Genomic DNA, 72,089 nt, shown 5'->3' on the forward strand with positions numbered 1-72,089 from the left:
ATCACTAATACACTTACAGAAAATATCAATAAAATAGTGTATTCTAGCTTTCTTACTGCTTCTGTGTTTTAACATTTTTTTTTTCCTTCTTATGGGTAAATTATAAAACTTCTTTCCAGAATATATTTAATTTTCCCTAATTTGTAGCCCCATACGAAATGATTTATGGTGTCTGTAGTCATCAGCTTATAAACTTACCAAAGTTGACTTCACGATATTTTGAAATATACCTGTGGAAACTCTGAGAATTATTTATCTTTTATTTATCCTAGGTTCTTCCTAGTTTGGAGTAAATCTTAAATTTCTTAATCAATTCAGATGGTGTGGCTTTCTTCTGGAAAAACAAACAAACAAACAAACAAAATCCTCTACCAAACCCCCCTGCTAATGTTTTTACCTTTAGAGAAAGAAAATTCTAAAAAAAAACATGAATTAACTACAGTTTTAAGGTTTGTTTTCTTGGGTTTTTCCTGCTCTTTCCACTTTTTTCCTCTCTTTATGGGTGCAATGCATTAAGTGTTGTGGCTTTCCATTAGAAGCTTAATTTTATTTAAGAGAGACTTTTGCAGCTCATTATAAAATCCTACTGCTTTGTGTTACAATTGGTGCTTCCAGGGAGAAACTTTTTTTTTTTTTTGCTGTTGTTCCAATTTATATGAGACAGCATTTCTAAGAAACTGAAAACACTTTCCTGTCTTTAAATACACTGTATACTGATTTAGGGGTAGAGAGAGAAGGAAGAGAGGGAGAGACACACCAAGAGGGATTGGGAGGGATACAATGAAAACGGAAAAGCTTCAAGAAGAATTCTTTAGGAATACCAGTAGACTCAGAAACAAACAGATCATTTGGCTAGCTTTCCATCTTCCACAAGCAGAGGGGAATTTTTCCTACAATTGTTTCACTGGTTTCTCACATATAGAAAAAATGAATAAAAAGCTATGAAATAAAAAAGCTATTCCTGTTGTATTTAAGATGGATAATCAACAAGAACCTGCTGAAAAGTGTGGGAAACTCCTGCTCAGTGTTATGTGGCAGCCTGGATGGGAGTAGTGGAGTTTTGAGAAGAATGGATTCTTGTATATATATGATTGAGTTCCTTTGCTGTCCACCTGAAACTATCATAGCATTGTTGACTGTCTCTACTGCACTATAAAATATAAAGTTTAATTTTAAAAAAAGGAAACTGTTGCTTTTCAGACTCCATAGCAGCGAAGGGTAATCTTGTCCCTCTTTTCTTAATGCACAGCCAGTGCAGTCATCTTCTTTCCTTTCTCCTCCTTTGTTCTTTGCTCACGTCAATTTCTAGTGAGCAAAGTGGGTCTGGCTAGTTAGAGATCAATGCAGATGATGTGGAGAGCCTGAATTTAGTCTAATGCATAAAAACAAGGTTGGGATGAAAGACTGGGGATGTCTTAGAGATGTCTTCATTTTATCATAAGTAATACTGGGAAAGAAAATCTGACCCAGAAATCACATTTTAGAAGTTTGAATTCCTACTCTTCCTTGTGGCTCCCAAGCTGAGTATTTACTGCTCAGGTGACCAAGAGTTTCATAGTGGTGCCCACAATTTATAGGTATTTCTCAAAGTCTTTGAAATAATCTTTGAACAAATGCACTTTTCAAAATTGGGAGAAGAAAAACAGTGATGCCTTTAACAAATAACTGTAAGAAAATGTATGTCTTTCTAATTTATGTGTATATGTGTGTATATATATATATATATATATATATACACACATAGTTCTTTTTCAGATTATTTTCTATTATGTTATTATAAGATATTGAATATAGTTCACGATGCTGCTAGAGGGGAGGTCCTTGTTGTTTATTTATTATATATATAGTGCCTATCTTTTAATCCAAAATTCTTAGTTTATCCCTCTCTCCCTTTTCCTCTTTGATAAACATATGTTTGCTTTCTATATCTGTGGATCTGTTTCTATTTTTAAAATAAGTTCATTTGTATCATTCTTTTAAATATTTCACATATTAAGAGGTATCATTTACTTCATTGATTTACTTCATTCAGCATGATAATTTCTAGGTCCATCTAGGTTGCAGCAAATCACAGTCTTTCATTATTTTTATGGATAAATAATATTCTTTAGTGTGTGTATGTGTGTGTGTGTGTTTGTCTTTATCCATTCATCTTTTGATGGGTATTAAGATTGCCTTCATGTTTCGACTATTGTAACTCGTGCTGCTATGAACATCGGGTACATGTGTAGATGAGTTTTCTCTGGACATATGACCCATCATGGGATTCATGGATCATATGGTAATTCTATTTTTAATTTTTAAAGGAACCTTTATACTATTCTTCATGATGGTTGCACCAATTCACATTCCCTAAAAATATTTAAGTTCAGCATTATAAATGGATTCTTATACAGAACTATTTTAACAGTATCAAAAAGTGTTAATTAATCTACATAATGCTAGTTTAGAGAGATTTCAAAATATGCTCAATACTGCATAAAAACACTGAAAATGGTTAAAGTCATTCCATAAAACCAAGATTAGTTTGTCCGTATTTAAATGAAAATTAACTGCTGCTTTACTTTTAGACATTTGTGTATTTCTAGTATTTGTGTCTTAAACGTTTTAATATATCTTGTTATCCAGCTCACCTCACAGTTTGGGAAGATGACTTTACTACTAATTTCTCCAAATGGCTGTCTTTGCATTATGTTTGTATAGTTCTACAACACCTTGAAAAAAACTTAAGCCTCTTTATGCTGTTGACTTTCTCTTTTGTAATTTTTAGCAGCATTTATTCAATTTTCCTAGTTATTTTTTCTTCAAACTTTGAAGTTTAAATGTCCTTTTTTTTTTTTTTTTTTTCCCTAGAAGTGATTTGGATCTAGATTATCTGATTAGATCAGAGATTTGGATTCTCTGATTCACTAATGTCTTTATAAAATTAATAAATTAACAAAAATTAAACCTGTTTGCAATTCTTTGAGAATGGTAATTCATAGATGAGTTTTGTTTTTCTTTAGTAAAATCATTTTCTTTTTAAAATGTCTTTCTTTAGTACTTCAAATAAAATTTTTCTATTGCAGGTAAAAGGCATATCATGCAAACAAACTCTGTACTAACTTATTTGATCCTTATATGAAGCCAACTATTATCCCCACTTGACAAATGAGAATTAGGCACAGAGAGAAGTATCTTCCCCAAGATCACACAGTTTGTAAGTCGGCAAAGCCCTGATTCCAAAGCAGATAGTGACTCCAACTCCTATGCTGTTTACTACTCTGCTTCTATTCTCAATAGACAAGTAGGCATTCCACTGCTAACAGTTTTACCTCTTTCTTATGGGAATACCTCTGTGCAGCATTCATTATCTGTGATTGTCACCTTTCCATAACAGAAAACACTGTATAAAAAAGTGGAAAGAGATCTGTATTATTAGTCCAAATAACTGTGGTCATTTCAGAAATTTACCTGCTTTATGATGTTGGACAAAAGCAATTAGTCTGCTTCTGTATCAGTAAAGGTGGGTATTACTTGCCCAACTTCTAGTAGATTTGTGAGGATGAAGAGATTACATTATATTTAGGAAAAGTCCATTATAAATGTTCAATGCTCTGCTGATATTAAGTCTGTTCTTTCATCACCTTCTCTGAATCTATTCTTATCATATCCCTCAACCTTTCTCTTCATTATGGTAGTCCTATAAAACTGTAAAGATCATATTGCATGAGTTATGTGTGCTTATACATATATAGCAAATTTTCCTGGAAGTTACTATGTCAATTTCCTTACATTCCTAAACTATAATGCTCTCCATTCTAGTTTTTCACCCAGCCAAATTTACCCAAACCAGCGTGTGCTAAGATCACCAGGTGCTTACGTTCAATAGGAAATTCTAACATCATTTATTTCATCTCTTTAGCACTTTTCAACATGTTGATCACTTCTCCTTCTGAAGTATTCCATCTAAGAGAGGTGCCTCGAACAGAAACACCTGGACTTCTTTCTTTCTGACTGCTTATTTGTCTTTGCTTGGCATTCATTTTCCAACTTGTCATTAAATTTCTTCAAGATGAAAGCCTAGGCACTCATATTCTCAGTCTATTTTAGCAATGTACCTGATATCAAACACACACAAAGCTTCAATTTCACCCTATCTAGTAAAGAATTGCAAATTTTTTTAACCAAAACCCTGACCTTTAATAAGAATTTTAGACCCATACTTGATGAGCTCCAGAGGCCTATTTAATATTGCATCTTTGAAGTTTCAAACTAACTCATTTCAAAATGCATTTACAATCACAACCACAGTCTTATAGATCTTTCCATCTTGAGTGGTACAATCAAGTCTCTAGTTGTGCAAAAGATAAATGTAGGCTTTTTCATTCCTTAATAGTTATTTGCTCTCATGCTGTGTATCTAATCTAATCATCAAGCTCTGTCTACTACTTTTTTTCCCTAGATATCTCTCAAGTCTAGGAGGAAAGCTGCTGGATACTCCACAATACAAGTCATTTAACTGGTGTTTAGCAACTACTTCATAACCTGTGTCCACTATCTCCAGCTGTGGTAGATTAGAAACATAGCCACAATAATGTTTTCATTCATACCTTCTTGGCATGTAATTTTTCTGTGCTTTCTCATTAGAACCCTGAATTCTGGTGTGTGATTTAATTTGGTAACTTCATGTCAACTTAAAAAAAAAAAAGACACAACATGGGAACTGTGAGTCATTTTATTGGGGGCTTACTTAGAACTATACTGCAGAGACGGTCTCTCAGAGAGCTCTGAGGAACTGCTCTGAAGATGTGGGGCGCGATCAGTATATTTATGATTTTATGCAATCAAGCACACATCTCTGTAGAAGGTTGCTGCTAGTCATGAAGAGTAGATGTCTCCATTAATGATTTCAGTGCTTTTCTAGGTTTGAGGAGAAGAAAGAAATAAAAGTCTATTCTGACAGTTTTTCCCAGGGCACAGCGTATCTCAATCCTGATCTCGACCCTGAATTTTCACGGTGTCCTGAAGGTCAGTGAACTGTAGTGGCTAGTTACTTCATTCTTGGAGAAACAGTAACTGACATTCTTTAGTTGACATACGCAAAGAGAGACTTGAAAAACACTTGAATAGTTTGGCTTGTCTTTACTTTCTTGAGATCTTTGCCGTGGCATAATGGGAGAAAATGGTACTTAGCCCATTGGATGAAAACTGATGCATGATCCAATCGCTGTGGTTAAACAGGCAAATAAATAAACATCCTCTAGAAACAGATTCTAGCTGACTGGCAGATGACTGCACATGCTGCTTGTTTAATTCATAGAAAATCTGCTATTTCATAAAGAGTATGTATGGAATCAGTCTATCTTAGCATTTAAAAGGGATTTTTGGTGTTTTTGTTGTTGTTTATTTGTTTTTGTTTTTTTTCCTAGTTCATCAAACGTATTTTGAGGGGTTGGAGGTATTTTAGTTGCTAAGTCGTGTCTGACTCTTGCAACCCGATAGACTGCAGCCTGCCAGGCTCCTCTGTCCACAGGATTCTCCTTCTTCAATATTGTGAGTAAATCTCCCGGTGGAATTATTTCTGATGAAGATGAAGCTCTCAGCTGGGAATGGTCTAGTACCTAGTGTCCTCAAATTGTAAACTACCCAATCAAAACTGGTAAGTTTGATTTTCAGTTCAGTTCAGTCACTCAGTCGTGTCCCAGTCTTTGAGACTCCATGGACTGCAGCATGCCAGACCTCCCTGTTCATCGCCAACTCCTGGAGTTTACTCAAATTCATGTCCATTGAGTCAGTGATGCTATCCAACCATGTCATCCTCTGTCGTCCCCTTCTCCTCCTGCCTTCAATCTTTCCCAGCATCAGGGTCTTTACAAATGAGTCAGTTCTTCACATCAGGTGGCCAAAGTATTGAAGTTTCAGCTTCAGCATCAGTCCTTCTAGGGAATATTCAGGAGTGATTTCCTTTAGGATTTACTGGTTGGATCTACTTGCTGTCAAGGGACTCTCAAGAGTCTTCTCCAACACCACAGTTCAAAAGCATCTGTTATTGAATATATAGGCTTAGTTGAACTGCCCACTCTAAAGGTCTTTATAGCATTGCTTTATAGGATACTCTTAAATAATAAAGTGGAAAAAAAAAAGAAATTGTGATTGCAGCCATGAAATTAAAAGACACTTACTCCTTGGAAGAAAAGTTATGACCAATCTAGACAGCATATTAAAAAGCAGAGACATTACTTTGTTAACAAAAGTCCATCTAGTCAAGGCTATGATTTTTCCAGTAGTCATGTATGCATGTGAGAGTTGAACCATACAAAAAGCTGAGCACCCAAGAATTGATGCTTTTGAAGCATCCTAAAGGAGATCAGTCCTGGGTGTTCATTGGAAGCAATGATGTTGAAGCTGAAACTCCAATACTTTGGCCACCTGATGCAAAGAGCTGACTCATTTGAAAAGACCCTGATGCTGGGAAAGATTGAAGGCAGGAAGAGAAGGGGATGACAGAGGATGAGATGGTTGGATGGCATCACTGACCAATGGACATCAGTTTGGGTAAACTCCGGGAGTTGGTGATGGACAGGGAGGCCTGGCGTGATGAGGTTCACTGGGTCACAAGCAGTCGGACACGACTGAGCTGAACTGAATCTACTATCTTTCTGTCTCTGAGGGAAACAGTCAGAAAATCAAGATGGTAAGAATTACGGTGTAACTTCTTCCATTTGCTCATTTGATTCTCTCATGTCTTTTTCTTTATGGTGATTTTGAATAGCGAATGGGAGATTAAGAATGAAATGGCCAAGATACAGATAATGAATTAGGGAACAGATGTTTATAACTTCCATATGTTCTTGAGGAGATATATGTGCACAGAAGTCAAGAACAATCAAACATGCTGTCTTTATTATTATGGTTAATATGGAAAAATCTCTTTTGTCCCAAAACAGTTGTCTTATTCAGTATGATTGCTAATTGAATAGACCTAGATCTTAATATTTTACATGCTTTCTGTCCTCCAGTCAGCTACACTCCCTAACCTTTTGTAATTTGGAAAAAGGCAACAAGAATGTTCCCAAATAAATGTCACATAAAAAGAGAGATATTAGATATTAATTGCTTTTAGAAGAAGAATGTTTTTCAATCAAAAACATATTTGTTATCAAAGATAGGGCCCCCATATGGTGGCACTAGTAAACACTCAGTATATCTCATATTTTCTTGCCTCGGGGCACCTATTTGATGAATTGGCATACTTATGCTAGAATGAAGCCAGTCAATGGAATGAATGTCTGAGGGGTCTGCTCTGCAAGTGAAAAGTTAATTCTTTGACTTATTTAGAGCTCCTAGTCCAGTATTGTTTTCTGTAAGATGATGCAATAATTTATGTAAAACTAGAAAGCTTTCTGACAACTAGGTCCAAACACTTGTTAAATTAAATCAAATATGTGGTTACCACAGTAGCCAGCAAGAAGGGATCAAGTACTGTTCTCATCTTTTACCTATAATTTGGGCTAAAGAATAGTATTGGTTTAGCTACATACTGGTTATCATCACAAATGAGAGTGGAAGAGAGAAATATGGAATTAAAAAACATCAAATTAAAGAAGTAATTATGAGTTTATTGGAAAATTTGTTCATTACCTTCTGCTTGAGAATTTAGACAATTGCCTTGATTACAAATGGACATGAAACAGGATGCCTAGGATTTTGCAATGGCTGATTCCACCATCTTCTGTGTATGTGTCTGCACATGTGTGCATTTGTCCATATATGTGTGTTATGTAGAGACGTTTTGCAAGGGCTTGTAAAATATTACAAGTAAAAATGTTTGCTATTTTCTTCATCTTTTCCTTGAGCTCATAACAACATATTTCAACAAACAAAACATCATCAGTTTTTCCAATGATGTAGAAAATATAGATTGTAGGGAAAGGGAAGCCTGGCATGCTGCAGTCCGTGGGGTCATGAAGAGTCAGACACAACTTGGCAACTGAACAACAGTATAAATTGTCAGTTCAGTTCAGCCACTCAGTCGTGTCTGACTCTTTGCGACCCCATGAATTGTAGGGGGAAGCAATTAGCATTTTTTCATTTAAACTCTTTACTTGGTTAATTCAGTACAGTTCAGTTCAGTTGCTCAGTCATGTCCGACTCTTTGCAACCCCATGAATTGCAGCACGCCAGGCCTCCCTATCCATCACCAACTTCCAGAGTTCACTCAAAGTCACGTCCATCGAGTCAGTGATGCCATCCAGCCATCTCATCCTCTGTCGTCCCCTTCTCCTCCTGCCCCCAATCCCTGCCAGCATTAGAGTCTTTTCCAATGAGTCAACTGTTCACATGAGGTGGCCAAAGTACTGGAGTTTCAGCTTTAGCATCATTCCTTCTAAAGAAATCCCAGGGCTGATCTCCTTCAGAATGGACTGGTTGGATCTCCTTGCAGTCCAAGGGACTCTCAAGAGTCTTCTCCAACACCACAGTTTAAAAGCATCAATTCTTTGGCGCTCTACTTTCTTTATAGTCCAACTCGCACATCCATACATGACCACAGGAAAAACCATAGCCTTGACTAGACGGACCTTTGTTGGCAAAGTAATGTCTCTGCTTTTGAATATGCTATCTAGGTTGGTCATAACTTTCCTTCCAAGGAGTAAGCATCTTTTAATTTCATGGCTGCAATCACCATCTGCAGTGATTTTGGAGCCCAGAAAAATAAAGTCTGACACTGTTTCCACTGTTTCCCCATTTATTTCCCATGAAGAGATGGGACAAGATGCCGTGATCTTAGTTTTCTGAATGTTTAGCTTTAAGCCAACTTTTTCACTCTCTTTCACTTTCATCAAGAGGCTTTTGAGTTCCTCTTCACCTTCTGCCATAAGGGTGGTGTCATCTGCATATCTGAGGTTATTGATATTTCTCCCAGCAATCTTGATTCCAGCTTGTGCTTCTTCCAGCCCAGCGTTTCTCATGATGTACTCTGCATATAAGTTAAATAAGCAGGGTGACAGTATTTAGCCTTGATGTACTCATTTTCCTATTTGAAACCAGTCTGTTGTTCCATATTCAGTTCTAACTGTTGCTTCCTGACCCGCATATAGGTTTCTCAAGAGGCAGGTCAGGTGGTCTGGTATTCCCATCTCTTTCAGAATTTTCCACAGTTTATTGTGATGCACACAGTCAAAGGCTTTGGCATAGTCAATAAAGCAGAAATAGATGGGTTAATTCAGGCTTCTCAATAACATTTAAAAATAATGTATTTTTGAAATTTAGTTTCACTCTTAGCTAGGCAAATGTCATAACCTGGAATCCAGTTTATGATTTACCTTAGTGTTCTAGGACTTCCGTGGTGGCTCAGATGATAAAGCATCTGCCTACAATGTGGAAGACCCGGGTTTGATCACTGGGTCGGGAAGATCCTCTGGAGAAGGAAATGGCAACCCACTTCAGTACTCTTGCCTGGAAAATCCCGTGAACGGAGGATCCTGGTAGACTACAGTCCAAGGGGTCAGAAAGAGTCGGACAAGCCTGAGCGACTAAACTTTCATTTTCAGTGTTGTAGAAACACTGGGTTCTGATCTTTAGGAACATATCAGGTTCTTTGAATTATCTGCCACTTGGCCGCTACCCTCAATATTCAGTGGAAATCATATCCTATAAGGCAAACAGCTTCTTAAGGCTTATAGATATGGGTTCACTATTCTTTAGTCAAAATTTGGTTTTGACTTGCTGTCAAGAACAATGAAGTGCCTGAACAAGTTAGCTTGCCACAGTTTCATGGATGTTGGTAGAGGATTGAAAACTTCTGGGTCAGAGCCTCAGTTCTGTGAGGGCAGTGTGAGCCAGGCTACATTAGACTTCAACACCTAGCTGTGTTATGTTATTATAGAGGAGCCCTGCTCATACAGAGACTGAACCTTTTATAATTGACAATAAACACACCTGTCATTGGCTTTGGAGGGAGACACTGTTTCTATCAAGATAGCTATACAAAAATCCATGACATGATAATCTGGAACAATAGCAAGCTCCATTTTTTATTTTTTGTAATAAGAGGTAACTGTATTGGATTGATTTTCAGGTTGTTAACATATGAAAGTTGTAAGAATATGAAGCGTGCCAGAATAAGACATTCTTAGAAGTGATAATGTAAGCCCCATGAGGCAAAATACCCTAATTAGTTTTTAAAGCTAATTATATCATTTTCTTATTTCTCAAAAAGAGGCAGCATCAAATTCTTATAATTCTTGAGTAATCGTGTGACAAAGAGAATTTCCAGAGTTATCTATCAGTGTGTTTGGATAAGTCGTTAGACTCTAAAGCTAGCTATTTGGAAATATGAAAGCCACGTTGTAACAACCGTATAACATGAAAAATAGTAACTGCCTTAAATTAAATTTTAAGGGCTTAAATATTATCTGTATTATTTGATTGGTGCTTTTATTCCTAGCTTTTTAAGGAATCTCCATGTCGTCTTCCATAGTGGCTCTATCAATTTAGATTCACACCAACAGTATAAGAGCAGTCCCTTTTCTCCACACCCTCTCCAGCCACTCTGAATGGTAAGGGCCATTCTGACCAGTGTGGGGTGATGTCTCATTGTGGTTTTGATTTGCATTTCTCTAATAATGAGCGATGTTGAGCATCTTTTCTTGTGTTTGTTAGCCATCTGTAGGTCTTCTTTGGAGAAATGTCTGTTTAGGTCTTTTTCCCACTTTTTGTTTGGGTTGTTTGTTTTTCTGGGATTGAGTTGTATGAGCTGCTTGTATATTTTGGAAAATAATCCTTTGTCAGTTGTTTCATTTGCTATTATTTTCTCCCATCCTGAGGGTTGTCTTTTCACCTTGCTTATAGTTTCCTTTGCTGCGAAGATGCTTTTGAGTTTAATCAGGTCCCACTTGTTTACTTTTGTTTTTATTTCTGTTACTCTAGGAGGTGGATCATAGAGGATCTTGCTTTAAGTCATTGAGTGTTCTGCTTATGTTTTCCTCTAAGAGTTTTATAGTTTATAGTCTTACATTTAGGTTTCTAATCCATTTTGATTTTATCTTTGTGTACAGTGTTAGGAAGTGTTCTAATTTCATTCTTTTACATGTAGCTGTCCAGTTTTCCCAGCACCATTTATTGAAGATGCAGTCTTGGCCCATAGTATATTCTTGCCCATAGTATATTCTTTGTCAAAAATAAGGTGCCCCTATGGGCAGGGGTTTATTTCTGAAATTTCCAACTTGCTACATTGGTCTATGTTTCAGTTTTTGTGCCAGCACCATGCTGTCTTGATGACTGTAGCTTTGTACTATAATCTAAAGTCAGATTATATTGACTTTCATTTAGCAAATCTTCATTGGCAATCTATGTGGAGTGGGCACTGTATATGAAGCTGATGTTAAGAAGCTGATTTATAGGGAAGCTAAAGAAACTTAAATCTCCAGACATCTCACCTGACTGGGGTCCCTCAACTTTTCAGCTATACATTTACTTGTTCGTGTCATTTTTGTAAATTTTGTGGAGATAAGCCTTCAGTCTTTTCCCATTCTGATTTCTACTCAGTAAAAATTGCTGTCTTTTTACCTACCACTCTGCTTTTATGTTAATTACGGTTTTCTTTGGGCTTTCTTTATGGGTGGCATTGAACTGGCTAGGGATATTTCGGAATCTAACTAACAAAAAATTTGAAGTGATACACTGTTATTTCTACACATAGTTAATTTTTTGCACTGTGTCCTTGTACAAGAATAGTTTCCTAGAAATTTTTTTCCCAACCTGTATCAGTTACCCATAATTCATGCTGCAAAGCTGTAATGCCAGAGGCAATATCTTGATATGAAAATATTTGATGAGCATTGAGAGATAAACATGGTTTTAGATATATTGTGTCAAAAGTTGGTCTGGATTTTTTTTTTCTTTTTCTTCTTTTTCTTTTTTTGGCATTTTGTGATGTCCTGGTATATATTTGTATTTATCTTTTTCCATTTTTAAGATGTAAAATATTTGTATATATGTTTTACTGCTAATTTCATATTTATTATGTATAAAGTTGAACCTGATCTTACTAGGGACACAATTATGAGCCAAACAGAGTCTTAATTCTTATCAACCTGGAGCTTAGAGTTTCACAGAGAACATAGATATTAATAAAATATTTGTAAATTGATTTAAAATTCTAGCAAATATAAATGCCCCAGCTGAATGGTCCATAGCACAATGAAAACATTCTCTAAGAGATCTGGCTTTGTCTGAAAGGTGACATATGTCTTCCATGTTTAATTACTGCTTGAAGAGAGATCTGAACTAGATATCATCTGAATTAGCAGACAACAGTGGTATGGGTAAAAAGGTGATTACTTGAAATTAACTGGAGAACATCTATGAAGACAAGTGGAAGAAATAAACAGACTTTTTTAGCTTATCTTAAATCTTTCAGAAGAATATCCAACTTATAAAGTTTTCTTACCTCTAATTGTAACACACAAGAAAACTGCCAAGGTAGTGAGGCTCACTCTGTTTCCTATGTAAGTACAAATACTGGCTAAGATAAACTAATTTCCCTTTATCTCTCTTTCTTTCTTTCTTTATTATTTTCTCTTTCTCCTTCCTTCCTCTAGTATAGAAACCTTTACTGATTTCAAGGAGAATATTAGTTTCCTTAAGAGTTATTTTTTAAGCCCATTATATTAATAAAGTCATAAATTGCTACAGTTTTGTAAGGTCTTTGGATATGTGTGGATACAGCTTAGGTTTGGCTGGAGACTACCTTTCAGTTGAGGTTTAGCTATACCTAAAACTGATTTTTAGTTATTTATTTCTTCTCAATTTCAAAATGTTTTACTATAATCATTGAATGCTGTCAGTATCTCCCCCAATGGCTAATTCAACAGTTCAATGTTTTAAACATTTTTAAGAAAGACAAAGGTATAATAGACAAATGTGGCTAATAGAGATGTCATACAGTTGATGTGATTCTTATTGATAATATATTTCTTATTCTATCAAGTTCTCTTTTCTTGTTTTCACCCATACTTTCCTCAACACTTTTTTTCTATAAAATTAAAAAACAATTAGGTGACAGTATGAAGAAAAGTTAGAGGTTGCATTTAGCGCCTTGTGCAGATCCCTTTCAGTAGACTAGTTAATCTGTCTACTGTAGGCCGAGCTGCTACTGGCTCAAAATAGCTTTTCTTCTCCTGAAAAATCACCCCAGGAATTGCTCTAGGTCAAAGGCTCTCAACTTTTAGGGGACATCAGAATATTCTGGAAGGAATGTAAAAACAGAGGGCTGAGCCCCATCCCACTTCCAGATCTTGAGTAAGGAATTAAAATTTGCATTTCCAACATGCTTTTGGGTCTGGTCAGAGGTGCTAGGCTTAAGAAAAAATTGCTTCCTGGGTCTCTTTGTATTCCTGCAATGGAATGGCCCAAGGGGTAAAAATTTAGGACAATTCTTGGGTGATATTTTCGCTCTAAAGGCAGCCTTCTCTTTGGAGAAAACCAAGAAAAGGCTTTCTCTGGGGCCACAGTCTTGCTCAACTCTTTTTCTTTCACTGTACTGCTTCCTTCACTTTCTTAAAGGACTTCCCCCAAACCCACTGTACTATTATATCACTTACTAGAAGCCCAGACCCAGGCTCTGTTTCTAGTAATTGAACCTAAAGAAGACTAACAGAATTAATTTTCTTCAAAGTAATGAAATAACTTTTATAATCATTAATTGTCTTGATTCCATGTTAGTATTCTTACCTTGTTTTGTTAAATCAAGACCTGAGTGTAAATTCACTGTTGTTTGACTATCCGTGCTGAGATATTAAGGCTTTCCCCATAGCTCAGCGGTGAAGAATCCGCCTGCAGGGCAGGCACAGGGGACACAGGAGATGCCAGTTTGATCCCTGGATCAGGAAGATCCCCTGGAGAAGAGAATGGCAACCCACTCTGGTTTTCTTGCCTGGAGAATCACATGGACAGTGGAGCCTGGCAGGGTATGGTCCATGGGGTCTCAAAAGAGTTGGACATGATTAAAGTGACTTAACATGCATGCACATACTTGATGTTGAACATACCTCCTAGCAGTACCTCTAAGAATTTAGAAATACAGAGTAATTAATGGAGAATAGAAAAAGTATCTTATTTAGAATAGTCTACCTGCATTATATAATTACTGTGCAAATCATGTACTACAGACAATTTTTTATATTTTCCTTTTTGATGTTCAAATATTTATGTCTCTTCTGTAATTTGTTTTTATTCTGGTAATTTTTTGGCAGCAATGATATCACGCTATTCATCTACCAGATAAGCATTTAGGCTTAATTTAAATAAATTAGCATGGAGTGAGGTGCTCTCATTCTTATTTTCAGTCAGCTTCTCAAGGAAAGTGGAAGGAATCATTTTGAGAGATCAATAAGAAATTTCTATTAAATAACTTTAATAAACATAAGGCTTAGTTAATTATAGGAGGGAAGGAATTGCTTGCCATGTGGTTACATTCCTATCCACAAATGTACATACTCTTGGCTTTCGTAACTCAAAAGGAACAAGAGATAGACAGATACTCACAAACACTCATCCATGTTTTACATGGGTATGTGACCATGTGAGTTACAGATTCAGAAATGCTGTTGTAAAATAAAATGTTTTATGATTATATATAAACTTAATTCACATTCCATATAGAGAAAATATGAATTTAACTATAATATTGCTAGTGAACATATGAGGAATTATTTAGAGGTAGAAAAACTCTTGTTCATCAATCATTTATGATAGACACTGATCAATTATTTTTTCACATAGGATTCTAATTTAGCAGAATTTTAATTTAGTCTAATTTAAACATCTCAGTACAAGAAGTGAAAAAAAACTCAAATGGCTTATAGAAAGGAAAACAGAACTGTTCACCAAATATGCCATCAATAAAAGAGAGGGTGTGTATGGTTATATTGAGTTTAAATTCTGCTTTTCTAAAGGAAGCTAAATTTTGTTTTTTATGTAACTGAAAATATGATACATTTTGAATTTAAAAAGACAGCAGAGTCTATCAGAACTTAAGTGCAATGAACTAATTTTTAAAGATTTTATTCTTTAAGGATGCTCTTAGTTTTCTTATTCTCAAATCAGCTTTTCAACCTCTGAGATCAGCCTGCTGCTGCTGCTGCTGCTGCTGCTGCTAAGTCGCTTCAGTGGTGTCCGACTCTCTGTGACCCCATAGACAGCAGCCCACCAGGCTCCCCCGTCCCTGGGATTCTCCAGGCAAAAATACTGGAGTGGGTTGCCATTTCCTTCTCCAATGGATGAAAGTGAAAAGTGAAAGTGAAGTTGCTCAGTCGTGTCCGACTCTTAGCGACCTCATGGACTGCAGCTTACCAGGCTCCTCTGTCCATGGGATTTTCCAGGCACGAGTACTGGAGTGGGGTGACATTGCCTTCTCCGCTGAGATCAGCCTAGGTATTTTCAAATACCAGTTCTAACATGCATTGCCTCTTTAAATATGACTATGTTACATAACTTTGCAATGTCTTGGGGTTCAAAACTGTGAAATAGGAAATAGATTACTGACCTCATAATTGCTGTGATAATTAACTAAATTTATATCTGCGGAGAGTAATAACAGTGAGTACCTGTCACACAACTCAGCAAATGTTTATGCATTTGTCATTATTGTCCCTAAGTACCTATAGTCCCGGGTTTTTTGTTTTTAAATGCCATCAAAAGCATTTATTTCAAATTTAAATACATTTGCTTTTTGGGAGATAAAACCTCTAACTCCTGCAAAAATTGTCAAACAAACCACATTTCATCTTGTCACTTATAACACAGTTTAAGAAAAGAAATACAAAAGATGTATTTAGGAATTAAAATTACTATACCAGTGTTTTAGACTAAATAAGAAGTTGGAAGTACTTTTATAAACCATAAGCCCAAAAATATTGATGGTGACATTATTTTTATCTATTCTTCTGTGCTCTGTTCTGATGCTGGGAAGGACTGAAGGCAGGAGGAGAAGGGGTTGACAGAGGAAGAGATGGCTGGATAGCATCACCGACTCAATGGACATGAGTTTGAGCAAAGTCTGGAAAATAGCGAAGGACAAAAAATATGGCATGCTGTAGTCCATGGAGTCTCAGGGTCAGACACAACTTAGCGACTGAACAACAACCCTCCACTCTAAGAGTCATTTAAATAGTGGAAATTTTCATTAATATATATGAAACTTTGGATAATTCATAAATTAATATATTAATAATAGATTTATTTTCCATCAAATTTAAACTCAATTTTTGGTGTGCCTATTATGTAAACAAAATAGAGCCCTCAATCTTGGAGCTAAATTCTGGTGAGGAGAATGCAGACAATAAAAATAAATGTCTAACAAATAAAATGTTAGACACTGTTATGTGCTATTAAATAAAGGAGTAGAGCAATGTAATAAAGAATAACATGCGGAAAGAGGTATTGTGTTGGCCATGGTGATGGGATAAGGCTTTTCTGGAGACCTGAAAGATGAGAAGCCCAGCTTGCATGGATCTAGTACTAAAAAGCACAATCCAGAGATGAAGAAATCACAGGATAAAATACCTTAGCATATTTAAGAGATACAATAAAAGCCAGTGGAGATGAAATGTAATGACTGCTTGGAAGAAAGGAGAGAAAAGTGACCAGGGATGCAGGCATCAGCCAGAATATGTAGTACCTTGCAGAACAGAATTTAAGTTGATAATATTTATTCTGGTTGCAGTGGTAAGCCACTGGAGAGTCCTAAGAGGAGGAATGTGTCCTGAGATTTATGGTATCCATAGCTACAAACAGCAGAATATCAGAAATCCTGAGAGCCCAGCTTATTAAAGTCCCATCTGTCAAACTGTAATATATTTATCATTTTAATGGGCACTAATCATATTGTGATGATATTATATATTCAGAAGTTATCTTGTAAATCATTGGATTTTCATATCACTGACAACATTTGGACTCAGAGGTACAAGTGTAGGGAATACAACTTTGGTAAAGGAATCCCCCTGCATGTCTCTAATCAGCCACTGTTCTTAATGATCTGAGCAGCTATTCACACAGGTATCTTCATGTTGCTTCTCTCGCGAGGCTTGCAAGCCTCAGTGGAAACTTGTTGTGTTTATTAAGTAGTAAATTAACATCACAGTGCTTCAAGCAAAAATATATGTTTTTAAATTTCTGTTACAATTTCAGCCTGCCCACCTGCCTTGGCTGCTGAATCGTCCGACAGTGAAGCCAACTTACAAACCGAATGCTGACATAGGTTTGTCAGCTTGGCAAATCACTTTATTTTTCTTCCCTTGTTTAGTAGAAATAATAGGTTATTTTCTTATAGTGTAACAATCGAAGAAAAAAAATGTAGCAGAAATGGTACAGACACTTAATCCTAGAATATTTTATATAGGCTACACTAGATCATCTCCTTTCATAACAAGAAAAGCCATTACTACTTCAGATGCTTTAAAGTTTCATTGAATATACTTTCTGAGAGACATTAAATTGCAGTAGAAAGCAATCTCAAAGGGCCTATTTGATAAGCTTTAACTGGATAACAACACTCAGATACTTACACTGATACTACACAGAGGAAGAAACTGTCATTACAGAAGACGTGAATGTTCGTAGTAATCCAAGTATCATCCGGTGAGTCACTTTCCAGAATAGGAAAAATGACTGGTTAGAGGAGAAAGGAAAGGACGGAAGAGTAGTTCTTCTGTTCCTTTTATATTGGGAGACCAGCAGCACAAATTTCCCTAAAGATATTTTCCCTTTAACAATTATAAATATGACTTTTATTACAAATTCACTTTGTAATCAAAGAAAGGGTAATATTTTTAGATGTAATTCATTGTCCTTAACCACACACAGAGATAAAAATCAGTCATGACATACTGCTTCAGTTGGTATGTCGCAAGAATAACTAACTACTGCTTATTTTCTGGTATTCATTTTTGTGTACAGGGACCTTAGCCAATGGTCCATACTGTATTTTACATTAGAACACAGAAATGAACGTCTGCCTTTCTGCCATATTTAGAAGCAAGAAATAATGATGTTTCTATAAACCATGCTGCACATACGAACTATAAGCTAGATGGCTAACTCAAAATAATGATAACTGATTAATGCAGTTATGTCTCAGCTTACAAGTGCATGTGACTATTGAATTATAAAAAAATAGGATTCTGAGTTCCTTTTATATGTTCAGGTATATTTAATTTGTTAATTTCACAAAAGAATTGTAAGAAAATAAGTAATTTTGGCCCACATTTGGCTTTCATACTAGATTTCAGAGTTTTAAACCACTGCGCCTTTTATTGACTTAATGGTATTTCATTTATGTTACATGGCTATAGGAATGTTTTTGCTTTACTTTTCTTAGGCTAAATTGCTGTATGGAAATAAAACTCAATATGACGTATTAAATCTCTTTCCTTGGAAATGAAACATGTGGATTGGTCCTCTCTTTGTTTGAGAAGGAAGAAAGCTGCCATGGAAACTATAATACCATAAAAGCTATGAGAGAAGGAAATGTCTTAACATTGAGACTTGCTCATATTATTCATTCAATACAACTTGCTGAACGGAATTTTAGGAAAAATGAAAGTTTATGCCTGGAAGGTTTGTTACTTATTGACTACCACTACACAAATATCTGTTCCTACACAGTTGTACATGAGAAAATAATCTTGAAAAGCAAAACTGAAATATAGTTTTGTGCAAAATGTATGTCAGTGAACTGTCATTAAAATATACTTTTGGGTAAAAATTGTTTCTAAGGTTGTATAAGAACTGTACTTTGAACTTTTTAAATAAAGAAATCAAATGAAAGCAGGCATATACTTACACAGTACCATTTGATTAAATACAACGTTGCTTTTTTTCACTTTTCTCTCATTGATGTTTTTATCATTACTCTTCTACGTAGTAACACTGGAAACTTTCTATTAATGAATGTCCTATGTATATATAATATTAATTTGAGATAATCTCAATTTGGTACAATGTTAATAATGTATCGTGAAAACTGGCCATTTTGCCTGTCCTTAAGAAAACAAACTAGAATGGTGGTGTCACTTGTGACAACATTTAGTTGTTTTTTATTGATTTTTATTTTTATGTTTGAAAGGTTGAAGAGTCTTAAGAAAAATATCATGTACATTATTTTTTCTAATCACACATAGATTTCTTAAGATTAAGATTTAAGTAGTATTACAGCACAAACTTTCCAATCCCAAAGAAGGGACATGCCGAAGAATGTTCAAAGTATTGTACAATTGAACTCATTTCAGAGGCTAGGAAGCTTGTATTCAAAATCCTTCAAGCTAGGCTTCAGCAGCATGTGAATTGACAACTTCCAGATGTACAAGCTGTATTTAGAAAAGGCAGAGGAACGAGAGATCAAAGTGCCAACATCCGTAGGATCACGGAGAAAGCAAGGGAATTTCAGAAAAACATTTGCTACTTCTTCGTAGACTATACTAAAGCCTTTGACTGTATTTGCTGATGTATTCAGTCGTGGCCAACTCTTTGCGACCCCATGGATTATATAGTTCACCAGGTTCCTCTGTCCATGGAATTTTCCAGGCACGAATACTGGAGTGGGTTGCTATTTCCTTCTCCATTGACTCTATGGATCACAACAAACTGTGGAAAATGCTTAAAGAGATGGGAGTAACAGACCACCTTAACTGTCTCCTGAGAAACCTGTATGTGGGTCAAGAAGCAACAGTTAGAACCAGGCAGGGAACAACAGACTGGCTCAACACTGGGAAAGGAGCACAAACAACGCAGTGTATTGTCACCTTGCTTAGAGCACATCACGCGAAATGCTGGGTGAGGTGAAGACCAAGCTGGAGTCAAGATGGCCGGGAGAAATACTAATAACCTCAGATATGCAGATGATGCTACTTTAAAGGCAGAAAGTGAAGAGGAAATAAAGCGCCTCTTGATGAGGGTGAAAAAGCTGGCTTAAAATTCAACATTCAAAAAGCTAAGTTCATGGCATCCCATCTGATTATTTCATAGCAAGTAGAAGGGGAAACAGTGGAAGCAGTGACAGATTTTATGTTCTTGGACTCCAAAATGACTGCAGGTGGTGACGGCAGCCATGGAATTAAAAGACACTTGCTACTTGGAAAGAAAGCTCTGACAAACCTGTACAGTGTATGAAAAAGCAGAGATAGCACTTTGCCGACAAGGGTCCGTAGAGTCAAAGCTATGGTTTTTGCAGTAGTCGTGTTGTGTGTGAGACCATAAAGAAGGGTGAGCACAGAAGAATTAATGCTTTCAAACCAGTCCATCCTAAAGAAAATTAACCCTGAATATTCATTGGAAGGGCTGATCTTAAAGTAGAAGCTCCAATACTTTGGCCACCTGATGCAAAGAGTGGAATCACTGGGAAAGACCCTGATGCTGGGAAAGACTGAACACAAAAGGAGAAGAGGGTGGCAGAGGCTGAGATGTTTGGATGGCATCACGGACTCAGTGGATATGAATATGAGCAAACTCCGGAAGATAGTAGAGAACAGGAAAGCCTCTCTCCTCTCCTTCTCCTTTTCCTATCCTTCTTTCTCTTATTCCTCCTCCTTTTTCTTCCTCTATCTTTAATTTTTAAAAATTGCAAAAAAAGTTACAAAGAAATGTACGGGAAAGACCTTTTTGGCTCAATGACCCTACCTCTACCAGTTGATATCTTACATGACTGCAGTTAAATATCAAACCCAGGAATTTGCCACTACTAAAATCCACAGAGAAGATGTTTCATTTTATAAGGTGAAACTAGAACATTCTTTACACCATATACAAGAATAAACTCAAAATTGGTACTGTAAATCTCCAAGAGGAAAACATTGGCAGTACATTCTTTGAAATAAAATGCAGCAACATTTTCTTTTGAATCTGTATCCTAAAGTAAAGGAAATTTAAAAAAAATAATAAATGATACCTAATTAAACTTACAAGCTTTTATCCAGCAAAGGAACCCACAGAAAAAGTGAAAATGCAATCTGCTGACTAGGAGAAAATATTTGCAAATGCTAGGACCTATAAATGTTAATATTTAACATATATAAACAACACATACAGCTCAACATCAAAAGAAGACAATTGTTTAAAAAATGGACAGAAGAACTGAATATACATTTTCCAAAGAGGAAATGAAAATGGCCAACAGAAATGAAAAAAAGGCTCAACTCCAGTAATCATCAGGGAAATGCAGGTCAAAACTACAATGAGATCTCGTCTCATGCCTGCCAGGATAACTATCTGCAAAATGAACACAAATAACAAATGTTGATGAGACTATGGAGAAAAGGAAACACTTTTATACTGTTGGGAACCATTATATGCCATGGGAAACATCTTACAGGTTTCTCAAAGAACTAAAAATAGAACCACCCTGTGACCCAGAGCTTCCATCCCTGGGTATATATCCAAAAGAAACAAAAACTTTAATCTGAAAAGATACATGCACCCCCGTGTTCAAAACAGCATTATTCACAATTGCCAAGATATGAGAGCAACCATAGTGTCTATCAATAAATGAATAAAGATTGTTTACATAATGGCACCCCACTCCAGTACTCTTGCCTGGAAAATCCCATGGGCGGAGGAGCCTGGTGGGCTGCAATCCATGGGGTCGCTAAGAGTTGGACACGACTGAGCGACTTCACTTTCACTTTTTCACTTTCATGCATTGGAGAAGGAAATGGCAACCCACTCCAGTGTTCTTGCCTGGAGAATCCCAGGGACCGGGGTGCCTAACGGGCTGATGTCTATGGGGTCGCACAGAGTCAGACACGACTGAAGTGACTTAGCAGCAGCATATATATAGTCACCAGGGAAGGTCATTGTGTACATATATATATATATATATATATACACACACACACACATAAGCACACACACATGTACACACAGCCATTGACGAATCAAATTTTGTTATTTGCAGCAACACAAATGGACTTGGAGGGCACTGCTGAGTGAAATAGATAGAGAAAGACAAAGACTGTACAACATCACTTATATGTGGAATCTGAAAAATACAGTGAACTAGTGGATATAACAAAAAGAAGCAGCCTCAGAAATACAGGGAACAAACTAGAGGTTGCTGGTGGGGACATGTGGAGAGGATCAATAGATGGGTGGGGTGAGTGCGAGACACAAACTGCTGGTTTTATGGCTCAAAGATGTATTGTACAACATGGGAAATAGTTTGTAATAACTGTAAATGGGAATTAATTTTAAAGTTGTTTTTAAAACAGTCATTAAAATGGGATGAAACTTTTAAAAAATAGACACCAGAAATAAGCTAAGTTTGTTATAGGCATAAACAAGAAATTATATCAGTATAGAAGAGGTACCAAATGAAGCTTGAGAGGAATTGCAAACACCATGATGTCGGAGAGGAGGCAACACTAAATTTTAGAGAATAAGGAAGCCTTGGACAGGCATAGAAGACTAGACGTGTGTGTATGTGTGGTGGTGCTTACAGACAGAAGATAAAGCAAAAGGAGCAACTCTAAAGACAAAGGGTCATGTCTCTTTTGCCTCTAAAAAAGAGAAAAGTCTCTCAACTAATAGAAAGCATAAGACACTTAAATTCTTTAGCTCTGGAATATCAAAGTAAAATTAAGGTATCAGAAACCCTTCGCTGAGTGATAAATTAGCTAATAGAGCCCCTACATTGGTGGGAAGGGATAAAAGATCCTTGATAAATATAAAAGCACAGTGCAAATATGAGATTATTATTATTACTGCTGCTGCTGCTAAGTTGCACCACCTTACAAATACCACCATCCCCAGTCCAGAGGCATCTTCTACAACTCATTCTTTCTTTTTTTAGACAATACACTGGTGATGAACTTGGTATATAAAAATATCTAAATATGCCACAAGAGTGAGAAGATTATTTTTATTGTTTAAATATAAATATTGATTAAAGTTTCATTAGGCTCTGTCTTGCAAATTGAAAACTCAATAACTAAAATTTTTAATCTGATGTACATGTGTTGTTATATAAGGTTGTTAATGATTTTCAAGAATAAATATCTCCAATTTTCTGAGTCCTTATCAAATATTCAGATTCATATGGTAAAACTACCAGGCACTTGCTACCATTTCCCAACCTCTATGTGTGCTGATTTGAAGAAAGTGAAAGTGAAAATGTCAGTTGCTCAGTCACGTCTGACTCTTTGTGACCCCATGGACTGTAGCCTACCAGATTCCTCTGTCCATAAGATTCTCCAGGCAAGAATACTGGAATGGGTTGCCATGCCCTCCTCCAAGGGATCTTCCAGACACAGGGGTCAAACCCGGGTCTCCCACTTTGCAGGCAGATTCTTTACCATTTGAGTTACCCGGGAAGCCCAAATAATTGTAAATAAAGTAAAAGTAAAGATAATTGAATAAAGAATCTGAAATCTGAACTGAAGTTGAGTGTTAGTCACCAGGATTCAAAGAGATCCCTTAGTGTTCATTGGGTAAACCATATAATCCTTCCCAAAGATCTGAAATCAATTAGTTAGGTTTGATATTGAAAGAAATTATCCATTTTGTTTGAAAACTGTTCCTCTGTCACTAAAATTTACCTACAGTGATACTGAGCTCCAGTTCCACCTTGAGAGGCAGTATATTGGCCTCAGATACAAAACTGAAAACCTTGACTTAAGTGAACTGCTGAAAAAGGGAAAATATAAATTTGGTGTATAGCACGGTATGTTATTAAAAGTGGAGCATTCTGATTAGCATATTTTACCTCCCATGACCATCTCATTAGACTTTATCATTGAGGTTTATTTATTTATTTTGCTCCAAATCTACCTGTTACTTTTTGTATAATATGCATGTACACACACATATATAGAGAGAGAACATTAAAGAGGCAATTAATTTTCCCAGCTGAAAATCGATTAAGATACAGAATATCCCAGGAATTTTATTCTTTGTCTGTATCTTTAAAACACACTTTATTTAAAGTATACAGAGATTTTAACTTATCTGATTAATACACAATGAAGTCAGTGTTCTGGCAGGATAACTATACTTAGTAGCTCAATATAATTCTTTTGATGTGGAAAATAAAACTTTGGAAAAGTGGGACAAAGTAGATATGAACATATTATCAACTTAAGATAATAGGTTTACTAAATTATGTTGTATGACAATAGCCACGCTTAATTAACTAAATCTAATGTATGAATTTCTAGGAAAAAATACCAAGAGCAGTTTTCCTCATATCTATGCTATATTTAGACAAGTCTATTTGTTAATATTTGATAAAGTATACCTATCTTAAATTAACTATATCATGCCCTAAAGCATTATTTGTCTTGAAAACAGTACATTCTACTTAAAATAAAACCCAATAATAAAATCAAATGTATTTAAATATTGTCTTTCCAATTCCCTCAGTTTCCTCATTTGTAAAATCAAAATAACAATTTTATATATCTCATATAATTGTTTAATGTTAAAATACACTAATAAATGCAAAAAGGTACAACTATATATGGGGCATTTATGAATATTCAATATTTAGCCAATAGAATCTCAATAATCTAAGTAGTGTTTTTGATCATGTATAGATAAATATTTTAAAAGATGTATTGATAAAATTATTGCAATTTGCAACAGGAAAAGTAAATTAATGTCAAAATAAGTTTATGCAGTATTTTCCCAATCTTTCTACATACATTTCTTTGCATCTATATAATTTATGTTTATTTTGTTCCATCAATTAATTTTGTTAATAGAAATAGTAATGGACATATTATGGATAAAGTATTTTTAATCAATCTCAAATAAAAAGCTTTGAGGAAAAGAAGGTCACAGGAGATGGTCATTTCCACACTAAGAATGAAAAATTACTCAAGCTGCAAAATTATGATCTTGCAAAATTTAGTAGAAAATCAGTGCTTCTCTTTCACACTTATAAGCAAACACAAATAAAAGGAAATACATTACAGACAGCCTCAGGTTCTATTCAGGAGAGAACAGACTCAAAACTAATCTCATCCCTGGTAGAATTTCTTAGGAGGAGGAAACCATAAAAGTGGTTGAAGAGATACTGCTTAAATTTTAGCAATCATTTAATAGTTATATGTAGGCTGGTGTGAAGAATTCATTATCCCCCCAAAACTAAACTGCATTTATATGTACCCTTTAATTGGTGTTCTTCATTATATTTGGTGATAGTGAAGGAGACAGTGCTGAGAGAAATACCTCTACAACCCTCTAATTCTGCAGTTATTAAAAAAATAAAAAGCCTCTAGTCTTTCAGGGTAAGAGAGCAGAGACAAACATCTTGGACACACTAGGCTTCGACTTCAGAATACTGAAGGGTTGGCAAGTGAAATAAGAGATATATTCCTAGATAATGTTGTTCACCTTGAACTCGTTCAATGCTGTGTGTCAGTCATATCTCAATAAATCTGGGGGAAAAAAGAACCCCACACAGCATAAGGCTGGAGCACTGCAGAAGCTAAGAAGGGGTAAGAAGGCTGGATGAGGTTTACTGAGACACAGAGAACAGAGGGCAGAGCTAGAGTTCAAAAATGTCCACAGAAAGCCAAAAATCTGGAAGAGAAACTGTAAAGAATCATGAGATTTTCCACATATTTGTAAAAATTAAACTGTGAAACAAGGAAGGTTTTGGAATCTCCTCAGTGTTCAGATCTTTGGTCCAAGTTCTACCCCAAAATATTAAAAAAAAAAAAAAAAAAAAGCCACAATCTGAACCATATTAGGTAGTATTAGTCACTCAGCCGTGTCCAGCTCTTTGCAACCTGGTGGACTGTAGTTTGCCAGGCTCCTCTGTCCATGGACTTTTCCAGGAAAGCATGCTGCAGTGGGAAACATATTAAGCTTGCAACAAAACTCAGCCCAGAATAAGTACAGGTTGAATGGATTCAGCCCCATTGTTTTGTAATAACAGGGAAGAAATCTGCTCTTTTCTTGATACTAACATTATTTACTTAAGTTTCCATCATTATTTTATGTAAAACTTTCAGTAGAAAATCAAAGATTATAAAATACGTTTAGAAAATCAAGAAAACATAACCCAAGTTCAAGAGCGTAAATGGTCAATAGAATCAGTCTGAGATGCTCCACATATTAGACTTATATCAGAAAAGGACTTTTGAATCATTTTGTATGAATAATAAAATTATGTATTTGAAAAATGCAAAAACATGTGGGCTACATTCCATGGGGTCACAAAGGCTTGGATACAACTTGGCCACAGACACACACAGACGGGAAAAATAAACAAACAACTTCAACCACCACCAAATTCCTTAAACAGAATTAATTTGAGGTAGACCATAGAAGGAACCACAGCACCCACATCCATAAATATCTGGAAAAACAGATTGCAAAAAATCATGGGAACTTAGCCTAGGAAAAGTTTCTGAGACTTCTTGACATATGCATCTACTACAAAAGGAAAAATAAATAAATAAATTGGACTTTATCAAATTAAAAATGTCTGCTCACTAACAGTAACCATAAAAACATTGGGTTGGCAGACTACAATTAGAAACACAATGCATATGACGAAGAATGTGTCTATAAAATATATATAAAGCACTTCTACATATAAGTGAGAAATAAATAATAAATCATCTAGAAGATATTCAGATAAGCAAAGACATTAAGAAGAGGTGGCAAGAATACACAAGAGAACTATAGAAAAAAGATCTAATGTTACAGATAACCATGATGATGTGATCACTCACCTTGAGCCAGACATCCTAGCATGTGAAGTCAAGTGGGCCTTAGGCAGAATCAGTACAAACAAAGCTAGTGGAGACGATGGAATTCCAGTTGAGCTATTTCACGTCCTAAAAGATGATGCAGTGAAAGTGCTGCACTCAATATGCCAGAAAATTTTGAAAACTCAGCAGTGGCCACAGGACTGGAAAAGATGAGTTTTAATTCCAGTCCCAAAGAAAGGTAATGCCAAAGAATGCTCAAACTACCGCACAATTGCACTCATCTCATATGCTAGTAAAGTAATGCTCAAAATTCTCCAAGCGAGGCTTTAACAGTATATGAACTGAGAACTTCCTGGTGTTCAAGCTTGATTTAGATAAGGCAGAGGACAAGAGATCAAATTGCCAACACCTACTGTATCATAGAAAAAGCAAGAGAATTCCAGAAAAGCATCTACTTCTGCTTCATTGACTACACTAAAGCCTTTGAGTGTGTAGATCACCACAAACTGAAAAATTCTTAAAGAGATAGGAATACCAGGCCATCTTACCTGCCTCCTGAGAACCTGTATGTAGGTCAAGAAACAGCAGTTAGAACCAGACATGGAAGAACGGACTGGTTCCAAATTGAGAAAGGAGTATGTCAAGGCTATATGTTGTCACCCTGCTTATTTAACTTATATGCAGAGTACATCATGTGAAATGTCGGGCTGGATGAAGCACAAGCTGGAATCAAGATTGCTGGGAGAAGTATGCTGCTGCTGCTGCTGAGTCGCTTCAGTCGTGTCTGACTCTGTGCGACCCCATAGACAGTAGCCCACCAGGCTCCCCCGTCCCTGGAATTCTCCAGGCAAGAACACTGGAGTGGGTTGCCATTTCCTTCTCCAATGCATGAAAGTGAGAAGTGAAAGTGAAGTCGCTCAATCCTGTCCGACTCTTAGCGACCCCATGGACTGCAGCCCACCAGGCTCCTCCATCCATGGGATTTTCCAGACAAGAGTACCGGAGTGGGGTGCCATTGCCTTCTCCGAGGGAGAAGTATAAATAACTTCAGATATGCAGATGATACCACATTGATGGCAGAAATAAAGATGAACTAAAGAGCCTCTTGATGAAACTGAAACAGGAGAGTAAAAAAGCTGGCTTAAAACTCAACATTCAAAAAACTAAGATCATGGCGTCTAGTCCCATCACTTCATGGCAAATAAATGGAAACAATGGAAAGAGTGACAGACTTTATTTTGGGGGGCTCCAAAATCACTGCAGATGGTGACTGCGGCCATGATATGAGAAGTTGCTTGCTCCCTGGAGCAAAAGTTATGACCAACCTAGACAGCATATTAAAAAGCAGACCAATACTATATTTAAAGTAAAAAATAATAATAATAATTGAAAAAATAAACACGCACACAAAATAAAAACAAAAAGCAGAGACGTTACTTTGCCAACCATGGTCCATCTAATCAAGGCTATGGTTTTTCCATTGGTCATGTATGGACGTGAGAGCTGGACTATAAAGATAGCTGAGTGCTGAAAAATTGATGCTTTTTCACTGTGGTGTTGGAGAAGACGCTTAAGAGTCCCTTGACTACAAGGAGATGAAACCAGTCCATCCTAAAGGAAATCAGTCCTGAGTATTCATTGGAAGGACCGATGTTGAGTTGAAGCTCCAATACTTTGGCCACCTGATGTGAAGAGCTAACTCATTAGAAAAGACCCTAAAGCTGGGAACAACTGAAAGCAGGAGGAGAAGGGGACGACAGAAGATGAGATGGTTGGATGGCCTCACTGACTCAATGGATATGAATTTGAGACAGGGAAGCCTGGCATGCTGTAGACCATGGTGTTTCAAAGAGTCAGACATGACTGAGTGACTGAACAAATAATACATTAAAATTGAATTAATTAATTCAACTAAGCATGGCCAACACTTTAAAATGCAACAGTTTTTTGTTTTTTTTTTTTTAGGACGATCCTAGTTAAGATACTAAAAATATACTGCCTTATACCCAATAGAGTGGCTAAATTTTCAAAACTATACATTGACAACACCAAATGTTGGTATGAAGTTAAAAATACATCTAACCTGTGGAATTATGTTAATAGATATTCTACCACCACCAATAGAATGTATGTCCACAAAAAGACTCATGCAAAAACTTTATTCACAACCTTGCTCATAGTAACCAAAACTGGAAACTATTTACATGTCTATCAGCAAGAGAATAGGTAAAAATATTGTGGACTATTCATACATTGTAATACTACTCAGTACTAAAAACGTAGTAATAATGAACTCCCAATACATGAAATAGCAACATTATTGAATCTCCAACACTTTATGTTGAGTGAAAGTAGGTAGAATGAAAAAAGTATGTATTATATAATTCTATTTATAAAGTATAAGAACAGCCAGAATCTATCAATAGCATTAGGAATGAGAGTATAATTTGGGGGCTGGGACAGAGAATTTGTTGGAAAACTACATGAGGCAAGGTTTTAGAGCGATGGAAATTTTTGGATCTTGTTTTGGATGGTGATTCTATAACTATGCAAAATCTGCAAAGCTCTCAAAATGAATTCTTATTTCTGTGCTACTTTATGATAATGATACATCATTACACACACGCACACACACACACATATATTTGTGTGTCTCACATTTGGAAATTACACCATGTTAAAATATATATTTTAATTATAATTTATACCCTATTGCTAACCTTTCAATTTCTTTCTTATATAAATATTTTCCTCAACCAAGAAGGCTCCCTGGTGACTCAGATGGTAAAGAATCTGCCTACAGTGCAGGAGACTCAGGTTCAATCCCTGGGTCAGGACAATCCCCTGGAGAAAGGAATGGCAACCCACTCCAGTATTCTTGCCTGGAGAATTCCATGGATAGAGAAGCGTGGTGGGCTACAGTCCATGGGGTCGCAAAGAGTCAGACACGTCTGAGAAACTAACACTTTCAACCAAGAAAGCAATTTTTCTCTAAGCCTCATGGATGTACAAATATTTTAAATTTAACTTATTCTTTTCTCGTAATTGTTGCAAGAAACAGGAGACATGAGTAACTGAAAATGGGTGAATTTTATCACTGTTAACTAAAAAGAGAAACAGTAGGGTAAAACGGTAACATAGTTTCTTCATATTTAAGCAATTTTTGTTCTCTTTCTTATTGCATCTGTTTTGATATTTTAATAATAAGTATATCCCAGGGACGGGGAAGCCTGGTGGGCTGCCGTCTATGGGGGTCGCACAGAGTCGGACACGACTGAAGCGACTTAGCAGCAGCAGCAGCATATCAATACTTTGCATTAGTTATTTTGTACAAGGTAGTAAGTCATATATGCATGCTCAGTCATGTCTGATTCTCTGATTCTTCGCAACCCCATGGACTGTATGTAGCCCACCAGGCTCCTCTGTCCATTGGATTTTTCAGACAAGAATACTGGAGTGGGTTGCCCTTGGCTCCTCCGGGGATCTTCCCGACCCAGGGATCAAAACCCCATCTCCTTCAGGTCCTGCATTGGCAAGTAGATTCTTTACCACTGAGCCACTTGGGAAGCCCAGTTAGTCATATATTTATGATTAAATTATCCTAAAGTTTAATGTAAGAAATTTCTAAGATAAACAGATTACCTTAAGGAAAAGCACTTATTTGTTCAATAAACACACAACTATTGATTACCGGTACTCTCTAGGCCCTCGGAAACTCATATCATGACAGGATGAAAGTAAGGAAATAAAAAATATTGAGACAAAATGATTTTAATGCTTGTTTTGCCTTTTTATTTGTGTTTTTAATTATGTTTGCTAAACTATGAATGAAGGAGAATGATTAAGTTCTGTATATAGGAAGATAAAATGGAATTCAAGTACATATAAAAGAGATTTGAAAAAAAAATAAATCAGAAGCAAAAAGTTAATAATGTGAGCATATTGTATACTAGTAATATGGGGCATTCAAAAAGCTTACACCTAAAGGCTTCTCTTTTATCTGGAAAGTAAGAGAAAGTAAAATCACCTTGTGTAGTTGAGGCTCTGTGATAAGAACACTTCTTGTATTTCTTTTCCCCAATACACAGTCAATTAAAAAAAAAAAATCAAAGCTTTCTAAAGGAGACACTGATATCAGGGCTTTAATTCATTGATAGCCTATTAAACTGTTTAAGAGTAATAATTTTCCTATGCTTATTTCAGAAATAATAGCAGATAATTATAATTCTTCTACAATGTTGGGTAAAAACTGCTAAGCAACTTATTTGAGATTTGTAAATTCACTTTTTTTTTAAACTATTCATGAGGAAGGGAACCAAATGGCAGAGTAGGATAATCCTTGGTTTGTTTCCTCTCAGGACACATGGAAACTACTACACTTTGAGCAACTATCTGTGAGAATGACCTAAAGTCTATGAGAAAAGATTTTCCATAACTAAGGATATAAAGGAAGGACCACAGTGAAGGAAACAGGTGAGGCCAAGTCATGGTCTAACCAGGATCCACACCTCAAATGCAGTGACCCACAGCAGAAAGGAAACTGCAGCAGCAGAGGTCCTGCTTAAGGAGAAAGGGCTCAGAAGTCCACATGGAGTTCCCCAGCCTGGGAACCTGCACCAAAAGAAAAGCACCAATGGTCTGAAAGTCAGTGAGGGGTTACCTCCAGAAAGCCTGTGGGACCCCAAGACTGCTCCTGGAAGGCGAGCTGACTTTTCAGCAGAAAAGTTATAGGTAGAAAGGGAGAGTAATGACATATTTAAATTGCTGAAAGGAAAAACTTACAACCAAGAATATTCTACTGTTCAAATTTGTCATTCAGAATTGAAGGAAAGATGAAGATTCTCCCAAACAAACAACAACAAAAAAGCAGTTCATCATCATTAAATAATCATAGAAGGAATGTTAAGTGGAATTCTTTAAACAGAAAAGACAAAATCGTAAGTGGGAAGAAAAATTATAAATGAAAAAAACTCACTTATAAAAGCAAGCCTATGGTAAAGGTAGTCCATCAACCACTACAGACCTAGTGTGAAAGTTAAAAGACAAAAGTAGTAAAATTTGTCTGTATCAGTGATAATTAGTTAAGGAACACACAAAATAAAAATATGTAAAGTTTGACGTTGAAAACAAAACGTGAGGTGCAGAGTAAAAATGTAGTACCTATCAATGTGTTCCAACCTTATGTGACGATCAGCTTAAACTAGAATGCTATATGCTCAACTTGTTACATAAGAATCTCATGGTAACCATAAGCCAAAATCAGTAATCGATCCATAAAAATAAAGAGAAAAGAATACAAAATATCACTGAAGAAAGCCATCAATCACAAGGAAAAGGAATAAGTGTAAAAGAAAGGAAAATATATACAAAACAATCAGAAAATAATTAACAAAATGACAGTAAGTACATACCTACGAACAATTACTTTAAACGGGAATGGACTGAATGCTTCAATCAAAAGATCATAAGTGGATGACTGGGAAAACTAGGGCTGTCCTATGGAACAATTTACCATGCCAAGCAATGAAATTCTACATTCTGAGACGATGCTATTTCCTTGAAATTTTTTCATATAGAATTCCTACAAAATAGGTTCTCAAAATGTGTTAACATGTTGGACTTCTCTGGTGGCTCAGAGGTGAAACAATCCGCCTGCCAGTACAAGAGACATGGGTTTGATCCCTGATCCGGGAAGATCCCACACGCCTACAGCCCAGCTAAACTCACCCACCACGAGGACTAAGCCTGAGCTCTGGAGCCCGGGAGCCACAGCTGCTGCAGCCCATGACCTCAGAGCTCATTCTCCACAGAAAGAACCGCCGCGGCGAGAATCCTGCACCGCAACTGGAGAAGAGCCCGCGCTTGCTGTGCGACGCATCAAAGACCCAGCCCAGCCAAAAGTAAAGAAATAAAATTGTTCTTAAAATGGGTGACATGAATACAGCACTAGATATACAAGGTAATTTTAGGTGATACATAAAAAAACAAATCAAGCTGATATGTATTCAAAAATCCAATTAGCCCATGAGCCTGATTCCAAAGATGTTATTTTCTAGGATGATATAAAAATAGAGAGTGATAACAGGGATTATTACATTTAAATGAAAATATCAATTTTATAACAATGAAATTGCTGTGATATAAAAATGAAAATTAATAATGAGCACTACATGTGTGGAATATGCTAATTCTTAAACTTTCCTGAGGTCTTGCTAACTTTTAACTCTTTCTTCTTTTATCCTATGTCTTGGCTTTTGAGTGAAGGTTCTCCATTTTTCTCTCCTCATATAAATATAAATATATAAATATTTATATATATATATATATAATATATATATAATAATAAGAGAATATATATATTCTCTCCTCATATAAATAAACTCTAATCAGAGTTTATTTCCTCCTCCTGAATAGTTACTCAGTAGATACTCAGTAAACAGTAGTTTGGGAGAAGGCAATGGCACCCCACTCCAGTATTGTTGCCGGGAAAATCCCCTGGATGGAGGAGAATGGTGGGCTGCAGTCCATGGGGTCGCTAAAAGTCAGACAGGACTGAGCGACTTCACTTTCACTTTCCACTTTCATGCATTGGAGAAGGAAATGGCAACCCACTCCAGTGTTCTTGCCTGGAGAATCCCATGGACGGAGAAGCCTAGTGGGTTGCAGTCCATAGGGTCGCACAGAGTCTGACACGACTGAAGCGACTTAGTAGTAGTAGTAGTAGTAGTAGTAGTAGTAGTAGTAGTAGTGGTAGTAAACAGTAGTTTATTTCATTAGAATATATATATTTTTAAAACTTTAAAATTTTTCCAGATGCTTTCTTGCTTTGAAAATATTGAATTTTATTTGCTTTATATGGAGAAAATTGATACAATCCATGGTTTAAATGGAATGTTATCATGTTACAAGAACTTTTCATATCAGTGAACTAACTAAACAAGCCATTCCCATCACAAACTTTCAAAATCACAAAGCAGAAACAATGTTGCTCAATTTTAAGACTCTTTTGGTAAATACTGGCAGAACTTTTTATGGTTTGAAATAATTAAATCATAATGGAAAGTGTCTATGAACCCAGATCCGTAAGACAAAGAAAAATGTTGGCAAAATATTTTAAATGTTGCATTGTCTTAAATAGTGACTGATGACACATTAATAATATTGATAGGTCTCAAAATTACAAATATTATGTTTGTAGAGATCAATTTTAATTTGATTATTTATAACACAGAGCACATACTTCTATGGAAAAATATTAAATATATTCAGTTTCAGCTTAATCTTTAAATGCCTAAAATTTCTAATGTAGCAAAAAGGAAATGCTAATATTTCTGACCTGAATTTTTAATCCTAAGACAAGAAGACAATGAAATAATCAAAAGGAAGAAGCAGAGACTCCTTATTTTCTGAGAAAAGGTTGAATATTTAACCAAGTTGTGGTATTATTTGTTATCATTGTTACTACTTTTATTGGTATCTAGTCTCTCTTTCAGTACCCTTTTCTTACCCAGTTCCCCTCCCCTAAAATGTTTTGACTTGGATCAATCCCAAAAGCACCCACCATTTACTAACTTCCTGCCAACCCATCCCACCCCCCTGCTCTGAAGCATTTCACAGTCCAAAATCATTGCCTTACTATCTGATCACACCTCTTGTTAATTAAGGATTACTGATTCAGCTATATTTTAGGAAGAACATAAGACACAAAGGTAGGAAGTCAATATTTACCTGCAGTAACAGGCAAATTTGGCCTTGGAGTACAGAATGAAGCAGAGCAAAGGCTGATAGAGTTCTGCCAAGAGAACGCACTGGGCATAGCAAACACCCTCTTCCAACAACACAAGAGAAGATTTTACACGGACATCACCAGATGGTCAACACCAAAATCAGATTGATTATATTCTTTGCAGCCAAAGATGGAGAAGCTCTATATAGTCAACAAAAACAAGACCGGGAGCTGACTGTGGCTCAGATCGTGAACTCCTTATTGCCAAATTCAGACTTAAATTGAAGAAAGGGGGGAAAACCACTAGACCATTTAGGTATGACCTGAATCAAATCAAATCAAATGTCTTACAGTTATACAGTGGAAGTGAGAAATACATTCAAGGGATTAGATCTGATAGAGTTCCTGAAGAACTCTGAATGTACATTCATGACATTGTACAGGAGACAGGGATCAAGACCATCCCCATGGAAAAGAAATGCAAAAACGAAAAATGGTTCTCTGAGGAGGCCTTACAAATAGCCGTGAAAAGAAGAGAAGCGAAAAGGGAAAAGTAAAGATTTACCTATTTGAATGTGGAGTTCCAAAGAATAGCAAGGAGAGATAAGAAAGCCTTCCTCAGTGATCAATGCAAAGAAAAAGAGGAAAACAATAGAATGGGAAAGACTAGAGATCTCTTCAAGAAAATTAGAGATACCAAGGGAACATTTCATGCAAAGATGGGCACCATAAAGGACAGATATGATATGGACCTAACAGAAGCAGAAGATATTAAGAAGAGGTGGCAAGATTACACAGAGGAACTGTACAAAAATGTTCTTCACAACCCAGATAATCACTATGGAGTGATCACTCACCTAGAGCCAGATATCCTGGAATGTGAAGTCAAGTGGGCCTTAGAAAGCATCACTACGAACAAAGCTAGTGGAGGCAATAGAATTCCAGTTGAGCTATTTCAATTCCTAAAAGATGATGCTGTGAAAGTGCTGCACTCTATATTCTAGCAAATTTGGAAAACCCAGCAATGGCCACAGGACTGAAAAAGGTCAGTTTTCATTCCAATCCTGAAGAAAGACAATGACAAAGAATGCTCAAACTACCACACAATTGCATTCATCTCACACACTAGTAAAGTAATGCTCAAAATTCTCCAAGCCAGGCTTCAACAGTACATGAACCGTGAACTTCCAGATTTTCGAGCAGGATTTTAAAAAGGCAGAGGAATAGGAGATCAAATTGCCAACATCCGCTGGATCATCAGAAAAGCAAGAGAGTTACAGAAAAAACTTCCACTTCTGCTTTATTGACTATGCCAAAGTCTTTAATTGTGTGGATCACAACAAACTCTGGAAAATTCTTAAATAGATGGGAATACCAGGCCACCTGACCTGCCTCTTGAGAAATCTGTACACAGGTCATGAAGCAACAGTTAGAACTGGACATGGAATAACAGACTGGTTTCAAATAGGGAAAGGAGTACGTCAGGCTGTATATTGTCACCCTGCTTATTTAACTTGTATACAGAGTACATCATAAGAAATGCTGGGTTGGATAGAGCACAAGCTGGAATCAAGATTGCCAGGAGGAATATCAATAACTTCAGATGACACTGCCCTTATGGCAGAAAGCAAAGGAGAACTAAAGAGCCTCTTGATGAAAAATTAAAGAGTAGAGTGAAAAAGTTGGCTTAAAACTCAACATTCAGAAAATTAAGATCATGGGATCTGGTCCCATCACTTCATGGCAAATAGATGGGAAACAGTGAAAACAGTGACAGACTTTATTTTGGGGGGCTCCAAAATCACGGCAGATGGTGACTGCAGCCATGAAATTAAAAGATGCTTGCTCCTTGGAAGAAAAGGTATGACCAACTAAGCATATTAAAAAGCAGAGACATCACTTTATCAACAAAGGTCAATCTAGTCAAGGCTATTGTTTATCCAGTAGTCATGTATGGATGCTGAGCATGGAAGAATTGATGCTTTTGAATTGTGGTGTTGGAGAATACTCTCAAGAGTCCCTTGGACTGCAAGGAGATCCAACCAGTCCATCCTAAAGGAAATCAGTCCTGAATAGTCATTGGAAGACTGATGTTGAAGCTGAAACTCCAATACTCTGGCTAACTGATACGCAGAACTGACTCATTGGAAAAGCTCCTGATGCTGGGAAAGATTGAAGGCAGGAGCAGAAAGGGAAGACAGAGGATGAGATGGTGTCATGGCATTACCAACTCAATGGACATGAGTTTGGGTAAACTCTGGGTTTGGTAATATACAGTGAGGCCTGGCATGCTGCAGTCCATGGGGTAGCAAACAGTCAGACACGACTGAGTGACTGAACTCAACTGAACGGAAGATGTTTTAGCTGTTTCATACTAATATATGATTATTGCCCCCTAAAGCCTTAAAATTTAACAAAGGATATAATTTTTAAATTTATTGTTGACCATATCTAAAGGTTACCCTCTTGAATTTGGCTCCTGATTTTATGTACACCAAAGATGATTATTTTCTGAGTTAATTTGAGCATCCTTTATCATTCCAGTTTCATCTATTATTCCACCTTTGAATTTATAACACCACCAAAATTTACACATCTTATTTCTCTCCCACAAAAGCTTTTATGGCCAAGGTGGTGATTTTTGGTGACTTGGAAGGATCAGAGGAATAAAAAACAGGGAAATAACTACAGGAGAGGTGGTGTCAGTCTGTAAGTAAAGGATGTTTGCAATAAAAATATTTCTAAGAGGGTGTATTAGTAAGGGTTCTCCAGAGAAACAGAGCCAACAGGATGCCTGTGTGTGTGTGTATGTGTGTGTGTGTTGTGTGCTTGTGTACATGTTGGGGGTAGGGTTGTGTATGAGACAGAGAATTTAAGGTTGGCTTATGCAATTATGGGGACCATTAAGTCCAAATTCTGAGAGCCCCAAAGACAGACTAGATAACCAAGGAAGAATTGATGTCATAGATGGAACCTGAAGGCAGTCTGTAGGCAGAATTCATTTTTCTTTGAGAACCTCAATCTTTTTCTAAGAACCTTAACTGATTGGATGACTTTGGAGATTTTGAGTGTTAACCTGTTTTATTCAAAAGTCTACTAATTTAAGTGCTAATCTCATTTAAAAACTACCTTCACAACAATATCATGACTGGTATTTGACCAAATATGTAGTCAAGTTGGCCCATAAAATTAACCATCATAAACTGCCCTCAAAGACTGGAAAGCTGATGTTTGTGGTTTAAATACATTTAAATGTAAACATAATTATTTTTGTTTTAAAGTTTTTTTAAAATGTTTTATTGCATAAAAACATTTACATATTTAAATTTCGAAATGTAATGCTAGTTTTTGTAATAATAAATTCCTATATTATGTATGTTTTAATGATTGATGATATTTAATGATTACAAACTGTCATCTGTGAATTCATTGGAGATTATGCTCATCATCCCTTTTCAATTTATGTATATGGAATATATATTCTCATAAAAATTAGAGTTGGAAATAGTTCTTAGGATGAAGCTTGCAATTGCTTCATCAAAAGAGATAAATGCAAGAGTAGGGCATGTTTGTATTTTGTGACAGTATAAAATTCAAAGCAATTAAGTACATTCACCAAAAAAAAAAAAAGAAAAAATTAAAAAAGAAACAATTTCCATCTTGGGGTGTAAATTCCCACTTTAATTAATTTGGCAGAATATAATTTATATAGAACACAAAAATTTTACCTAGAATGTTCAGATATTACTGTCATTATTACTTCATTTCTCTATCAGTTATAAAAGGCAATATTTTAAAGTTTAAAAGACATAAATTTAATCAAACAACCAAAGAGACACTGAAAGCTATTGTTCATTGATACTATAATAACGACAAACACAAACAATGCTAAAATACTGACATTTTATTTTTAGTGAGGTTCCTTTTTTAACAGATTATAATAAGAGAAGATGCTGATTTTCAAATGAAATACTTTTATCTCTGTATCTATAGCAATATAAATCATTCCTTTATGGTTATTATAATGCTGAGCAATGATAAAGTCACACACACATGTAATGAATACAAATGAAAGGTAATAGTTAGCTAAATAATGTGTGCCATATAGATGTATGAAACACTAATTTAGAAATTTCTAGCAACCAAAGGGAATATCAGTGAGAAATAACCTAGAGGAAGAAAAAATCAGTTTGATGAATTGGGCTATATTAAAGAAGTTCTGAGACTTTTTCTTTTCTCAACTCCAGCAATAAAATAGACAAAACTTTCATGTGAGAAAGTAATATTTTACTCTTGGAAAATGAAAACTTCGAACCTTTTCCTTAAGGGAAGAACTTTGCATTTAAACCATTGTCTCTTTAGAGACATTTCAGGATGAAATAAAAAAAATCAAAAGATTCATTTTACTTGGAGCATTAAAAAAGATGAAACACACGGGGCTCCTGGTTCTCCTCTCATTTAAGTTTAGTGTCACGATGGTTTGATAGGGCCTGAACATTCATTTAAAAAGATATGCCAAGTAATTAAAAATATTGCAGGTAAGTTGAACGTTTGACCTATTTGCTTATTTTAAGTTCTGCCTCGGGATCACTCCTATTTCACAATGTAGGCTATTCCACAGAAGTTATAGGCCATGCATATCTTTTAGCATGATGGATGTTGGTATTAAAAGGCTACAGTATATCCCATCTGAGGCAGCACTTTATATCAGTGTAGAAACTTAGTGTGAGATTGAGAGTTACTGCAGTATCCCAAGAACTCAAGAAAAGTCGTACTCTGATGGGATGAATACTCCGATGGAGCAACACATAAATGTACCACGTTTCACTCAACATCTCTACAACAATATTATAAAATGTGTTCTAAAGTAATACATTTTCATTTTGACAGTAACATTTGGTCATTTATGTTTTCATTCATTCATTCACTCATTCTCAGATGGGAAAGAATCTGCCTGCAATGCCGGAGACTTGGGTTCAGTCCCTGGGCTGGGAAGATCCTTGGAGAGGGAATGGCAGCCCACTCCAGTATTCTTGCCTGGATAATTCCATGGAGTTGCAAAGAGTCCACAAATGAGCAACTAACACTCATCTGTTTAACACATATTTATTGAGCATCAGTTATGTTTTCAGGAATACTTCTTAATTCTGAGACGTAGCTGTGAATAAAACAAACACATTTCCCCAAACTCCATTTAGTGAGGAGAGATACAAACAAGTAAAATAAATTAAATAAATGAATTAAATACATGGTGTCTTAGGTGGCTAACAATAAAGCATGATGGGAACAGAGAGTGATGGATGAGAATGGTGAGATGCAGTTTTGGAAAGCATGTTCCAAAAGTCTCAGTTAACACCTACCATTTGAGAAAAGATGGGAGAAGAGCCACATGTTAATAACAGGGAGAAAAACATTCCAGGCAGAGAGAATAGCATGCACGAAGGCCCTAATATGATTGGCAAATTCTATAAACAGCAAGAGGTTCTATTGCTGGGGTGGAGAAAATGAACAGAAAGGGGCTAGACTTTTCAGAACCCTATAGGCTACAAGAGGGGCTCCCAGGTGGCGCTAGTGGTAAAGAACCCACCTGCCAATGCAGGAGACTTAAGAGATGCAGATTTGATTTCTGGGTTGGGAAGATCCCCTGGAGGAGGTCATGGCAACCCAGTCCAGTAGTCTTGCCTGGAGAATCCCCATGGACAGAGGAGCCGGGTGGGCTACAGTCCATGGGGTTGCAGAGTCGGACACGACTGAAGTGACTTAGCATGCACACAGGCACACGGGCTATAAGAACGTTGGCTTTTTTCTAGGCTTTTTACTTATCAGAAGCCATTGAGGGACTTGAGTTAATAATGCGATGTGACTTAGGTTTTAATAGCAGATTTTGACTGCTATATTGAGAATTCACTGTATGTGGGTGAGGAAGAATGCAGTTACACTAGTTAAAGGACTTTCACAATAATTCAGGTGAGAAATGACAGTGGCAGCTTAGCTGTTGAAACATGTCAGATACCACATGAAATTTGACTGCAGAGTAAATATAATCTAGGTTTTTTTCTCTTGGACAAAGGTCTTCTGCTTTGCTTACAGCTGACAGATGAAATGCAGAATTCCCTGTTAAATTTTAATTTCAGAAAACCAGTAAGTCATTTGTAGGATGTGTATGTGCATGCTAAGTCACTTCAGTCATGTTCGACTCTTTGTGACCCCATGGACTGTAGCCCACCAGGCTCCTTTGTCCATGGGATTTTCCTGGCAAGAATGCTGGAGTGTGTTGCCATTTCCTCCTCTATGGGATCTTCCTGATTGAACCCTCGTCTCCTGAGTCTCCTGCATTGCAGGCAGATTCTTTACTATTCAGCCACTGAAGAAGCCACATTAGTATATAATTATGTCTTATAGAATACATTATTAATGCAAGTATATTTCATACAGTAAAAAAAAATACACTAAAAAGTTATTTGTTTGGGATTTAAAATGTAACTGGTAGTTTTGTATTTTTATTCACTGAATCCAGCAGCTGTACTTCTATACTTTAACCAGCTACAACAGCTCTTTACTTGCATCCTGTTGGTGAGAATGTTCTTATATTTCCTGAGAGGCAGATATGATTTTCTTCTTCCAAACTCAGTGCCCCAGAAGGAGCAGATTTTTCTTCATCCCTGAGAGCTGGAGAGTTTGCTATCCTTTACCAGCAGCCTAAGACTCTTGCTCCAGTGAGAGGTGATTCTGAGGGGTGTGGGCACGGCTTTGTGTTTTTCTCAAGCAGGAGCTAATCACCTTCTGTATCCTGCGTCGTATAGAAAATTTCTCTTTGGTTTTCAGCCCTGCCCCCAGTCCTTTTGATGAATACCTTTTGGCTGGCTGTGAAAGTTTGAGTTTGGAGCTCCCAGGTTTTCCAAACAAGTGTTTCACATTTGGCCTTTAAGAATTGATTAATATTTCATCTACTTTCTTCTAACCCTTTTGTAGAGTAACCAAATTTTTCCATGTTTTTCTAAAGGTAAAAACTTTCAGTGTCATCCCTGCCAGGAGGACCTTGTCACGCTTTGGGTTCAATTTATTTGGTTGCTTAGTGGCATCCTGTGTCTGTCTGATAGTTTCAGAGAAGTTATGATTTTGTAGAATACTTGGTCTTTCATCATTGTTTGGGTGGAAACAGTACTCTCTTGAAGCTCCTACATGCTCAATGGAGTAAGATTATTAAAAACACAAACAAAATGTAGACAAATAATCATGCTACTTCCCCCCACCCATTTTTTCTATCCAACATCCAGGAAGACCTGAATCAACTGTAATATATATATATATATATAGATATAGATAGATAGATAGATAGATAGATATAGATGTATTCTTTCCATCTCCTTTCTCTTTAATAAACAACTTCTAAAGCTGGGACCATATCTTATTTGCAGAAGCATTTTAATCTGTGTAGTTTTGTAGCAGATACTTGGACAAGGCATGCTCCATTAATGCATAAATATAAATGTTTCACTAAGCACCAATTTTTTTCTTATCTTGAACCTTTATTTTTTTCTGTTCAGAGGTAGTTTCATATACTTAAGTTGAAAAAAAATTTAAGTTTTTAGTACCAAATGGATTTTTATTGACATATAATGTCTACTGTATAAATATTTTCTTTAGTTTTTTGACTTCACCATTTAAGGTCAGCAATGTTTGATAGCGATGCTATTTTTCTTACCTTGATCTTTGCCTCTTTTTAAACCAAATCTACCTTAACAGATAGGATTTTAGAAGATTTCCCCTAGAGAATTACTTAAAGCTATTTAAGCTGCCATCAGCTCCTGATTTAGCATTTTTAATAAACTTCCTAGGGCAAAGGATTAATTTCCCTGGACCCTCTTTATCCTCGATGTAAAAGTATAATGTTTAATCGAGGTTGGATCATTGTTCGCCTGCTGTCTTCCCTGTGTGTTTATGAATAAGTTGTTACAAGTTCAGGGAATGGAGGAAAGCTGGGGTAAAATAAAAGTATTCCCAAAACTTAAAATTTGTTGCTAAATAAGAGCAGCAACTAATAATATGAATGCAAATAGCATTACTTTTACCACGTTAGAGTGAACGCATTAAAGAAACATATGTCTTCTGAGGCAGTTTATAGCCAAGTAGTTGCATTAAATTGTCTATGTGCTTATTGATCCTTATCTAAAACTCATCTAAAAACAGAAGTTCCACTGTCTTAGCAAAACTGTGGTTCACATAGTGACCCAGAAATTAGGGGCATTAGCATTATTAGGAGCACATGGATTAGTAAGCCAGCTCTCAACAGTTTCTCATGATTGTAATGGGGAGTTAATCTAGGAAAAATATGTATAATCATTCCTATTTTCATTACGTATATACATGTTAAAATTTAGAAGCCAGTTATTTCAGGGCATACCAGATTATTATGTGTGAGAGTTCCTAGTCTCAAGCTTGGACCCACCTAAAGCCCTTTCCAAGAAAATGAGAAGCCAGGGGAGAAGGTATATATTACCAAGAAAGTGGTGTAAGGAATTCTGGCAAACAACATGTGAATCATATGTATTGTTTGCTAAAATCAAACTTTCTCTCACGGTTTCTTTATTTCTTTTGGTCATGCCAGGCAGCTTGTGGGATTTTAGTTGAACCGGGCCCTTAACAGTGAAAAGGCCAAGTCCTGACCACTGGCCTGCCAGGGAATTCCAATCGTGATTTCTAATAAAATCTAATACAACGTAAGCTCTAGGAGTTGGTGATGGACAGGGAGGCCTGCTGTGCTGCAGTCCATGGGGTCGCAGAGAGTCATACACGACTGAGCGACTGAACTGAATATAACTTATTTCTGACAAAGCATACATATTCTATATTAAGGTGAATAATATCCTACCATACGGCCATGAGTCAAATATGAGCCAGAGCCACTGATAGACTTTTTCCTATCATACGTTATCATATTATCTCTCATGTGTCATTCTGTTATCCCTTCTCACTGAGGGTGACAGTATAATTTATAAAGTCCAAACGGAACATATTTGAGCATAAAAGATGGCACTTAGGGGACAGTACATTGTTACAACAAGCCTAAGCTGAGACTATTCCAGGAAAGTCAAGATATATTTGGCAAAATATTGAACAAATTTCAAACTTACGGTTTGATGACTCATTTTCCTTCTACTATAAGATATGTTCCAAAATTATCAATATTTTCTAAAATAGAATGTGTATGCTAGTAAAATGATAGATATGAAACATTTAAAAAATAAGATGAAATCCATCAATTTAAGGTTAGTTTTAAAAATAGTAAAAAATAATAATTTTCAAAAGAAACTGGGGCTAGGTTACAGGCATTTGAAACCAAACATTTTGAAATATATCTAAAATTCAGGGGTTTTTTTAGACAAAATCAATATATTTCACATGTAAAAATTCCATAATTTGCAAACTTCTACAGATTGAAAGCTCATATATAGACTCAGTTTTTCCAAAGGATAAGATTTAATAGTATATAGCTGTGTACACCTATGGACTCTTCCCTTTTATATATGTTTCTAATTTAATTTTTAAACTAGTAGACTTTTTGTGTAGTTAGAGGGTTACAGGAAAATCCAGTAGAAAGTACAGGGTTCTCGCATATATCTTTCCGCTGCTCCATTTTCCCCATTAATATCTTGCACCACTGTGTTACATTTGTTACATTGAATGAACAATGCTGCTGCTGCTGCTAATATAAAAGAAATGGACAAATTTCTTGAGAAATAAAATCTACCAAAACTAACACAATAAGACTTATTTATTAAAGATATAGTGTCAATAATTAATAACCCTCTTAAGCTGAAAGCAACAGGCCCAGACAGAGTTCAGAGGTTTCCCTGTTGGGGCAGAGTCCAGGGAAGATAACTGTATGATATTATAATGATGGATGTAATTACATAGTTTCTCAACCCATAGAATGTGTACCATCAATAGTGAGCCTTAAGGTAAACTTTGGATTTTAAGTGATTATGATGTGCCAATGTAGGTTCATCCTTGCTAAAAACTGCACCATTTTAGTAAGGGATAGTTTGGGGAAGGCTAGGTCTGTATGCCTTCATAGGTAGTTTATGATAAATCTCTATTTTATTCTCTATTTTGCTATAAACCTATAACTTCGAAAGAATTGTTTTCAGTACATCCCTTTGCTACATTTGTTCATCCTTCCCTACCCCGCCTAAGGTCAACCACTCATCTTTTTACTATCTTCACAGTTTTGTTTTTTCCAGGATGTATTATAATTAAAATCATGTTAGGAAACAATTTTATATTAGTTCCTTTCTCTTAGCAAAAAGTTCCTCCATATATTTTCATTATTTGATAACTAATTTCTTTTTATCACTAAATAATATTCGATGTTATGAATGCATTACAGATCATTTACCTATTGATGTCCATCTTGATTGGTTCCAAGTTTTAGCAATTAGAAAACATATGATGAGCACTTGTGTAAACATATTTTCAGCTTGTTAGGATAGATACCAAGGAGTGCCATTAATGGGTCACACAGTAAGAATGTGTTTAGTTTTGTAAAAAACTGTCAATATGACTTCCAGAGTGGATGTACTATTTTGTATTCCCACAAACACAAATGAGAATTTCTTTTGCTCCATAGCGTTATAAATAGCAGTATAAATAATCTCAATAGATGTAGAAAATGTAAGTGATGAGTCTTTTGTAACTTTGCCTAGAATGAAGTGAGCCCTTTCACTTCATAAGCATCTTACAATTACTAATTTGTTCCTTCTATCTCCAATCAGGTTTTCACATCCATAGTGAACCAATCAATTTATACTCTCATTCAGTCAGTTCAGTTCATTGCCTCAGTCGTGTCCAACTCTTTGCGACCCCATGAATCGCAGCACGCCAGGCCTCCCTGTCCATCACCAAGTCCCGGAGTCCACCCAAACCCATGTCCATCGAGTTGGTGATGCCATCCAGCCATCTCATCCTCTGTCGTCCCCTTCTCCTCCTGCCCCCAATTCCTCCCAGCGTCAGGCTTTTCCAATGAGTCAACTCTTAGCGTGAGGTAGCCGAAGTATTGGAGTTTCAGCTTCAACATCCATCCCTCCGATGAACATCCAGGACTGATCTCCTTTAGGATGGACTGGTTGGATCTCCTTGCAGTCCAAGGGACTCTCAAGAGTCTTCTCCAACGCCACAGTTTGAAAGGACCGATTCTTTGGCGCCTTCTTTATGGTCCAACTCTTACATCTACCCTTGACTACTGGAAAGCCACAGTTCTGACTATACAGATCTTTATTGGCAAAGTGATGTCTCTGCTTTTTAATATGGTGTTTAGGTTTGTCATAACTTTTCTTCCAAGAAGCAAGAGCCTGTTACCTTCGTGACTACAGGCATTGTCTGCAGTGATTTTGGAGTCCAAGAAAATAAAATCTGTCACTGTTTTCACTTTTCCCCCATCTATTTGCCATGCAGTGATGTGACCAGATTCCATGATGTTAGTTTTTTTGAATTTTGAGTTGTAAGCCAGCTTTTTCACTCTCCTCTTTCACCCTCTTCAAGATATTCTTTAGTTCTTCTTCCTTTTATGCCAATAGAGTGGTATTATCTGCAAATCTGAGGTTGTTGAAATTTCTCCTGGCAATCTTGAGGCCAGCTAGTGAGTTTCCCAGCCCAGCATTTCTCATGATGTACTCTGCATATAAGTTAAATAAGGAAGGTGAAAATATACAGCTTTGACATACACCTTTCCCAATTTTGAACCAGTCCATCATCCCATGTCCAGTTCTAACTGTTGCTTCTTGACCTGCACACAGGTTTCTCAGGAGACAGGTAAGGTGATCTGTTGTATAAAAACTGTATAAATCTTAATTGTGTTGAATTGGTTCATAGGTCTACTATATACTTCTACTTTTCTGTCTACTCATTCTATTAATTTTCAATCATTTACTACTTAAATTACAATTAAAATCTTAATTATCTACTTAAAAATAATTGAAAAATATAGTGGAACTATATGTAAATTTGTTCTGTATTTACCAAGTCTCCTGTAAATGTATTATCATTTTCATAGTTTGAAAAATAAAAAAAGAAAGAAGATTCCCTCAAAAAAAGTAATGTAAATCAAAAGTACAATGAGGTATCACCACATACCAATCAGAATGGCCATGATGAAAATGTCAACAATTAATAAATGATATAGAGAATGTGGAGAACAGGGCACCCTCCTACACTGTTCATGGAAAGGTAAATTGGTCCAGCCACTGTGAAGACAGGATGGCATTTCCTTAATAAACTAGAAATAGAGTTTCCAACGTGGGATGGTATCTCACTGTAGTTTGTTGTTTGTTTACTCGTTTGCAAATATTTTCTTCCACTCAGTAGGCTGTCTTTAATCTTCCTCCACAGATAAATGGATAAAGATGTGATATGCATATACAGTGAAATACTACTCAGCCATAAAAATGAATGAAATAATGTTATTTGTAGCAACATGGATTAATTTAGAGATTATCATACTAAGTGAAGAAAGAGAACGACAAATGCTATATCATATCACTTATATGTGAAATCTAATGATCCAGATGAATTTGTTAAACAAAAAACAGAAATAGGCTCACAGTCACAGAAAACAGATTTATGATTACCAAAGGAGAAAAAGAGTGAGGGAGGCATAAATAAGGACTTCAAGATTAGCAGATACACGCTACAACATATCAAACAGGAAAAACAAGGTCTTAAAATGGCACCCCGCTCCAGGACTCTTGCCTAGAAAACCCCATGGACGGAGGAGCCGGGTGTCCACGGGGTCGCAAAGATCGGACACGGCTGAGCGACTTCACTTCACTGCATAGCACAGGGAGCCATATTTGATGCCTTGTAACAAACTACAATGGAAAAGATTATGAAAAAGAATATATATGTATAACTGAATCACTTTGTTTGATACAAGAAACTAACACAATAAGAAGTATGTTCTGGCTTCAAACAGAAAGGGAATGAAATCCTGTCAGCTAACAGAGATTGCCCACTAAGCTAAAACTGTAAAACCTTATTAAGTTTCTGACCCTTATATGCCCCATTCAGTAAACATAGATTATCTACAATGTGTAAGATTGTATGAGGCCACAGTCAGAGGCAGAGAAAGACGCTGCTTCATATATGAGAGTGGCAAAATTCTTCCTGAGTAATTAGCACTAGGTTATTCATACTTTATAAAAAATGCATTTTGATATATTTTTTAGTATAGTGATTTTTTCCCTAGGTAGTGTGCAGTCCCGTGATTTGTGTTTCTTTTCATTCTTAAATGTAGATTTAAATGGCTATTAGTCTATAATGTTAACTAATTGCCTTTCTATACTTGAAAAGAAATATTTATAAATGCCTAAGAAATCAAAATGCACATGACATCTGCTGCTCACAGCCAGAACATTACTCATTTACTTTTATTGTTCAAAATAATTTACATTTGACGTAAGGACAATTAACCACACACAACATGAAAGATAATCACATAATTAAATGTTTTCCATAGCTCCAGAACACTTTAAAAACATTACTGCAGAAAGTTGGTTCACATTGTGAGAGCAACTTGAAGAAAATAGTACAAAAGATGTTTTTAAGTTTTTAAAAATGTCTTTTTTCAGATATGAGAATAAGCTTACGATTAGAAGGAAAATAATTTTTTTTTATTCCAACACTAGCATTTATTTTTAAATCTTATCTCCTATTTTTAAAGTATGTTTTTGAAAGAAAAATAGATTCTTATTGAGCTCCTAATGTTTGGAAGAATGAGGATAACACATAAGTCATAACCATGAGTTATATTAGTTCAACTTCTATACTGTTGGGAAGCTTGGTGCTCTGCTGGGAAATTGACATTCCAATCTGTTTACAACCTGGCTGTCATAAGAGACTATTTGGAAGACAGTGTTGAGCCTCTTACTCAGGTGTTTGTGGATAGGAGTTGGAGGCAGTAGTCGCAGTGTGCAAGGGGATAGTCCCTGGGGAGGAGACAACTGACTTCAGAGGCATCAGTTCAGGAACAAGCAGGAGTGCCTGGTTTAGTCTTCTGCTAGCAGTCAGACTTATTCTCCATTTTACGTTTAAAAAAAAAAAAAATTTATGTGTATATATATATATATATATATATACACATATACACACAAAGAAAATCTTTAGAGATAGTGACCCCATAGTCTTTACTGACAACACCAACACTGACTCTTAACCCCAGCATTGTCAAATATAAACCATATTCACTGTGATCCTCAGAGGGAAAGGGCAGCTCAGCCCACTCATTTAGGTAGGATGACCACAACTCTGGATGCAGCGCTAGTCATCTGACAAAATCCAGCGGACAGAGGCATCATATTACTCACAGAGAATATTTTAGCTCAGAGAGAGTGACATGTTTCAGGCAGTGTCAAACTCTTGGAACTTTTGCCTGAGTGATTAGGAGAGAGGCAGATACTCTTTGGCATTGGAATCACTGAAGCGACTCGCAAAGCTCAGAGTGCAGAGAACCACCAAGACGAATCATTTTGCTTGGGAAAGGAGCAGAGCCAAAACAGAAGGAAACGGAGCTGTGCAGCAGAGAAAGATTAATAATGATGAAGTCACTGGAGCTGCTGGAGCCAACCACGGGTGATAATTTTCTCCCTAATTTGCAACAGTTACTCTCCTTGATCGAACTGAAGCCAGGCTCTGCTGAGCCCTTTCTGGATTAGGCCTCAAACTTGGCCTATGAAGTCTTGGTTTTTTTAATAGCCAAGGCCTCATTCCTAGGATGACCCTAATCCCCCTTACAGGGTCTGGTGATAAAACAAGGTTGCCCTCTAAATTTACTGCTTGTGCCCAAGGTTGCCAATACCTGAAGAGAGTGTGCCTATCTCTGAGTTTCTGCAGAAGGTTGCTGCTGCTGCTGCTGCTGCTAAGTCGCTTCAGTCGTGTCCGACTCTGTGTGACCCCATAGACGGAAGCCCATCAGGCTCCCCCATCCCTGGGATTCTCCAGGCAAGAACACTGGAGTGGGTTGCCATTTCCTTCTCCAATGCGTGAAAGTGAAAAGTGAAAGGGAAGTCACAGAAGGTTAGGGGCCTAATATAGATAAACACCAGTTAGAAAACACAGATGCACTTCACATGGACCAAAGCCTACAGGATTGTTTTTTGTAGCGTTTTACTTTCCTGACTCTACCAAGCTCTGCTCCCCACTTCCTACTCCTGCATTCCCCCTTTAAAATCCCTAGGCAAGTTGAATTCAGTTCACACTATACTTATTTTTTTTTTTTAATTGCAATAGCATATTACTGATTAAACTATGTCCTTACTGCTGTAACTGTTCTTTGGCATAGTTTACTTTTGACACTGATTTACAGTAGCTAATAACCTAACATGTAGCAGATTGAGTTTTGTTGCTCCATCATTTTCAAACAAAAATAATCATAATTAATTTATTCTACTCACTACCTAGAGCTTGATCTCCCTTCTCCATGTGCCAACGCTCATATTTTGTAAAGGTGATCATGAAGATACCATTGTGAGGCAGATCTTCCACAAAGATTCCTCTTTAGGAGGAAGCAAGCATAAACCTTGTTTGATAGTTACTCTAATTTGATCCTTATTAAAATAATAAGTTCAGCATTGTTTTTACTGTGGAGAAAGAGGAATCAGAGATGGGCAGGAAGCACAAAGTAGAGGAATGACATATAGGGTAGGCAGCATGAATTTAAAATATTTAACAGAGACCCCACAGAAGTTGGAGAGGAGAGAAAACATGATAGAAAGATATAAAGAAGAAAACTGGGCCTTTTTTATATTAGTGGAGAGTTGAAAGCTTGTAATTATTTTATTTTTTTAATTTTTATTATTATTTTTTTAATTTTGTTTTATTTTTAAACTTTACAAATTGTATTAGTTTTGCCAAATATCAAAATGAATCCGCCACAGGTATACATGTGTTCCCCATAATTGAAGTGAAAACTAAGGGCTTAATGAGTGGTGTAAGAATGGGAGTACACAAATTGTTTGCAGAAGAGAAGTGTAGGTTCTATTTTGATCCACAAGATCTGAACAAGAAGAAGGCTAATGGAAATTTGGATATAGTTTACTTATTAATAGTAGCTATTCTAACACAAGCTAAAGCTTATGCTCTTTCTCAACTCTGATCATGTTTTTAATATTTTGAAGCTATAATCTTCTTTGTTTGGAGTGAGGACAACTTAGTTTTAACTATTACCGTGATTGAGATTACTGTTGCAAGCAATTTTGTTCCTTTGATATACAATAGTTAAATGTAGCTATTGACCTACAGGTTCAATAGACTTAAAAAATTACTCAGATAATCAATACCCATTCCTGCAAATGTACTCTGTATCAGCACAGCAGGGAGTCTCTATTTCTATGAAAATTACATGTTGAAATAAATAATGCTAATCTTCAGAAGACCAATGGTTTCTGAAAGTGAGAAGGGGATTGCATAGAATGGGAAGGCCTTTTAGAGTTATAGCTTTCAAACAGGATTGCTCACTGGAACCAACAGGGATGCTTTTTTAAAAAAATCCAGCACCCCTAATTTAAAAATCTGATGTCTGGTAGCCCCTCTAGAGATTCTGATCTAATTGTTCTGAAATTAAAGCTATGGGTTTAAAAAGAAAATACCTCCTCAGAAGGGTCTAATATGCATCTAAGTTGAAAACTACTCTTTTGAGAGCCCAGTTCAGGGACAAACTCATATGCGTTGAGAGTCTCCAAGGTAGTTGCATAACATTTGAGAATTACAGGTTGAATGTTGGTAACACACATATCCTCTAAAAACTAAAAGCTCTCTGATGAGCTAAATTAAACTCTGATGAGCTACTGGAATTTAAGCTATATTTATAATATTTACATAGCAAAAATGTGAAAAACTTCTTAATGAACTTTGGAAAGAAACATGCAACCACTGCAAGTTGTGGGGGTACTTGTATATTATTAATTCAATTTAGCAAACATTCCCTTATGAAAGCTGTTTTAAATACATTATACAGCTTAAGGGGTGTTTCCAATTTTTAGGTAAATTGCTGCAATTGAGAAAATTGTATGTTAAGTTGAATTAATTTGTAAATTTTTACAAAAGTACTTGATAGTTTTTTTTTTTTTGTAAATGAAGATGACAGCTAGTTTTCAGATTTGTCCGTTATTCTGGGAATTATGGCTAGTTATGTTTTCATGATGGAGTTTTTAAGATTTATTTTACTTGTCCTTGTAGATAATTCAAATTACTTGTAAGATATATTTAACTGTTACAAATTATTCTTTTGAGAATATATGTATCCTCTGAGGAGAAAAATATTTTATTGTCAAGTAAATTGTAATTTTGTAAAATTTTCCAAGAAACAGCCTAAAATCATCACCTTGTCAAATAAGATATTAGGAGTATTTTAATAAACATTTTACTTATTAGCAAGTGCTAGGAAAATTTTTATGACTATAAACTAAAATCAATAATATCTGGTACTAAACCAGGTATTTAAACTTTGAATATTTAAACTTTATCATTTAAAAAATATGTAGCAATTTAAGAAACAGTTATGCACAGATAAAAATTCATAACATAATAATAAATATTATTTGGTTCAAAATCCTTAGTTATGGATACGGACTATATTCATACAAGTAGAATTGTTCAATCAAAGAAAATATTTTAATTTTGAAGGACATTACCGAATTATACTACATAAATTTAATCTAATTAACATTCCAACCCCAAGTCTGTGAGAATATATGTGTATGTGTTCACGCCACCTACCTTTTAGCATAAACATTAATCTGAGAGATACGAACTATATTTTATGAAACTTTCAATGCACTGAATCATAAGTGTGTTAAGCATGTTTTCATATATTTTGAAGTTATTTTTCTTTTTTGTAAGCTTGTTGAGGGTAACATTTACCAGCTGCTTTGTAATAGTATATTTTTATCACACTGATTTATACAAAGGCTTTGCATTTTTAATAATATTCTATAGTACATGAGTGTACATGCGTATATGTGCTTTTCTTTCATGTTATAAGTGTGTTTTCCCGGTTCATTGTTTGATTTGGCCTCTTTGGTATTTTAAGAAATACAAAATTTAAATAATTAAGTAATTACGTTTATGATTTATTTTTATTACCATTTAATTTTATATCTGTATAGGAAAGCTTTTCTCATTCTGAAATTATTATAATCATCCCCATGTTTTCACCAACTTTGAATATTTAATTAAAATGGAAAATTTCCTAAACAAATACATTACCAAAATTTTAAAATGAAGAAATAGTAAGTTTGGTTAATTTATATCCAATGAATAGAACTGAGTATCCCAAAGCAAAATAAAACCCCAGATATCATCACTCTGAATTTCAAAAAGGAAAAAATCAATCCAGCTGAAACCTAGATTTTATACTTTTGGTCTTCTGCACTGTGAGAGAATAAATCCTTTTTATAAGCCCTCACCTTTGCTGAAGTTGAACAGTTCTATGAAGACCTACAAGACATTCTAGAATGAACACCCAAAAAAGATGTCCTTTTCATCATAGGGGACTGGAATGAAAAAGTAGGAAATAAAGAGATACCTGGAGTAACATTAAAAGACGCTTACTCCTTGGGAGAAAAGTTATGACCAACCTAGACAGTATATTAAAAAGCAGAGACATTACTTTGTCAACAAAGGTCCATCTAGCCAAGGCTATGGTTTTTCCAGTGGTTAGGTATGGATGTGAGAGTTGGACTATAAAGAAAGCTGAGCACTGAAGAATTGATGCTTTTGAACTGTTGTGTTGGAGAAGACTCTTGAGAGTCCCTTGGACTTTAAGGAATTCCAACCAGTCCATCCTAAAGGAGATCAGTCCTGGGTGGCATCACCAACTCAAAGGACATGTGTTTGGGTAAACTCCGGCAGTTGGTGATGGACAGGGAGGCCTGGCGTGTTGCAGTTCATGGGGTTCACCGAGAGTTGGATACAACTGAGCGACTGAACTGAACTGAACTACATCTGGTCTATTGCAAAATGGCTAGGGGGTATGAAAAAGGCTGGTGACTTAATCCAAGGATCAAGAGAAGTCATACAGATGTTAAGTTAAACATTCAGATCTTTAAACTGATCGGTTAGAAATAACATTTTTAAAGACAGAAGCCAACCAAATAGGTGCAGATTAATAATGGCAAGGATATTAAATGATGTAAGTCCCACTTTTGGGGATTCTTTGCCCCCTCTTAGTGTCTATGCTGAGAGCTTTGTACTTTCCTTCTACTTAATAAGTCCTATTCTCTTGCTACTCTGAGTGTTTGCATGTTTGTGAAGGTCATCCTTTGGTTCCAGGAATAAGAACTCGGATTATTTCTATAGAAGAGCTCAAAGATATTGTTTAGTGTATCCCTTGAGGTAGAACCAGGACCCTGCCCCAAGACTGCACTATTTCTTGACTGCTTCTCCCTTGTCTCTGTACCCTCTCCTTTCCCTAATTAATAACTGTTTGAATCTGCCCTTTGGAACTCCAGGAAGGTCATGGAGGCTCAAACCTATTTTCTACAGACAAGAAATGGGGAACATGGAAAGGCTTTTGTGCCCAGGAGCCTCACAGCATCCTACTCAGTTCCAAGCCTTTGCCATATTCAACACAGCTTTTGATCCTTGGATTCTTAGTTTTCTTAGACATTAAGTAGCCATTTTGCAATGGACCAGATGTGTGAGATCACTGACTCAATGGACACGAGTTTGAGCAAGCTCTGCGAGTTGGTGATGGACAGGGAACCATGGCGTGCTGCTTTTCATGGGGTCGCAAAGAGTCAGACATGACTGAGTGAGTGAACTGAACTGATATGGAACAAAAGTTAATTACTACACTTTCCTGGATCTAAGTGCTGATAACTTATCAGACCAAGGACACATTCCTCTGAGAGCCAGGAACTCAGGACAAAAGGTATAGTTTTAGGTTAATGGAGAGGGATGTTTGTTGAAACAGACTGAGGTCTCAGAGATCCTACACTATCTGCATAACAATTTCTACCTCAGCTGTGCTTTGATTTCTAAGGCGCTGGACAGAGCTTTCTCCAGGGGATCTTCCCAACCTAGGGAGGCCCAGGTATGATCCCTGGGTTGGGAAGATCCCCTGGAGAAGGAAAAGGCAACCCACTCCAGCTCTCTTGCCTGGAAAATCCCATGCATGGAGGATCATGGTGGGCTACAGTCCATGGGGGCACAGTGTCAGACAAGACTGAGTGACTAACACTCATGCTCACAGACCTTTCTGAGCTGCTCTTCCTGGTTAATATACACAAATTTCACTCAAATAAAATTTTCTATTTCTTTCTTAGATTGACCAATTAGTTTTTCATCCATCGTTTTTAATGTTTGCTATCACTGCCCATGTCAGAAGTTTCAATTTCCTCCAATGTCTTTGTTTGTCTTCCTTGTATTTGGGTTTCCCAAGAAACTCCTTTTAAAATGGTGTATGCTTCATGCAGCTCCCTCAATTTTAATCCAGTATTTTTATACTATTGTACTGGAATCCTGTTGATGTGATTGCAAGGTATACCACAATCTATATTATCTATAGGGGCTTCCCTGGTGGCTTAGCAGGTAAAGAATCCGTCTGCAGTGCAGGAGACCTGGGTTTGATCCCTGGGTTGGGAAGATCCTCTGGAGAAGGGTATGGCAACACACTCCAGTATTCTTGCCTGGAGAATCCCATGGACAGAGGAGCCTGGAGGGCTACAGTCCACAGGGTTGCAAAGAATCGGGCATGACTGAGCAACTAATCTCACAAACATATTATGTATAATCTTATGATTAATGCCTTTTTTTTTCCTTAGTGGATTAGAATCCTTGGGATATGATCTTCAAGAGCACTTAGCTTTTCTTCCCTCCACTTTTGTAACACAAAGAAGGCTGAAGTAAGATGAAGTGAACTAATTAGCCTTCCCTCATGTAGGTTTGGCCACTTGATGCAAACAGCTGGCTTACTGGGAAAAACTCTGATGCTGGGAAACATTGAGGGCAAGACAAGAAGGGGGCCACAGAGGATGAGATGGTTGGATGGCATCACTGACTCAATGGACATGAGTTTGAGCAAACTCAGGGAGATAGTGAAGGACAGGGAAGCCTGGCGTGCTGTGTTGCGTGGGGATGCAAACAGTTGGACACGACTTAGTGACCGAACAACAACAACAGGTAGTTAAGGCTCTGGAGAGTTTCCCTTGAGGGCAGGCCTTTGTTATGAGGAACAGAATGATTTGGGCATATTTAAAAATGGCTACATTTTCCCTTCTCTCTTCCAAAAGCAGGAAGGAACCTCTCTTTTTTTCACTGACACAACTTACTGGAGCACCTGGAGGAAAATTTTACAAAAATGGGGGTGGAGGGGCGGCATGTCTGGGGTCTCAGGCACTTTAAATCTGAAGCTAGCCCACCCTCAGCTTCCAGTAACTCATCAATTGCTACTTAAGCATTCCTACCAGATGCTGGCTTTAGCTGCCTCTGCTTGTGCTAAGCTGAGATATCTGTATTCACTTGCCCTTCCAAATTCCAGAGTAGGAGTTGGCCCAGTCACTTCTCTCATGGGTCTGGAAAGAGTTGTTAGTATTCACTTCTTCAGCTTTATTCTTGTTGTGAGATTGGGAGGGGCAACTTCTAAGATCTTTATATGGCAAAATGGAAATGATAGCCCAGTTTTGTCTAAATTGATTTTGGGGTTTAATTTTCAGTTTAATTCCAATACATTCTTAGAGAATAGAGGTATTTATTGCCCCAGCATAATGCCAATTTTTGGTAAATATTCCTTATGATTTTGAAAAGAATATGCAGGGCACATATTTGTAAAAAGCCACACACTTTTGGTGTAGTATTTTACATATCTCAATATGGCCATATTTATTATTCAAACTATTTACATACTCCCTAAAATGTATATTCTTTAAAAAAACTGAGTGATTGTTACTCTCTCTACAGATTTAGATCAAAACTTAGATTTTGGATAATGTGGGGCCTTTCTTTTTCTAGACACAAATCTTTATTTATTTTTGGCCTCATGTATTTTAAAACTATATAGTGATAGACATCACCTGAGACAGTTGTCTCATCTTTCTAGCAAATTGTCATCATTTTGCAATATCTTTATCACTGATAGTGTTTCTGGTTCATACCTGAAAGTCCATCTGCGTAATATGAATGTAGTCATCAAGCTTTCTTTTGATAAATATTGCTATGTCCTTTTTCCATTCTTTCACATTTATTCATTCTGCATTTTTATATTTCATCTATGTGTCTCAAAGACACATATCACGGAGTTTCACTTTTTGTTCCCAGCATCACAATTTTTTTCCCTTTTATTTGAAGCATATACTTCATTTATATTGAGCTGCATTATTAATGTATTTAATTTTAAAAGTATTATCTTACTGCACTTTCTGTTTACTTCCATTTTGTTCTCATTTATGTTTCTCCTTTTGGATTGGCTTTAATTTTCAAGTGACTTTTTAATTTTTCTAGTTTTGTAGTACAATTCAGAGATTATAACATGTATCCTTGACTTACCAAAATCTTAAAATTATTAATACTATTTACACATTTGCCATACCCTGATTTATCTGCAATATGAGTGTACTTTAATTCTATAATTATAAAGATCATGATACATAATTTTTGAAGTTTTGTATGATTTAATATTTAGCTGGATATACCCACATATTTACCCTCTTTACATAAAGCTGTCTTCATTTTTACATAATTTTTATAGCTGAAATAGCCCATTTTTATTCTATTCAGTTGTTTTCTGATTCCCCTTGTTTTGGTTAAAATGTTTTAAATTGTCTATATTTCATATTTTTGGTTTAAACTTGTAGACTTCAAAAATTTTGATGAATATATTTTTCCAGAAGATTTGCTATCAACTGTTCCATTTTATTTCACTTTATTTTTTTCTCCATTGCCTTCTTTATCTTCTATTATCTCCTTTATATCATATCATATACCATCTTCTCTAGATACTTGAATAGTTTACTGGATATTCTTTATGTTTACATTGATTTTTTGTCTATTCATTTATTGGTTTTAATTTGTCTTATGTAATGTATCATTATAATAAATTTTAAGTTTGTATCATTATTCCTGAAACTAGTTCTTTTTTTAAATTTTAATTTTAATCAGACACTAGTTATAATTTATAGCTATTTCTAAGCCTATTCATGGTCTATCATGTGAGTTTTATCATTTTTGCTGATTTGAAAAATCCTGTTGATATTCTTTAAAAAATTTGTCATATTTTCTAATACTTTGAATTTGTTTTATTAATAAATGTATAACATAGTTTTTAAAGTAAGGCATCTGCTAAGTTGCTTCAGTCGTGTCCGACTCTGCGAGACCCCATAGACGGCAGCCCACCAGGCTCCTCCGTCCATGGATTTTCCAGGCAAGAGTACTGGAGTGGGGTGCCATTGCCTTCTCCAAGTAAGGCATCAGTAGCTTTCAATGATTTCCACTTACCAAAGACATCCAACTGGGAATCGGTAGTCTTCACCAATCTTCCCTGGTCATTATTAAAGTTTAGAAGTTCACTTAATTCATTACTCTACTTTTCATGGTGACTTTCTTCCTCATTCATATGAACTAGACAGCTTGTATTCTTCACCTCATGCTTCATTTTGTTGTTCTTTATATTGTTGCTCTTGTTGTTGATGTTATTGTTTGACTGATTATGTGATTCATGTCTCTTGTTTGTGGAAAATAGCATCTGATAGTTTCTGAGGAAAAAATGAATGGTAGTAGTTTTTAAATATATATTCAAAATCTGAATTAAAAGTTTTATTGTACTCTTAAGCTTATTGGATAATTTTCTGTGTATCACTCTGGCTGAACATTATTTTTCCCTCAGTATTTTCAAAGCATTGCTCATTTGTACCATTTTCTTCTTAATGTTTCTTGTGTGTGTCTTTATTTTGGTGCCATTCATTCTCTTTTCTTTCACCCCATTTTTTTTTTCCACTGCAACCCATTCTTTTTACTTCCTTAGCCATACTGGGTGTCACCAAGGCAATACTGTTTGTGGTTCATCCTGTCCAGAGAGCAAACTCCCAATGTTCTGCTGAATTGAGAGGGGTTTACCTGAGTTTGGAGGGGAAACAGAACTTTATAGCCTAAGAGTTTCATAACATCATTTTATATTAATTATCTTCTCTCAGTCCCACCATGTACTTTGACTTCAGCCATACCTGGTGTTTTTAGCGCTCAGCTTTTCACATTCATCAGTTTTCTTCTTACTGGTATTCTTTCTTTGGGCATTGATGTTACAGGCACCAATTAAAAGGCCTTTGTATTATTCACTATCATATTAGAAGGGATTCATGAAAGAGAATTCTTATAACCATGTGGATTCAAACAATTTAAAAATCAGAGATGTTTTTTAAACAACATTGTGTATTGTACCTTTGTAGCAAAATGCACTATTTCCAAGATTTAGTTTTTATTTGGTTGTTTTCCTTTACTTTATAAGTGGCTCTCCTTTACTTTTCACATCTTCATTCAAATGTCACTAATTTGATCTTCCCTGACAATATCACCAACCCACCCCTTGCTATAAGTTCTAGGAAATCACTGTGTTTTTACAGTGATTTTCTAGAACTTATCAAAAGTAATTAATTATATTTCACACATTTCCTTTCTCTTATCAATCTTGTTAAACACTATATACCAAACACATTGAAAAGTGCCCGTGTAAATGTATATAGTAAGTGTACCATACATATTTGATGAAAGAAAAAATAAAAGAATGAATATGAAATTTTGTACATTGCAGGCTTTTATTATGAAAAGATGTAGTGAAAGAATAGCTATTGTCACAAAGCACGTTACTTGCATGAATCTTGGCACAGATTAGGTACTTAACAAACGTTGATTTAAGAGAAACTGGGAAGAATTTCACTTATCACTCCAGATGGAATTTTCTGTAAATATACCATATCTCTAATAACTGAAGCCTATGTGTATCAGAATTTGTGGTATGTGTTCACAAGATTCACTATGTGATACCAATCCTAATATTATTTTTCAAAACACCCTTTCTGAGTTCAATTAGCAAATATCAATGCTTCCTATTTCAATTTGTAAATATCAAATCTTAACATATGATCCTGTCACAACTTTAGTTTTGCTAGGTTTTTTTTTTTTTTGGTCTTTTCAAGTACTCTAGGACAACATGAGTTCTCTGATGCACCAGCCCAGAAGCACAATTTGTTCTTTGAGATGACCTTTTTCTTCTCTTTAGAAGAATCAATATCCTGCTGTTTTACTATTTGTGAACTTTTACACATTATTGTAAATTTATTGTTAAAAAATACAACAAAAGAAAGGTCCCTCAAAGGACTAGAAAAGAAAAATTGAAAGCTTTAAAGCATCAGAGTAAAATACATATTTCATGTCATCGTGGTAAGTGCTGCATTATATTAGCAATTTAGCTATAGGATCAGTGACTTTTCTGTCCTTTATTGAATTTCTAATATCATAAGAAAGTTACTAATGTGATAAAAGTCTTAAAGTATTACTGACTTTCTATCATGCTTTTGAAGTGAATTTTTATAGTATTAGCAAAAACAGAGTTTCAGAATACCATATAAACTGACCAAAATGATAATAAAAAAAGCTTAAAAAAATCAATAATACAGTTTATTCAGCTGATCTATTTGAAGCTTCTCATATTTCATTTTCAAATCTTTCTCTCTTAGTGGCTCTTGCTCATTGATAAGAAGAGAAGTTGCAAAATCCCAACTTCCTCTGAAACAACATCTAGTTTTCAATAGATTATCTTGCTAAGAGGAGACTCTGAAAATTGCTAGTAGTCTTATTTGCAGAAAAGAATGATAAAGTATTTGCAGCATAGTAAATATTACTGCCCGCTTTAAAAGATGCCTGACAAAAATAAAGTCCACTGAGTGTATATGTAGGTCTTGTACATATGGAAATTCAGTTGTGACAGACAGAATGTTGTGTATTATTTTATTTTTTATAAATATAATATTGAATATGAAAAATAGGGGGAAATATTTACTTTTCTTGAGTCCTTGATACACAAAGTAATTGTTACTCTTTACCACCCATTCAGTTTTACTAATGTAAATCCATTATCATTTTTTAAAATCGTTGGAAAAGACTCTGATGCTGGGAGGGATTGGGGGCAGGAGGAGAAGGGGATGACAGAGGATGAGATGGCTGGATGGCATCACGGACTCGATGGATGTGAGTTTGGGTGAACCCCGGGAGTTGGTGATGGGAGGCCTGGCGTGCTGCAATTCACGGGGTTGCAAAGAGTCGGACACGACTGAGCGACTGAACTGAATTGAACTTAAAATAAAAATGTAATGTAAATGGACCACAAAGACAGATTTTAAAAACACACACATTCAAATTATTTTCGGTAGGTCAGCTTTTCCTTAGCAGAAATCCGTATTATTTGAAAAAAGAAAATTCTTACAATTTGCTTGTTGAGGATTTTTATACTCTCTCACAAATTGCTACTTTGGATTACTTACTGTTGAGTGCTACTTGTCCACACACTTTTCTTTTGCACTCACTGCATAATTAAACACCAAAAATATTTGGAAGATAATATTTTTAAAAAGTTATTAATAACTTCTAGAAAAAATTACAAAACTTCAGTTCCATAAATTTGGGAAAATATCACAAAAATTATTCATGTTCCCTTGATTTATTTCGATGTTAGCCCACAAGTAGACACTGATGACACTGGTGAAATGAGTAGAAATACCTATTATTTTCTTGACGCCTTTGTTACTTTACGTTTCTTCTTCACTACCCACAAACCATCAGGTTGATTTTAAATCTTCTACGAAATGGGTTTTTAACTATATTTATTTGCTTTGTGCATCCTCTCTTGGGACTATGAAACTTTTACCTTAAGATCTATATTAGAACTTGATGGGTTTTCCACAATTCTTTAGAGTTTAATAGTTTGCATTTGATTAAGAGAGTAAGGATTGTGAAGATTGCCAAAATATCTATTCTAGGAAGTCTTGAGTCAAGCACTTGCATTCCTTCCGCTCTTACCATCTCCAGTTCCTTTGAGCCTTCATAGAGGTGCTCACATTGTCCTTATCCTGCTATGCATACTCTTTTCTTACTAGAGTGTAAACCATAGTGGGAAAATTCTCTGTGGACCATGACATTTGGAACATAATCTGATGTGACCCAAGAACTGTAGAAGCAATTTTAAAACTCATCTTAAAAAAACTAATCCAATCATTTATTGCTAACATCACTGTTTCTCCCACAAAACTGTCTTACTGAATGTAGCCTTTCATAGTTTTGTTCACAGGGCTTGTTTATTTGTTCGGATAAAAGTTATAGTGCCACATAGGCATCCTGTTAAAAATACAAATTCCAAATAATATCATGGCAATGACTTCCAGATAAATATCACCTGAAACACCTATAGATTAACATCAGGTTTATTATTCATAACAACAAAGAAGATACTTCTTGGTGAGCTGTGGGCAGTCTCAGTTCAGTTCAGTTGCTCAGCTGTGTCCAACTCTGCGACCCGGTGAACCGCAGCATGCCAGGGCTCCCTGTCCATCACCAACTGCCAGAGTTCACCCAAACCCATGTCCACTGAGTCGGTGATGCCATCCAACCATCTCATCTTCTGTCGTCCCCTTCTCCTCCTGGCCTTCAATCCTTCACAGCATCAGGGTCTTTTCAAATGAGTCGGCTTTTCACATCAGTTGGCCAAAGTACTGGAGTTTCAGCTTCAACATAAGTCCTTCCAATGAACACGCAGGACTGATCTCCTTTAGAATGGACCAGTTGGATCTCCTTGCAATCCAAGGGACTCCCAAGAGTCTTCTCTGACACCACAGTTCAAATACATCAATCCTTCAGTGCTCAGCTTTCTTCACAGTCCAACTCACATCCATACATGGCCACTGGAAAAACCATAGCCTTGACTAGATGGACCTTTGTTGACAAAGTAATGCCTCTGCTTTTTAATATGCTGTCTAGGTTGGCCATAACTTTCCTTCCAAGGAATAAGTGTCTTTTAATTTCATGGCTGCAATCACCATCTGTAGTGATTTTGGAGCCCCCAAAAATAAAGTCAGCCACTGTTTCCATTGTTTCCCCATCTATTTGCCATGAAGTGATGGGACTGGATGCCATGATCTTTGTTTTCTGAATGTTGAGCTTTAAGGCAACTTTTTCACTTTCCTCAGTAATATCATATTGCATGAATCAAGGCAAGGTTTAAGGAAGTGTGGATTTGTTCTGGAATTGTATGATATCAAGAATGCCAGTAAATCTGTGATTGTGTATAACTAAATCTTGAGTATTGGGAAAGAAGACTAGACAAGGGCAAAGGTATAATTTATAAACAAGCTGCATTGGGAGATCCTTGTTATTTTGTGCCTTGATAATATTCTTGTTTTATTATTTGTATTCAGACGTAATTACATAGTGATATTATTTTGCTCTGATTCATCATGGTCAGAGTGACCTGTCTGATGTTGATGTTCTTTGAAATTATTTATGTTCAAGAAGATACAATTCACACTTGGCTCTGAGTGACAGGACAGTTCATAGTAATACCAAAGCCTAGCTGATATTAACAGCTCCTGGATGTCAGAGATCACTTTTTTCTTTCTAAATAATTAACATATTATTGTAATATATGTGCTAGCAAACAAAACTTTCATTAAATTTATTTTGGACTTTGTATCACACACACAAAAAATACTGGAGACTGCCTTAGATTTCTGGAATGATTTATTTTTCAAAGTTATGTATAATACTCATTTTCTTTTCAAAGTCATCTAATGAATTGATAGAGGTAGAGAATCAAATGTAAATAATTATTTTGCCTGGGACCTTAGTCACCGTACATGTAAAATAAATCAATTATGCTCTTCATTTTACTAGAATTGTGTCATTGCTTTTAACAACAAAAAAAGGCCAACATACATAAAACAACTTTCCATGTTTCTGAATGAGACTAACTTTACAGTCTTTCATACTATTTTATGACTTAATGCCAGAGACTTCTGACAGTTTGAGGCTTATTTTTGCTGTACTTCTAATTGAATATTCCAGAGAAGAATGAGTTTTCAGAGTCTTCAATGTGTGATCAACTGTAGCCCCTCTCAGAAAAATTATGTTATATATACAGAAATATCATTGTGCACTTGTAATTGTCAATATAAGTGTTATTAGTTGTGTTGGTTATAGATGCATGATTGACAAATCAAGTTCAGAACAGGGACTCAAGTGTGGAAGTTTGATCGTCTCTACATGAGAATTCCATCACGGCAGTCCTGTTTTGGAAAAATAGATTAAAGTTTCATGAATGTGAAGTTTGAAGCCATATTCCTAGACCCCTCAGTGAAGGACCTGTTAACTAATTTAATGAAAATGCTCCTTCTTATGGGCCTGAGGAATAAAGTCTTGGAAATTGCTAAGAGACTGCCTAAAGGCAAAAGAAAAGGCTGAGCCACAGTGAAATTATCATTTCCATGAGTTTAGCTTCAAAACGGAATCAGAGAACCAATAGTAATTTTATTTGCTTTGTAAATCTAGAAAGAAACCTGAGCTATTGCGCAGGACAGAAAATGACTATTCTCAGGCAACCAGGTACCTTAATGTCCCCAGTTCAGTCTCAGCAAGGAGGCCGGCTTCCCAGTTATTTCTGTCGTCTGTCCTGCGCAGCCTCCCCCACCTCACCCAAAATTACCAAGTAGGACTGAAACAAAAGTGTTCGGACAGGAGAAGGAATTTACAGCTGATACTGAATGGAAAAAGTTAATTGGGTATTTTCTATGTAAGGCCACTGCTGCAATTGCTAACTGTATTCTGGTCACAGAAGAAGCCATGTGTCTAGGTACATGATGATATAGCCCCTGTTACTGGTCAATTAAGAGATAACAGCAGTGTGGCTGTGATTTGCCTCTCCATCTGCAGCAATCTGTCACTAACTCTAAAAGCCACTTATCCTAGGAAGACAACCCTAAAATAACCTGAAGAATTAAGTATAAAATATAAACAGCAAAGGGTGATTTCAGGCAAGAGTTGCCTAGCAACAAAATCAATTTGACATTATCACACATTATTTCGTATGTCCTAAATACTATTTCTATTTCATATAGTGGTTGAAGATAAATTTTATCTTAAATCTTTGGAAAACAATGGGAAATTATCTTTTCACAAGTAATACAGCATTTGAAATAATTTACACTTTATTATTCATCAGAAATTTTTCAGATTTGCAAATGAGATAGACATTCTGATTTCCCGGACTTACTTCATGTTAAAGCATACAAATAGAAAACAAACCAAGGTGCTCATTTTCAACGAGACTTAACAGTATCTATTATATCATTCCAGATCATTTCTAGGGTAAATTATTACATGTTCTTTTTCTCATATTAATTAATTTATAAAGAAAATTTCTTACTAGTTAAAGACAAAAGAACCAACTAATTTACATATATTGATCTAATTAAACCTTTGGGAAGGCACTATGTCTACTTACATTTTACACATAAGGAAACTCATCTATAAGAAATGTTAGATTACTTGCCAAAGTCCACATAACTCATATTTGAACACTGTCTCTGTTTGTAAGCTAATTTATAATTCAGTAAGAATAGTATAAAATATGTAGTATAAATATATAAATAGTATAAAATATATAAAATATAAAATAGTAAAAAAAATGTAGTCATAAAGTTAACACAAGATAATTATACAGTTAATCCCCCTTACAAACTTATAATAATCATTCCCAGTTGTTACATGATAATTATGTAGTTAATCTCCCTAACAAATGTTTATGTGAATAATATATATTGGAAAGGAAGCCAATCAAAGTGACTTATGGAGGAAATTCCAAATTTGTCTATGATATTTCATTTGTTTAAGGGTTTAGATGTCAGTGTTAGTAAATAATAGTTTACAGGAGGTTATCACAGGAGTAGTGTTTATTAACAATATGATCATAGTAGTTTCCAACTTTTTTTAGACCATAATAAAAAAATACTAAATGAAAGAAGAATTACATCAGAAACTTAGTTGAATTCAATATAGTTGGTTTTTATGAATGGAAAAGAGTAGAAAACTTATCTTCCTCTCCTCTTGATTACCTTAAAAAACATTTCCCCTTAAAAAGTTTGATTAAAACCAAGACCTTATATTCCATGAGACCTGGTGTACTATTATGTGTTTTCATTATCCTCTCAATATAAACATTCAAATATATCATAACTATAAAAATAATTTTCAGAGTAGAAGTAACTAATCATGATCTTCCTTTTTAAAAATGTCTATGGATTCTAAGAGAGAGTTATTCTTCTTAGAGCTTAATGAAGTTCTCATATTCATTTTCAAGAAAAAATTAAATGCCACTGAAGCTTGAAACCCAAATGCTAAAAAAAAATTGTTTGAAAAACTGACAGCTATAAAAATATGAGAAAAAGAACATTTAATACCCAAGATCGTATAATCCTATCAAACTATTCAACAAAATAACATAGTCTTCTCTTTTGCTATTTTCTCTCAGATTTGGACACTTTACATTGCTTTAATGGTTGAAAAATGCTTGGTAAATTTCTCTTCAGGAAATCTGTTTCAATCTTCAAATTTACATTTGACATTTAAAACTATCATTACAATTCTCATCACTGATGCATATCATAAGTTACACTATTTTATTTGCTTTAGCTTCATGCATATGAGAACATGCTGTTAAATTTAAAATATCAAGTTTACAATTCTTCCATCTCATCAGGTGAGCTATCTGATGCAAAACTCCCTGTCAACATGTGATACATAAATTTGATGAGAGTGTTTTTTCAGTTAAGTTACTATTGGATTATAGTTTTCAATTTAACATTTCAAAATATTTGTAATATTTCCTAAAATTCTGGTTACATTTGAGATCATTTGGTTTTTGTATGATATGGGAAACTTAGCAGTTATTTTTGTTTGGAGATAATTGTTTTTGGAAACAAATGATGGCTCTGCAAATGCCAAAAATTGCTTCTGGAAGTGGACACATAAAACTGTTAGTATAGCAACATGAAGAGTAGAATACTTGATATTAGTGGCTGGTGATAGTATTCTTAAGGAAACTTCTTGTATATAGAAAAGGAAAAATAGTAACTATACAATCAATTATCTTAAATTTTGATAGTGTATTTCTGGTCAGTTCATAGTAAATTTATGTGGCAAGTAATCCATCAGTATTAGCAAAACTAAATTGATATTATTATCTAAACTGCAGCCCAAATCCCCAAACTACTGTAAGATTTCCAAAATATATAAAAGGCTTCTTTTATTAGATAGGTCGGACATATTTTGAACAGACATGTTCAAAGTCTTGCAATATGCTTAGTGTGTGAGGACCCTCTGCCAGTTAATCAGATTGTCTTTCTCCCACAAGATCTTCATCTCTACTGAAGATTACTTCTACAAGTACTGCTTAAGGAGTAATCTGTCAGGTCTCCCACATCAAGAAGTGTTTAAATCTTAACCTGAAGAATCTCCAAGGTGAGATGAGGTCTCCAAGGAGATCCAACCAGTCCATCCTAAAGGAAATCAGTCCTGAATATTTATTGGAAGGACTGATGCTGAAGCTTAAACTCCAATACTTTGGCCACCTGATGTGAAGAACTGACTCACTGGATAAGACCCTGATGCTGGAAAGATTGAAGGCAGAAGGGTATGACAGAGGATGAGATGGTTGGATGGCATCACCGACTCAATGGACATGAGTTTGAGTAACTTCCGGGAGATGGTGATGGACAGGGAGGCCTGGCGTGCTGGAGCCCATGGGGTCACAAAGAGTCGGCCACAACTGAGCAACTGAACTGAACTGAGCTAGAATCTAAAGAAATACTTAACTGTCTTAATAAAATGATATGGTAGTAATAATAGATTTTTATCCAAACAAATTCACTGTTTAAAGTTGTATGTGTATATCATAACAAAACAAAATTGTGTGTGTGCTTGTATCTCATTTGTGACCCAAGTAAGCAATTCCTAAGAATCCTTTTAAGGTAATAACAATATGTACTAAAATATGAACTTAAAGAGAAATATTTGCACATAGCTAAATTTATGCTTTCATTTGAAAGGTAGACTACATTTGACTTGCTTAGATTGAAGATCAGGTCTGGCAAAATTATTTCATCATTTAAACAGCCTCCTAATATCTAAATTGACTAATTAAAAAAAATTCACTGTAGGTAAAGTGGGGAAGCTATATTCCTTTAAAAAAAGGCTTGTGAAATAACATGGAACATTGATTGCAGCAACAAGAGAGCATAATACTGTTCTCATGGGGATAAATGCCAAGTCCAATTTCGCTAGAAAGTCAAAAATCACAACAAGGGAAATTAATGTTCTACTATAAAACTTTAACCAAAGTACTTGTACCTTAAGATTCACACCAAATACATTTGATCAAGTGTAATTTGTAATATTGATTTCATCAGTATTAATCGTTTTCTACCCAAAGGAAAGACTTGAGGAAGATATCAGGAGGACCTTTTCAAATTCAAGTTTAATGGAAGAGTTTTTTTCCCTCTGAAATGGGGCTTTGAACACTGGAAAAATTTGTGTTTACTTAGTATATCAGTTGAATTATTACTTTATTATGTGCACAATATATGAAAACCTCATTTATTCAAATAAATATTACGCAATATTTCTTCATTTGAATGTAAATATTGCTATTAGTACATGTGCACATCCAACAGTATATGTATCTGTAGGTAAATGTGTTTGTATAAATGTCTTTGTGTGTGAGTGTATATATTCCAGTTTCCATGTAGAATACAGGGTGAGAAATAAAGTCTTTTTCTCCTGGTAGTGACATGCTTGCTACTAGTATATAAGCGTTTCCAAATATACTGAATTTCTCTTTTTGCCATGGATGCCTTGATGTTTGCACAAAGAAAAGCTAAGAGTTGCTATTTTATTCAACTTTTTAACTTCTGCAAAGATCCTCAAACAAATTTTAAAACCATTCCTTTTCTTTCAATTTTACTTCATATTTTTAATGTGTTTTGGGTGTTTTTGCCTTGTAAGTTAATAACTTTCTGTTGTTATTTATACTTGCATTGCCTTGATGCTTTTTGGTAGTTTATTACATTATATACAGATATCAGTTGATTTCTTAATTAAGATAAGATTCATAAAAGTGACTTAAAGAAAATTATAACTAGGTTCAAACTTATACTATTATTAGATGTTTAGAATATTATGTAATTATCTTAGAAATACAATATTAAAATGTAATAAAATATTTTATTTAAAATATTAAATATAATTACCACTTGAAATAATAATAAAACCAAAATACAAAAAAAATTGATACTATTTTTACATTCCTCAAGATATTTAAATCTACCAAAAGCGAAGATATAAGCAACAAAAACAATGAAAACATTAAAATGAAACAGCAAAACATCTCAGGAGCATATGTTGTTTTTTTCTGTTAAGATTTCTGTTATTTCTATGCCTTAATATTAATTTCTAACCTTAAACATTATCATTTTTATTGAGGTATATTTGATTACAATATCATGTTAGCTTTAGCTGTACAGACACACACACCAGCTTCTCATTTCATGACCCCTTCCAGTGCCCTGGGAAGAACCCTGACAATGGATTCACAGGGCCATATGTTCCTGTAAATTTTGTTGAAACAAGATACTTTAACCCCAGCTTAAAACCACTGTTTCTTTCCACTCTAACTTCCCCTCAGTCTTACTTCTCTTTGAATCATGGTGTGTTGTGGCACTGTGAAAAATGTTTGGATCCAGCTAAGTGAAAGTTTTGGAAAATATTTAGTTTGAATTTTTAAAAGATATAATTAGGTGGTTCCCATTTCTTTTGTGCAGGGGTAAGTTATTGCTAGATGCCCCCTGTAGGTATAGGTTCTAGAAATAGTTCTACTGCTGCCCACAGTGCTGAATGCATAGCATTGTATTGTGTCTCAAAGGTCTAGGAGGTTTGGTGGGATGGATAAGTCCTGTGGTGCTGCCTGGCATAGGAAGTGTGGGATAGTAGAGGAGAGCTGAATGGGAGCCAGAAATCAGTCTGTGCAAAATACTTCCCAACATCAATTGTATAAAATTTGGCTTACACCAAATTTATCAACACTTAGTCAAACTGAAGTTCCTTCCTGTGGGGTACATAAATATAAATGCTCCATATAATTTTTACTAGGATGTTAAACATGTATGAGACACCAACTCGGATCTGTATTAAAAATAGTATATATGTCTATGTATGTTATCACATGTTTTAGGTGTCCCAACAGTTGAGAATAACAAAAAAATACTTACCAGAGAAAATTGTCATATCTCCATTCTCTAAGCAGAAAAAAATATTGCAAAATGTCATTTTACAAATGAAGCAGCCAACCAGGGATTAGCCTGCAAGATGTAGAAACAGTTCATGCTGCTCAGTATTGAAAACACAGCTCAACTCAAAAATGGGCAGAAGATCTAAATAATTGTTTCTCCAGAGACATATTGATAGCCAAAATACAAATGGAAAGATGTCCAACATCACTAATTATTAGAGAAATGCAAATCAAAACTATAATGAGGTAGTTTCACCTCACAGAATGGCCAGTATCAAAAATCTACAAACAATAAATGCTAGAGAAGGCGTGGACAGAAAGGAATCCTCTACTGGTGGAATGTAAATCAGTATGGTCATTATGGAGAACGGTATGGAGGTTCCTAAAACACTGAAAAATAGAGCTAACTTATGATCCTGCAATCCCACTCCTGGGCATATACCCGAAGAAAACCGTAATTCAAAAAGATACATGCACCCCAATGTTCACTGCAGTACTATTTACAATAGCCAGGATAGGGAAGCAGCCTAAATGTTCATCAGCAGAAGAGTGGATAAAGACGATGTGGTCGTCCAGTTAGACAATGGAATATTGAAAGGGAAAAGTTTGTTGCTAAGTCATTTCCAACTCTTTTGCAACCCCACGGACTGCAGCCCACCAGGCTTCTCTGTCCATGGGATTTCCCAAGCAAGAATACAAGAATGGTTTACTGTTTCCTTCTCCAGGGGATTTTCACAACCAGGGATCAAATCTGCATCTCCTGCTTGGCAGACATATTCTTCACTGCTGAGCCACCCAGGAAGCCCAATGGAATATTACTCAGCCACAAAAAAGAACAAAATAATTCCATTTGCAGCCACAAGGATGGAGCTATATACATTGTTGTACTGAGTGAGGTGAGTCTGACTCAGTAAAATATCATATGATACTGTTTACATGTAGAGTCTATAAAAAAGGTTACAAATGAACTTATCTATAAAAAAGAAGTACAGTTACAGATGAGGAAAGCAGATTTATGATGACCAGGTGATAAGGGGGGAGGAGGGACCAATTGGGAGATTGGGATTGACATCTAGACACTGCTATATATAAAATAGATACTGTATAGCACCAGAGATCTCTACTCAGTACTTTGTAATGACCTATATAGAAAAAGCATCTAAAAAAAGAGTGAAGGGTTTTGAAGGCAGAAAGTCTGGGAAAGATTGAAGGCGAGAGAAGGGGACGACAGAGGTTGAGATGGTTGGATGGCATCACTGACTCAATGGACATGAGCTTGAGTAAACTCCGGGAGTTGGTGATGGACAGGTAAGCCTGGCGTGCTGCAGTCTATCAGGTTGCAAAGAGTGGGACAACTGAGAAAATAAACTGAACTGATATATGCACATATGGATATGCATTGCAGGTGGATTCTTTACCAACTGAGCTATGAGGGAAGCCTATATATATATATATATATATATATATATATGCAATTTATTTTTTTTTAATTTTTAAAAATTAACAATCAGTTTAATTTCCTCATTGGGTTTTGAGAAACATCCATTTCTCTTGAATATACATATAAACATGAGTCAAAAGAACTGAAAGTCTTCCATAGTCTATAGCATTGGGAAGCACTGGGATAAACAGAATTTAGTGGGATTCTTTACTGCAGGACTGTTAAAAGCCTATATTATGCTAATGTGAATTGTAAATTTTGTTTATTAAGGTAAGAAATAAATCATCATTAAATACAAATTTAAAGGAATAGCAACTAAAATGCAACCATGTTTTAAAAACTTAATATTGATATACATATGCAATTTAAACACACATATATAAAACAGATTTTTCTCTAGAGCCTTTGAAGAAATCATGGCCCTAATGACCCTTGACTTTAACATGAAACTGATCTTGGACTTTTGTTCTCCAGAACTGAAAGAGAATAAAACTGTATTGTTCTAGGCCAATAAATTTGTGTAAATGTGTTACAGCAACTATACAAAACTAATACACTCCTTAAAACATGATTTTATTATGTTTTGTGATTTAATTTTTCTTTTCAAAATAAACATTTACTTTGTTCCACAATTTACATTACTAATTTTGTATACTTTTTTCTCTAAGATAGCTTCACAAATTAAGTTACTGATCTCACAAAAGGTGACTGTAATTCTTGGTAGAGTTAAACAGATACTTTGAGAAAATCCATTCATATTCATCAATGTTTCCAATGAAGTTATTAGTGTACATATATGCTAAATGTCTTTTCATTGCCAGGCTGTGTGCTAGTAATGATGGGAAGCAACACGGA

The sequence above is a fragment of the Bos indicus x Bos taurus genome, chromosome 7 (genome assembly GCF_003369695.1).
Source record: "Bos indicus x Bos taurus breed Angus x Brahman F1 hybrid chromosome 7, Bos_hybrid_MaternalHap_v2.0, whole genome shotgun sequence".
In the NCBI taxonomy this organism is placed as follows: Eukaryota; Metazoa; Chordata; class Mammalia; order Artiodactyla; family Bovidae; genus Bos; species Bos indicus x Bos taurus.